The sequence below is a fragment of the Barbus barbus genome (genome assembly GCF_936440315.1).
Source record: "Barbus barbus genome assembly, chromosome: 22".
Lineage (NCBI taxonomy): Eukaryota > Metazoa > Chordata > Actinopteri > Cypriniformes > Cyprinidae > Barbus > Barbus barbus.
In genome coordinates, this window is record NC_136750.1 from 8,888,263 (window position 1) to 8,960,351 (window position 72,089).

Genomic DNA, 72,089 nt, shown 5'->3' on the forward strand with positions numbered 1-72,089 from the left:
TTTAATTGATTTCACACTGTTCCACTCGTTGCCACTCTTATTGATACTGATTAAAATCCCAGACCATAAATCAGGTCAGTTCCTGTTTAAATGAGTAAAAAAAATTATTAGCGTGCGATAGTAGCCTACTAACTCGCTTTAGACCAAGAAACATGGAATGATTGCGCTCGTGCTGATGAGTAATTACGTGGCGATCAGGTTGTGAGCATGCGCACTGTCTTCAGCACCACGGCGAGCGTGGACAGCGAGCGCCTCACACTTCAGTTCGCGCGTGTGTGTGAAGATTCAACCGGTGGATTTTCATTTCTGACTCCACTCGCGTCGCGACTTGGCTTCACATCACGCAAGAACTTCACCGTGTCGAATAAATCCTGACAGGAAATTAAAAACAAAAAAACAACACTCAGAGATATTTCCACGTTACAGAAAGCCGGACTTGTCCGTGAGAGTGGGATGCCGTCCGTGAGATGATGTTTCTCTGTGGGGGGATTGCGCTTTAGAAGCTCCACAATCCAGAAGGATGCTGGTGGGAAATGCCTGTCGACAGAGAGGACGAGATTTGTCAAAAAGCACTAGAACTCTTATCGGATCTTTGTTCTAAGGGGGAGGTTCAGAACGAAAACTGTTTGGATTTCATTTATTATTTCCGAGACCTTGCCAGGCCGAGGTATTCGGACTCAGGTAGGCGACACTCCTGCACAAAACGGTTGCATGCGCTTTTTTCCCTAAGGATCATGAACTAGGTGAATGCATTTAAGTCTCATTCGCAACTTCATATATATTTTCACGGAGTGGGTTTTTCATTTGATTCAGTATTGACTTGTTGCTCAACAATTTATTCCATTTTAACCTCGATATCACGCTGGAGGAATTTCTAGGCTACTATATTTACTGTGATACTATCTTTTACTCGACGTGCTATTTCGGTGTCGATTCAGTTTGGTGTATAGACTCAAATAATTTTGTCAGAAATAAAATACTATAATGTCAGAAATATAATGTAGAAATGCTAGTGGAACAGCTATTATAATTGTACACCAATTAAATGAACAAGATTCTAATATATAAAACGTTTATAATATTTATTTATTTATTACAGTTGCAGTGTATGCACATGCCATTATTGCAGGAAATTCCAGATTTTTTTGTCCAATATAAGTCATCATTACACTGGAAAAAGCTTGTTCCTTATGACATGGATGAATCTCTGGTGATTCAAAAAAAAAAAAAGACCTCAATGGAGACACTCACCTCTGTTAAATTACAATCAATCAATATTAGTTGATAAAAAATATTTTGTAACAGGTTTTTTTATTGAAATTTAGCTTATAGTCATGAGAAATGAATTGAGGTGGTTACAAGACATCTTCTTATTAAAATACATACTCTTAATGTCATGTCCCTTAGGCTAGCCTGACACATCATTCTCTTACACTTTGACCATGTTTCATCATCATTAACTTTTTTTCTTTAGCTGGAGCCACATCATCCAGGATGAAAATTGCTGCATTTGAATTAAATATGGCATTTGTTACTTCTCATATATGCGGTGTGGATAAACTTAGATCGAGACACAATACAAAATCCATTCCAACAGCACAGGCCAAAAGTGCAGTATTGGAATCTGACTGCTTAGATTTAAATGTACCAAGGGGATTTGGTAACCTGCATTAAATCTACCACCCACCAGTAATGTTTTTTTTCTTTTTCTTTTTTTTTTCTTCTTCTTCACAAAAGCTTGTATAATGATTCATCTTGGTTTCTGATGCAAGCTTCGTTTATAATACAAAACAACCAAATTTCAGGACCAGGTGGGCCTCTTTATAAAATGAGGCTTTTGTATAGGTCATGAAATTTTGGAAACATGTCTTAACTGCATGACTGCATGGAGCCAAAATATGAACCCATCCCCCAACAGCTCAAGAATCATAGAAGCTATATTGGCATTTCTCTCACATTCTCACACACCAATCCCCTGTGGCTGCATTGACAGCTGTTCATGGTTGGTTTTGTCAGTTCACTGAGAGCCAATAGCCTGTACCTTACCTCAAATTCCACAAATAGTAATAAAAGGCTACAGCTGAGACATGTCATTTCATATTGGGTGAGTGGCATCAAAAAAAAAAAAAAAGTGTGACAATGTATATGAACTATTTTATGTTTTTGAATTATTATTATTATTATTATTTATTTATTTTGAAGGAAAGTTGAAGTGGTTTATTAAGTATGAACAGTCCAGGTGAGAATGCAAAAGCATTCACAAAAAAGAAACCCCTTACCAATTCTCTACCAATATATTATTGCAAACCTCCAAACGAGTACCTAATGCATGCAAACAATTTACAGCATTGAAATGGAATTATCTCTCAGTATCTTCCACTACTGGAAGTAAAACACCAATAACTTTCTTCTGATAACACCAATTATGACCACAGGGGCAGATTAATGATTATTAAAGACTTATCGGAAATTTCCTTTTTCCCACTTATGAAGTCGTTATTACGAGCTTGTCGTTTTCAAGTACTTTAATGTCGGAAATAATAAAATGTAGCATCCCATTGGTTGACAATCATATAAACACTGATGCAGTTTGCTGACAATTCTGGAATTTCGGTCAAATACATGCTTTCACTGCTTATAAAACATACAATATGCTTTGATTGATTGTTCATATCTAGCCTATAAATACACTTCTTTAGCGACAAGACATAGGGATGCAGTTGTTGTGAGAACAGCATTGACATCAGCAATGGTTGTCCCCTCCACCATGTTTAAAATTTATGACCCGCCCAACTCGGAAACTATGGAATCAAAATTATTTCAGAATTTCACAGTAGTAAATACAACTGTTCACGTCCAATTTCCGATTAGGAAACTTGTATTTACGATAATTCCGATAGCACGTGAAGGCAGCATTATACTAGCAGGCTTTTGAATGCTTGAATCTGATTGGTTGATGAATGTGCAATTGTTTTTCAGAAACTTTTACTAGTGAATAAATTGTAAACTACTACATTTGGAGATTTGCATCAATCAGTATTATATGCATGGGTTTGCTGGCATAGTAAACTTGAAAGGTAGCTCATCTGGTACCTGGTACTCAGGACATGTTGATAAAATAAATTCTAATAATTGTAGAAGCAAGCTAAATTGGAACTGATGCTTCAGTGTGCTTTTGTTAACACTACTGGTTTGGTTTAGAGTAGGGCTTAGTGTAGGTGATAGGTTATTTTCAAACAAAACTATTAACTGTTTAGAACCATTTACGAACTGCTGCAATCCGATTAACAACCAACGTAAAACATTGCCAGATTCATGTTTATCTGTTTAAAAAACTGAGCAGATAAAATTCACTCACTGGGATAATTTACTTTGAGAGTTCTGCAAAGAGTGTTGTCACAGAAGACATAAAACCTCATGGTGTAACTCACCCTGAATTGTTGAACTATGGACATGAATGATACCTCAAATTGTGCAAGGATAGGTGTACTAATACTTTTTATAACAGGCTTACTGTTTTTTGCAGGTAGACAATGTTTTATCCACAAAGGAACCATCTAGAAACCACCCAAGCAATCACCTAGCGATGCTCTATAGCTACTACTAGAAAATGAGCACCAAAAACCACAAAGAGCTCCTTATAGGGGATGTGCCGCGAAGCCAGTATCTGTCTCTGTATTTGGATTAAACCAGATGTGGTTAGGTTATATATATATATATATATATATATATATATATATTTTTTTTTTTATATGTAATTCTGTTCTCTCCATAGTTTACTGGTACATGCTACACAAAACAGGTCTTTAGTAGAGAACATATGTGTAATTTTTGTGTGGGATGGGTAAGACATATTCCCACCTCTTTTGGTCAAATCAATTTTGTCCCCATCACTTTTTAATAGGCATTAAAAATATATTGCAGAAGTTATGTACAAAGCATCAACAGTCCATCATTCTTTACAATTTAATTCATACATTTATACACACATTTGCATTTTGTTCAGTGGTTGAACAGTTAGTCGATATATTATCAGACCCAATGACACAGCACTGTACAACCTCTGCCACATAGGTGTGATGTGAGTAACCAACCAAATGGCAAGTTACTTCAGTAACATTCCTAGAATTGTTATTTATTAGTTTTTGTATTTGCTTATAGGTCAGTATAGTACAGGGAAGAAAGTATGAGAGAGAAACGAGGACTGGGATCATGACTCTGGCCAGACAAAAACTTTTACTGTATATGCCCTCAGCATGTCCAAGCTCTGTCAAGATACTTAGGTTATTTGACAAACCATTGTTTTGCAGTGCTAGATGGTTCCCCATAGTATTTTCAGCGGAAATCAAACATTAATGAAGAATGTGCTTCCCAACACTTTGGATTTGACTGAATAGCAAATCAACAAATTTGACCAGTTATACGCCAAGAGTGTTTTTGCTGCATGGGATATCAGGACATTCAGACCAAGTGGCTGTGTAAACTGTAATTAAATAATCAGCAGCATGAAGCCGGAGTGAAAAGAAAAGAAGCAAAACAATCATTATCCAGTGTCTCACTGTGTCGGAATGGTCGCCTTTCTGTGAAGCCATGGTAACATTGTTATTTCTTTTGGAGGACAGATGATCAAATGATTTTATAAGAATAGACTTGATTACACAGGCAACATTGAGTATCAAAAGCAGTGCTTGTATGATTTTGCAATCACTTTCAGAGCCCTTATGAAAGTGCTTTACAGGCATAACCAGTGTTTGGTGTTCTTTAGAGCTGTTTTTTGGTTCAGAGAAAGTGCTGCAGCATGATAAACCGTAGGCTGGTAATCACATTTCATGTTCGACAAGCTTTAGCATGTCACAAAATACTAAGGGTGAATGACCACTTAGTACTTTTAAATGTTGTTATTACACCTTTTAGGGATCTAGGAGCAAACATTTCTTTCATGTTCGCTAGAAACCCCTGGAAATGCCTCTCTGGCAAATCTCACTAGAGGAAAATACAATTTGAGTGTTGCTGAAGGGATAATGATGCTTATTAGAGATTTTTAAGCAACCTGGTCCCAAACTGAACCATATTAGAAAAACCCTTTTGGAGCTTCTCAGACAACCGGCTTATTCACCATGTGTATGATATATTATTTATTTGGAAACAATAGTTTCCTTCCAGGAACACAAGCTGCGTCGAAAGCACTAAGGGAATGTCCTCAGCGTGACCGCGCTCTGAACCAGAGTGTAATCTGTCCAATGAATGGGTGAGACGTCATAGGCGGGTGACGTCACTGACCGGGAAGCATAAAAGCACGTGCGGTGGAGCCGGCGTTTGCTTTTTGTCATTCAGCAACCGCCTCTCTGTCTGTGTGTACTGTCCTTTCATGTTGTGAGGCTTATTTAGTGTTGTACGTCTGTTTAAACACGTTATAAGCTCCAGAAAGCAACATGTCAAAAATTGCTCATAAAATAAAGGACTTGGGCGATAGCAGATCACATTTCAGACCGTGTGTTCCCCCTTGCAGACGCTACATCACTGCGGGGGATACTCACGAGCTGTGTGTGGTCTGCTTGGGAGCGAGTCATGTTGAGTCGGCTCTCGAGGGAGCCGGCTGCCCGCATTGCGAGCTGTTGTCGTTGCATGCACTTCGCTCCCGGAAGGCTCTCTTTCGCGAGGCGGAGCGGCGGCTGCACTCGTGGGGTTCGTAAGTGGATCTGGTAGTGGGAAGCGAGGCTTCGCACTCTCAGCCGCCCCAGTATGAGGAGCTAGTGGAGGTGATTACTTGAGCGGCAGCCAAGTTAAATATTGATTGGCCCGCCGAGACCTCGGTCGAACCGCAGCCTAGTAAACTCGATGAGAGATTTCTACGTGTTAGGCCGTCACCTTCACGTCGAAGCCTGCCGTTTTTCCCCCGATCACCACACCGAGGTGTCGAGATCATGGGGTAGTCCATTTTCGCCCCATCTCTTCATCCCTGCCTCGGGTAATTACGGTAATGTGGCGGGGATGATTGAGCACGGTTATAGAGCGATGCCCCGAGTGGAACAGACGCTCGCGAGCTACCTGTCCCCTCGCTCGGCGTCGTCTCTAAAGGCTCCATCCTTGCCTACCAAGCCACTGCATACGACTTCAGCGTTGGTGGGCAAGGGGTACGCGGCTGCGGGTCAGGCTGGTGCGTGTCTGCACACCATGGCGGTGTTACAGGCGTACCAGGCCAACCTGCTAAAAGAGCTAGATGAGGGAGAGGGGTTCAGGCCTGAAGATACTGAGCTCCGTAAAACTGCTGATCTTTCTCTCCGCGCCACCAAAGAGACCGCCCATGCCATTGGCAGGTCTATGGCAGCACTGGTGGCTGCGGAGAGACACTTATGGTTGACCCTGTCTGATATACAAGATAAGCTCGTAGACAAGTGGCGGCGTTTCAGTGGTTTCTCCCTCGCCAAACTCTAGCTCAGGGGGCTGTTGGGCGGGAGCAGCCCTCGCAGCGTACCAGCTCCTCGTACAGGGAGGCACAGAAACAGAGCGTGGCTACCCGCACCCCACCGAGGTGGGGTCGTGGGGGCAAGCGTTCTGAGTCGGGGACCTCTAAGGCTAAACCGGATATGAGGACCGCTCTTAAGTCTAAGAGATCCTCGGCTAAGAAGCCCTGATGGGCGTGGCCCAGGGCTTAAGAGGGCAGACCCCTCTGGAGCAGATCGGGTGTCCGTCTCCCCCCAGTGCCCTCGGGAGACCAGTCTGCTAACCCTGCCAGAGTTCCAGGGCGCAGCTGGCTCCAGCGAGCGATATTCTCAGTTTCTTCCGCCCCGAAGTGTAGCGGAGCTGAGAAGCTTGCCACCCCTGCGGGGGTCTCTAGAGCTCCTGGTTCGGCCGTCTCCTGCCGGTCCTCCGCTTCAGGGCACCGAGCCAGCAGCTCTGGGTACATCAGAGGCCAGTCTCGAGAGACTGGTTCCCTTAGTAGATCATTTGGCAGTGTGGAAACTACTGCCAAATGTATCTCAATGGGTCCTGCGTACTGTAGAGAAAGGCTATCGTATTCAGTTCGGCGCTCCGCCACCGCCTTTCAATGGGGTGATTCCCACGTGCGTGGGCCCCCAGCAAGCTCTGATCATGAAACAAGAAGTAAACACTCTCTTGAAAAGAAAAGAGAGTCCGGGTTCTACAGCAGGGTACTTGAATGTTCCGAAGAAGGATGAGGGCTTGCGTCCCATTTTAGATCTGCGTCAGTTGAACCGCTCAGTCGTACGACTGAAGTTCAGGATGCTGACAATCAATCAGGTCGTGTCTCAGATCAAGTCCAAGGACTGGTTTGTCACGATAGATCTAAAAGATGCATACTTCCACGTCTCCATCCTTCCTTCTCACAGGAAGTTCCTGAGGTTTGCTTTTGGGGGCAAAGCTTACCAATATCGGGTTCTTCCTTTTGGCCTTGCACTCTCACCCCGCACCTTCATGAAGTGTGTGGATGCTGCCCTGGCTCCTTTGCGACTCTAGGGCATCCGCATACTCAATTATATCGACGATTGGTTGATTCTAGCTCGATCAGAGCAGATGGCGGCTCGGCATTGAGATGTCGTTCTCGCGCACATGAAGGCGCTGGGGCTGAGACTGAATGCCAAGAAAAGTGTACTTTCTCCAGTTATCTAGGCAAACCACTTATCTAGGCGTGGTGTGGGATTCGACCACGATGCAGGCACGTTTGTCTCCTGCTCGGATCGAGTCGATCCTCACCTCAGTCAAGAGAGTGAAAGAAGGCCAGTCACTCACTGTCAGGCAGTTTCAGAAACTGCTGGTGCTCATGGCAGCTGTGTCCAACTTGATACCTTTTGGCCTGCTGTACATGAGGCCCCTACAGTGGTGGCTCAAGACCAAGGGGTTCTCCCCGAGGGGTAATCCGCTTCGCATGATCAAGGTCACACGGCGATGCCTACGTGCCTTGGACATGTGGGACCAAGCTTGGTTCTTGTCTCAGGGCCCGGTGCTGGGAGGCTCTTGTCACCCCGAGGTGGTGAAGCAGATATGGACAATTTTTGGCCAGGCTCAGGTGGACCTCTTCGCCACTCGAGAGTCAGCGCAATGTCCCCTCTGGTTCCCTCTAGTGCCTCCAGCTCCTCTGGGACTTGACGCTATGGTACAGACTTGGCTGAGGCTTCGTCTGTACACTTTTCCCCCGATCGCTCTGCTCCCGGGAGTTCTGGCGAGAGTGCGCCAGGACGAGGTTAGCCTACTTTTGGTAGCACCGTTCTGGCCGGGCCGAGTATGGTTCTCGGACCTGATTTCTCTCCTCGACGGCTCTCCGTGGGAGATTCCCGTCTGGAGGGATCTCCTCTCACAGGCGGGGGGCACTATCCTTCACCCCTGCCCGGAGTTGTGGAAGCTGTGGGTATGGCCTCTGAGGGTGCGCAACTCATAGCTTCCGGTCTCTCAACCGAGGTTGTTGAGACCATCCTCCAGTCCAGAGCTCCCTTTACGAGGAAACTGTATGCCCTGAAGTGGAAACTTTTCACTTCTTGGTGCGGAGACCGCCACTCTGACCCAGTTAACTGCCCGATTGGTACAGTGCTGGAGTTCCTGCAGGCGCGTTTCTCCTCAGGGGTAACTCACTCCACCCTGAAGGTTTACGTGGCGGCTTTATCGGCCTACCACGCCCTTCTCGGTGGTCTTACAGTGGGTAGACACCCCCTGTTTACACGTTTCCTCCGTGGTGCGCTGAGGCTGAGGCCTCCAGTACGATCCCGTGTCCCTACATGGGACCTGGCTGTGGTTTTAGAAGCTCTCTGTAAACCTCATTTTGAACCTATCGAAGAGATCTCTGATCGCCTTCTTTCTATGAAGACTACCTAAAAGTTGGCGATTTCCTCGCTAAAGAGAGTTGGGGTCTTACAGGCCTTTTCAGTGGCCCCTTCTTTTCTCGACTTTGCCCCCAGGTTGGCCAAAGCGTTTCTCTACCCTCGAGCGGGTTATGTTCCTACGGTCCACGGCCTGTCGTACTGCAAGCCTTCAGTCCTCCTCCCTTCTGGGAGCCTGACCAGCGGAAGCTTAATTGTATGTGTCCAGTGCGAGCACTGGACGCTTACGTCCACAGAGCTGGCCTGTGAAGAAGGACGGACCAATTGCTAGTGTGCTTCGGTCCTCCTAAATGGGGTCTGCCAGCTTCTAAGCAGATTGTGGATACTATTTCTCTGGCTTATGAATCCTCGGGTCTCCCCTCACATGTGGGGGTTAAAGCCCATTCCACTAGGGGTATGGTGGCGTCCAAGGCCTTGTTAGCAGGGGTTTCTTTGCAGGATATCTGCAATGCCGCGGGTTGGTCCACGCCCCTCACCTTGTTCGGTTCTACGACCTTGATCTTAGGGCCACTCCGGACTCTTCTGTTCTTTCGCCCTCGTTGTGCTCCTAGCGATACACACAGGGCAGGTATTGGAAGTCTGGTTGCGTGGGCATCTCGTTCCCCTAGCGCTTTCGACGCAGCTCGAGTTCCTGGAAGGGAACGTCTCGGGTTACGTATGTAACCCTGGTTCCCTGAAGGGAACGAGACGCTGTGTCTCGAGGCCATACTTCCTGTATTCCTGCGAGCGGTTGCATTCCTAGAAGCAAACGCCGGCTCCACCGCACGTGCTTTCATGCTTCCCGGTCAGTGACGTCACCCGCCTATGACGTCTCGCCCATTCATTGGACAGATTACAATCTGGTTCAGAGCACGGTCACGCTGAGGGCGTTCCCCTAGCGCTTTCGATGCAGCATCTCGTTCCCTTCAGGGAACCAGGGTTACATACGTAACCCGAGATGTTTTTCAATATATAGAAATTGTTACTATATTAATATGTTTTAAAACATGACTCTGAATTTCTAATTTCTTGCACACTGGTTAGTTAAAATGCTTAGCTCCTTTAGTTTTAAATGGTTAAATCCTCAGTATTTCCTGTGTGTTCGCAAAAATGCATTACAGGCAGCTGCAGCACAGTGGGGATGTCAGCTACAAGGCTCTTTGAAGCTCTTTGTGTGTTGGAATGTTTCTATGGGTTACTAGAGATGAGCCATTGTGGAGCTTTCACTTTGAAGTGTAACTGACACACTCAGTGGACTGAAATGAGTTGTGCTGCTTTAGAGGACTCTGCTCAGAGACAGCCCAAATCAAATAGAGTTTGGCAGCTGCTGTCTCTGCTGAATGCTGGAGAGATGTGGTGTACAAAAGAAGAGGAAGGGGGGAAAAGTCAGTCCATTAAATAGTCCAGGTGTAGTTCTGTCTATAGTTAGCTTTCAAATCAATTGATGTATATTGACTATCTGAGTAACTGTGGCTTTATAGTGCATAATTTAACAGAAGAAAGAGTTGAATTATATCCACAGGTGTTCATGTGCAGGTCTTTTGTTTACATTTTTGTTTAGGTTTTCTTCTGTAAAATCTGCAAAATGTCAGGTCTTGTTAGTCACTTTAGAATGATGCTCCATCATTAATAGCTAACTATGCAGGAAGTAATGTGGGTTGTACATTCCAAGTACTACTATTAACCTATATGGGAATTTACAAATAGTAAATTTAGGACTGAGATAGTTCTTTAACAGATAATTAATTATTACTAAATGAGATCATTTTCATTTCATAAAGAATGATCAATTAATTACTAATTGCATCATTAACATGTTTCTGAGATGTTATTATTTTGTAACACAGACGGTGAGGCATACTCAGTTCTAAAGACACATTCATATACTGCTTTCTTGTTAGATTTTGGTAAATAATTGTTTTATTCAAGATTATATTTTAGGCACAAAATCATATTTAAACTTTTGTCACATTCAACATTAAAATGCATGTAAATTATAGCATACTAAAACATTAAGAAAGAAAAAAAAAGGTTATTTATGTTCTGATAATTTATGATAATTTATTTCAGCATTGCTTTTTAACTGGTTGATCTGTTTCTCTGAGAGATTAGGGTGGCCCTGGCAGTGCATTATAAACTGTGACAAACATAGTTTGAAAATTGCATTTTATTTGTGTTATTGTAAAATAGAATAAAAGCATTAATAATACCATATTGTTTTCATGATTTGTAATTTCAGAAGATCATTTCCTTTGCACAGCAATGATTCTGCAGCAGGCTTAAGAACTGGTCAACTGTTTATCACAGATAGTGGCTGTGTCTGAATGCCAAAGGCACTGTTTACACCTGGTATTAAGATGTGTTTTGGTCAATGGTATTACAAGTAGATGAGGGAGACACATTCCAGTTCACACTTGGTCTTTTAATCTGTCTCTTCTGTCCACTTTCAACCACTTCTATTCTGATTTCTTTTGAGAGGAGGGTCTGTAGGCCAGTGTATGTGGGCTTTTTCTGATCTTTCGATCTGATATTGTGAAATTAGCGCATTTCCCTCCCCCAAAGCTATTTTTAAAAACGTTTAATGCATGGATAAAAAAATCCAGTACGCATCAATAAGGAGCATTAGGAGGAGCTTCTTCCCCCAGGCCATCAGGCTCCTTAACTCTAACTCTTAACTCTGTGTCATAACATTACTTGACTCCATGTAAATATCACTATATCAATAAGCTATTCACAATTTTTCTCTACCTCATATTGCTGCTATTTACATACCCTGTACAACTTTTTTGCACATTGTTTTTTAACAATAATAATAACAGCCAATGTGAAGGTTCTGGGAACATATCCTAATGACAATGACAAATTAATAATAGCCAAAAGAGGATCTATGACTTCTGGAAGCAGCTCTTTTGTTGGTTTAGATGATTTAACAAGTTTATACAATTCTTCCTCTCCTATAGTAGAGAATGAGTGGAATTGTTCCTCAGGGAATCTATAGTGCACTATCTGATGCGATACTGTAGCCGATGCGATACTGTAACCGATGACTGCATGTTTACAACTTTATCTCTAATAGTATCGATCTTGGAAGTAAAATAGTTCATAAAATCATTACTGCTGTGCTGTTGGGAAATGTCAACACCTGCTGATACTTTATATTTTGTTAATTTAGTGATTGTATTGAATAAATACCTGGGGTTATGTTTGTTTTCTTCCAAACGAGATGAAAAGTAATCAGATCTAGCAGTTTTTAATGTTTTTAGGGTACTTTCCCGCCAAGCAATACAAAATACCTCTAGTCTTGTTTTACTCCAGCTGTGCTCCATTTTCCGGGCTGCTCTCTTTAGGGTGCGAGTGTGCTTATTATACCACGGTGTTGGACTCTTTTCCTTAATCTTCCTTAAGCGTAAAGGAGCAACCGTATCTAAAGTGCTAGAAAAGAGAGAGTCCGTAGTTTATGTTACATCATCAAGCTTTTCTGTGTTGTTGGGTATGGTGAGGAACTGAGATAAATCAGGAAGATTATTTACAAAGCAGTCTTTTGTGGTAGAAGTGATGGTTCTACCATACTTGTAACAAGGAGAAGAATTTACAGTTTTATGTCAGGGATCTCCCCTGACTGTCTTGTCTGTCTTGTCTTTATTCCATATTTCAATGTTTTGTGTATGAGCACATGGCTTTGTCTTTGTTTGTGTCTGCCATGTGCTCCTCCTGTCCCACCTCCTTGTTTTCCGTTACCACGCCCCCTTGTTTAGTTCCCGTTGAGTTCTCATTTGTTTGAGTGTTGTCACCTGTCCCTCTCGTTCTCTCTTTGTTTGTCTGAGTGTTGTCTCCTGCCCCTCAAGTCTCTGATCTCTTTTGTCTGAATGTTCTCACCTGTTCCTTGTGTTCTCCTCTCCTTCATATGGTTCGCCCTTTCCCTTCTGCTTTGTCAGTTCGTTGTTTTAACCTCTCTGTGTTACAAGGTCTTCTTTTTACCTTAAGCTACTGAGTGCTCCCCATCTATTTACTTATTGAGTTTTGTTCCAGTCACGTGTCTGTCTTCAGTCCTGTCCAGTTCAGTCCTGTCCTGTCCTGTAGGCTGAGTTACCGGTCTTCTCCCTGGGTCTGCCATGCAGCCAAGCTAGTGCATTGCCAAGAGAGATCACGAGTGAGGAGTGGTCGAGCTTTGTGTTCCTGTCAGGCAGCCGCGGCCACCTCTGGTCATCTCCTGCACAGTCCCTTCTCCTCTCTGGCCAACTGTCATCCAGGGCTGGACCCTGCGACCCATCTCTCAGCCTGCCTGACTACTAGTCATCTCCTGCCTATTGTTTTAGCTGTGTTCACACCCCTCGTTACCTTCTCTCATCTTGTCTGCAAGCTTGTCTAATAAATCTGTTTACACTCTCTCTGCATTTGAGTCCTCCCTCCAGATCCGTAACATTTTAGCTATATGGAGTTTACACAAGACTAGATAATGATCTGCGATATCATCACTTTGCTGGAGAATTTTAATACCATTAACATGCTTTAAATTGTAGCAATACCTTTGCCTTTTGGGCACGGTTCATTTTTATAACAGTAATCTTGAGGGGTAGACTCACTTAAAATAATGTATTCACCTGGTTTTAGCCAGGTGAACACCCCAGGAAGGATGAAGACCATTTATTTTCAACAGGTCAGGTCTGCCCCAAAAACTCATCCAATTGTCAATAAAACCTATATTATTCTGCGGGCACCACTTAGACATCCAGTCATTGAGTGATGACAGTTTGCTATGAATCTCATCATCCCGGTAAGCATGGAGGGGACCAGAGCATATTACAGTGTCTGAAATCGTATTTGCAAGTTCATACACCTCTTTAACATTATTTTTAGTGATCTCTGACTGGCGAAGTCGGACATCATTAGAGCCGAGGTGAATAATAATCTAACTGAATTTTTGTTTAGCTTTAGCCAGCACTTTTAAATTTGCCAAGATGTCAGGCGCTCTAGCTCCCGGTAAACATTGGACTATGGTGGCTGGTGTCTCTATTTTCACGTTCCGTACAATAGAATCGCCAGTAACTAGAGCACTTTCATCAGATCTCTCAGTGGATGCGTTACTGAGTGGGGAGAACCTGTTTGATGTTTTGATCGGAACGGAAGAGCAGTGTTTTGACCCTCGACTATGCCGCTTCACAGTCACCCAGTTGCCCTGCTTCCGAGGCACTGAAACCAGAACCAAACAACGTACAGGACTCTCTGAGCTAGTCGCATCCAAAGCAGTATCTACAGCCCTAACATTCTTACTATCCTTAACTAAAGTTCGGATGCGTGTCTCTAGTTCTAAAAACAGTACATGTGGCAAACAGTGCAAAAAACAATATCTGAAGAAGAAGCCATTAGAATCAGAATCAGAATAAGCTTTATTGGCCAAGTATGTTTACACATACAAGGAATTTGTTGTAGTGACAGAAGCTCCACAGTGCAACAGAAAAACAGCAACAGGACATGACACAGATAATAAAAGAATGATATACAAATATCCAAATAGGCAATGTACAAAGCAGCAAAAACACAATATATAATATAGACAACTATGTATGTACAGGTCAAGTATGTGCAAATTAGAAATGAGAAAACAAAAAATAAAATAAGTGAGTGTGGTGAATAACACAGTCTCATCCCAACTCGTCACATATTGACGCTTGGTTTTTGTGTCGCTTTTTGACGCTCAAGGTACCCCTTTCGCGTCAATTTTCGACGTGAAGGGAAGGTAATTTTTTTAAATAGGAAACACTTAGCGTATATTAATCATTTTAAAAAAAATTATGCCAGTACTTGCATCTGCCTCCTATATCTTGCGTTTTCTTCACAGATGGTAGGTTTAGGGGCAGGTTTGGGTAAGTCACTATTTTGACTGTTTACATTCAAAAATCACACCTCTACATATATGCAATAATGGCAACCTTATTATGACGATAAAATTCCCAATAGCGCGTTAGCATATCGACGCCGAAAAATTATGCTTCCCTTCACGTCAAAGAGTGACGCTAAAGGGGTACCTTGAGCGTCAAAAAGCGACGCCAAATCCAAAGCGTCAATATGTGACGACTTGGGATGAGACCGGGTTGTGGTGAATGGATAATGTATTATAGTTGTGTGTTCCACGTTTATTGTTGAGTGTTCATGAGATGGATTGCCTGGTTCAGAGTGATTTTACCAGCCCTTTTGCTCACTCTGGATAAGTACACTTCTTGGAGAGTGGGGAGGGTTGTACCAATGATTTGATCAGCAGTACGGACTACCCTCCGTAGTCTTCTGAGGTCAGATTTGGTAGCTGAGCTGAACCAGACAGTTATTGAAGTGCAGAGGATGGATTCAATGATGGCGGAGTAGAACTGTTTCAGCAGCTCCAGTGGCAGGTTGAACTTCCTCAGCTGGCGAAGAAAGTACAACCTCTGCTGGGCCTTTCTGACAATGGAGTCTATGTGAATATCCCACTTCAGGTCCTGAGAGATGGTGGTGCCCAGGAATCTGAATGACTCCACTGCAGTCACAGTGCTGTTCATGATGGTGAGTGGGGGGAGAGCAGGGGGGTTTCTCCTGAAGTCCATGATCATCTTCACAGTTTTGAGCGTGTTAAGCTCCAGGTTGTTAAGACTGCACCAGACAGCCAGCTCCTTAACCTCCTGTCTGTAAGCAGACTCGTCACCGTCCTGGATGAGGCCGATCAGTTTGGTGTCATCTGTAAACTTCAGAAGCTTGACAGAGGGGTCTTTAGATGTGCAGTCATTGGTGTAGAGGGAGAAGAGCAGTGGGGAGAGTATGCAGCCCTGAGGAGCTCCAGTGCTGATGGTACGAGTGCTGGATGTGAATTTACCAAGCTTTACTAACTGCTGTCTGTCTGTCAGGAAGCTGGTTATCCACTGACAGACAGAGGTGGGGGCGGAGAGCTGGGTTAGTTTGATCTGAAGGGTTTCCGTGATGATGGTGTTAAAAGCGGAGCTGAAGTCCACAAACAGGATCCTCACATAAGTCCCTGGTATGTCCAGATGCTGCAGGATGAAGTGCAGTCCCATGTTGCCTGCATCATCCACAGACCTGTTTGCTCTGTAGACAAACTGCAGGGGGTCCAGTAAGGGACCAGTGATGTCCTTCAGATAAGTCAAAACCAGTCTTTCAAATGATTTCATGGCTACAGACGTTAGAGCCACAGGTCTGTAGTCATTTAGTCCAGTAATTTTGGGTTTCTTTGAGACGGGGATGATGGTGGAGCGTTTGAAGCATGAGGGGACTTCACACAGCGCCAGTGATCTGTTGAAGATCTGTGTGACGATGGGGGCCAGCTGGTCAGCACACGATTTCAGACAGGCTGGTGACACACCGTCTGGGCCTGGTGCTTTCCTTCTTTTGTTCTTTCTGAAGACCTGGCACACATCTTCTTTGCTGATTTGAATTGTAGGTGTGGGGGAGAGGAGGGTTGCTGGAGGTGTTAATGGGTGTGTGGAGAGGTGTTCAGGGCGGGTGTGGGGTGATTTTTCAAAACGACAATAAAACTTGTTCAAGTCGTGTTGCCAGTTGTTGATTCTCCAGAGTGCTGGGGGATGGTGTCTTGTAACTGGTGATATCCTTCATACCTTTCCAAACTAAAACAGGATCACTGGAAGATAATGTTTTCCTTAGCTTGTCAGAATAATTCCTCTTTGTCACTCTGATCTCCTTTTCCAGTGTGTATTTGGCCTGTTTGTATAAGACTTTATTCCCCTTTCTGTAAGCATCTTTTTTGGCCTGACGGAGCTGTCTGAGTTTTGCAGTGAACCATGGTTTGTCATTGTTGTAGATTAGATGAGTTCTGTTAGGAATGCACATATCCTCACAGAAACTGATATAAGATGTTACAGTCTCTGTGAGCTCGTCCAGATCGATGGCAGCTGCTTCAAAAACAGACCAATCAGTGAGAGAGAAACAGGCTTGTAAATCCCGCTCTGTTTCATTAGTCCATCTTTTAACAGATCTTAATACAGGCATTGCAGATTTAAGTTTCTGCCTGTAGGTCGGAATAAGATGAACCAAACAGTGATCAGAGAGTCCTAAAGCTGCTCGTGGAACCGAGTGATATGCATCCTTTATCGCTGTGTAACAGTGATCCAGTATATTACTGTCTCTGGTGGGACATGTGATGTGCTGTCTGTATTTTGGCAGTTCACAGGAGAGATTTGCTTTATTAAAGTCCCCGAGAATGATTAAAACAGAGTCCAGGTGTTGTTGCTCACTCTCTGTGATCATATCAGCAAGTTTCTGTAAAGCTGAGCTCACGTGCGCTTGTAGTGGAATGTAGACACTCACGAGAATGAACGAGCAGAACTCCCACGGCGAATAGAACAGCTTGCAGTTAATGAAGAGCGTTTCTAGATCTAAACAGCACATGATCTTTAACACAGTTACATCTGTACACCACCTCTCATTGATGTAAAAGCAAGTCCCGCCGCCGCGCGATTTCCCCGTTGATTCCGCGTCCCGATCTGCTCTGATCAGCGTGAAACTAGGCAGATGAATCGAGCTGTCTGGTATGTCGCCATTTAGCCAGGTTTCCGTGAAACACAGGGCAGCAGAGTTAGAAAAATCCTTGTTTGTCCAGGAGAGCAGAAGGAGTTCATCCATTTTGTTGGGTAGAACGCGGAGATTCGCCAGATGGATGCTAGGCAACGCCGTTCGAAATCCACGCTGTCTGAGCTTCACAAGTGCGCCGGCTCTCTTCCCCCGCCTGCGCCTCCTGTAGCATTTGACCAGAGCTAAGGCTCCGCTAACTACAATGTTCAGCAAAATGTCCGAAAAATCAAAATCCGGTAAAAGATTTTGTGGTGTATTCTGCCGAATGTTCAGCAGATCATCCCTGGTAAAACTGTATTTGAAAAACAAAAAACAGGAAAAACAAACAAAAACAGTTCAAACACTGAAGAGCAACGCACAATAGCTGCCATCAGCGGTGCCATCTTAGTTCAAGTCACCGTGAACTGAGAGTCAGTCATTACTCACTGTGATTGATGAATGATTCACTTACCACTGTTGTCTGATAAACTCTTGAAAAACGGAGCAAAAGAGAAATGAAAATGAAGAAAACAATAATAGGCAATCAAATTAGTTAGATTAGTTTGATAGACAATATGGTGGGAATTAGGTTATATCACTAAACAACAGAGAGTGAAAGTAAGATTTCTGGAAGTATTCCTGGGCTCATTTAGTAATGTCAATGACAGAATCATGCCGATGAGTGATGCAGTGTCATCTGATGGCCCGAAGACCACGGGCATCCAACAAAAGTCTTCGGCCTTGTCCCTTACGCGGAGAGATTTATCCAGTTTCTCTGAACTCGGGTCGTTGTGAGCAGTTGCACTATATGTTGATACACTAACCACGAGGCTATCGGCGCCGAATACACATTTTTAAAATCACAGTAAAATCACATGAGCCAATACCTTTTAGTTTTCATTTTATTAAAAAAAAATTAAAATAAATGTTATATATATATATATATATATATATATATATATATATATATATATATATATAGAAAGAGAGAGAGAGAGAGAGAGTCAGTTAGACTATAACAATTAGTTGTCAAAAATACTGTTCATGTAATAGAAATGAAACGGAGCACGTACCTGCCGCTTTTGTTTTGACATAGTGAGTATTGTGTCTTTGTACACTGTATGGCTGTTTGATTCTTGTCAAACCTTTGAGTGATTCTTGTTGGATTCTGCCTTAACTTTTTAGAGGGAATATTATTTATAAAGTAGCTGTCATATATTAACAGCATATATTTATATCTAGTGTGCATTTTCTTATGACTAAATATATCTATATTGTTTCTTGCTGTGTATTACTTCTGTTGTCTACTGTCAATAAATGAAATTTTTTTAGATTGTGTCAAGGCATTGTGAACTCCACTCTTATTAAAGTGGGGTGGAAAAACTAAACCATAAAATACTTGGGTATGGGGGCTTGCTTGTCCAATGGGTGGTCCTATCTCACCCTTGGCAACTTTTGGCTACACCTATGAGGAGCTAAATTAAACTGGTTTTGTGCATCCTAATTAAACATGCCACCTGCTTTGAGTGAACTGTGTGAGGGCTCCCTTTTTACTGCTTACTCTTAATTAACTTAAGTTCCTGATTTTAATTAAAGTTAAGGGATTTCATTAGAGTCACTAGTGGTTAGGGCCAATCATCACAGTGACAATACCCAATGTTTCAAACAGCAGTGGCTTAGAATCTGCATTTAGTTAGATGTGTAGGGAATACAGTGTGCTCAATAGGGGCTATATTAATGAAGAAAGCTAGATAAGCATTATCTGTAAATTGTAACAGGAAACTGTACAAACTGAAAGGAATTGGTTAAAGCAGGTGCCAAATATTTAAGAGAAGATAATACTATAGTGTCTATATGAGAGGTTTGAGTAAAAGGTAGTAAATTACATCAGGCTGGAGTTTTACCCTCTTACTTCAAGACCATTAAATGATTCTTTGATTTCTGAGTGGCTGCTCAAACATCTTCAGACTGGATGTGAATGAATGGAATGAATTTACCGTTCTTATGATGAAATGTTTTGTAAAATATTTGCAATTTATCACATTGTATTTTTTTTAGGCTTTTGACCTTAGTATATGATAATATAATAATAAATATATTAATTGAAAAATAATTGTAATTAAAAAATGATAAAATCACAAGATCTTGTTTTTGTGAATGCAGTGTTTCTCCTAAGATCTGCTTCTCAAATTGCCTTTAATTTTAAAGTCTCTTTTCCAATGAATATTTATATCTAATAGGTTATCTTTGATATCTTTGATTCATAGACTCCTTGAACATCCAGCTCATGGAGTCAGGCTTCACAAGGAATCATATAGATAGACTGAAATGCAAAACCAACAGTGTGAACGTGCTGTGTGATATTATTTATAGTTTTATTTGCTAAACTATTGAAACACTCCAAACATAATGGCCCGGATTCACAGACAGGGTTTAGCCTAAACCAGGATTAGGCCATAGTTCAATTAGGACATTTAAGTATTTTTTATAAACGTCCTTATAAAGAAACATGGTGTGCATCTTGAGACAAAACAAATGCACTGATATATTTTAAGATCAGTCAGTGCAAGTTTCTTTCAGTTGAAAAAACTCAGATTTACATTTTAGTCTAGGATTAGGCTTAAGCCTTGTCTGTGAAACCAGGGGAGTATGTATTATATATTGGTTACTTGTAAGGCATTGTTATATTATGCAATTTGCCACTGAGACACTGCAGCAAAATACGCCTATTCAATTGTGTACACACAGACTTATTTATAACAGTGACAACTGCATTCTACAACCAATCTGAACAGTGTGTACAGAACTGATTAAAATAGTACCATTTGGACCTGAACAGCTTGTGCTCCCACCAGCAGTTTAATGATCCTGTATATTGTGGTCCAGAGAACTTTCATGTGAAATTAACATACTTATGTATAGCCTACATTTTAGTCTCACCCTCTATTTATATGCACTCAATCCTTTCTTCTTAGATATATCCATTAGCCTGCTGTCATTGGTGGTGACCGCTTGTGGCTTGGCTCTGTTTGGCGTCTCTCTCTTCGTTTCATGGAAATTGTGTTGGATTCCATGGCGCGAGCAAGGCCTCTCTCCAGGCACCAAGGAGGGACATCCAGACCCCCCTCATCCTCCTCCTCCACCCCTTCAACCCCAGTCCATCTATACCGAGGTGGACGCCACCCTCGACCGCCGGAATAATGCCAGAAGTTCAGTGGTAAAAGAGACTACAGTGCCGCGCACTCCAGTCTCTCCGGCAGTTCCGGGATCTCCTCCTGCAGTGCCAGTGCCTGAGGCAGCCCTCAAAATAAGCCACACTTCACCTGATATTCCGCTGGAGGTTGAGTCTAAGACTCAAGAGAATAGTGTCCATGGCAACACATGCATGCAGAGGCAAATCACGGATCCTTCCTCGACCTGTGTCAGGTAAGTTAACCTTCTATAATTACTTTAATGGATTCTGGTGAAACGTCAGTCTCTCAACAATAGGACTGGCTCAGAGGTCAATTTGAAGTCTAATCAGAGTTTATCACTTTAGTGTCTCTACAGTAGATAAAAGATGCAGTTTTCATTTTAAAGTTGGACAATTTTAAGGTCATATGCTTGCAATGTTTTCCTGCACAATTTAAAATTACAGCATAAAATGTTGAAATTTCCTGGATAAGGAATATATTCATTCTTTTGAAACAGCCTATAGCTGTATATAATTAACTATAATTATACAAAATCAGTTAACAATCAACACATAGTTGTCAAAATGGCAGTAGTTTGCGTCTTTATGTGTTAGACTGACTATTGATATTGTTTTTTTACGATGATTTATCAAAGGCCTGTCTGAAAGTATTTTTTTGGTACAAGACATTTCATTTACTTATTTTGCTCTCCCATTAAACCTCATATCCAGAATTATTGTCTTTAACTCCTACTATATGTCAACAGGCAAAGCTCAATTCGGCGTCAGATGAACCAGTCGAACCCTGACTTCACAGTAACCCAGTTTCAGAGGCAGGACTCTCTGACTGGTATGAGTTTGGGCCAGCTAAAACCAGAACTCTACAAACAACGATCCCTAGATGGCGAGGACAACCGAAGCAGTCGTGTGGACAGCTGTGGATGCCTCCACTTTATTCTCAAATATGACTGTGACCTGGAACAGCTCATTGTCAAGATTCACCGAGCTCAAGACCTCCCTGCCAAGGACTTTTCTGGAACCTCTGACCCATATGTAAAAATCTACCTTCTCCCAGACCGCAAAACCAAACACCAGACCAAGGTGCATCGTAAGACTTTAAACCCTGTGTTTGATGAGGTCTTCCTCTTCCCTGTGGCATATGCGGACCTGCCCACAAGGAAGCTGCACTTCAGCGTCTACGATTTCGACCGTTTTTCACGCCACGATATTATTGGGCAGGTGGTGGTTGACAATTTTTTGGATCTAGTGGACTTTCCCAGGGAGACAAAACTCTGCAGGGATATCCAGTATGTGTCTTCGGTGAGTACATGTTTCATGCTTCCGTTGTTTAGTTTACTCTTCGAGATGAAAGAAAATGAATGAAACATTTGACAGTCAATTGAGAGATTGAGGGACTATAGATATGTATTACCCTTTGAAAAAAAATTCAAACACCGTGGCACTGTCAATATATTGCTGCATTTGTTCATGAAAACACAGCTTTTTGGTTAGGAAATACTTCGTAAATACTATGTAAAAAATACATGTTTTATTTGTATTGCTGTAATACAAATGCAATCGAGAATCTACAAAATCTTCTGCTTCATGCATGCACAAATCGAAGCATGTTCCTTGATTGTAGTGCATTGAGTGCATAAAAATATTCCGTACTCATTATTCAGACACACCATTAAGGTGCAGCCAATGGTCCATTTTCCAGTGTTGATACTGTAGCAATGTATGACTGCTTACAGCTCAAACCAAGCAGCTTTCTGTTGGACAACACAGTGGATTCTTTTGACCAACCTGAATATGAGCAAAATCTGCATGGAAAGACTTTTTTTTCGCACTTCATGTGAAACTATCTATCAGACAGATTCCTATTGAAATAAATGGAATTCTGCCCTGAGATTTCACAGAGCAATGGCAAATTTAAAGTCTCCTTTGTTTATTTGTGCATTTACCTGAGCCACATCTTTTTTTGATAAATTATGTTTTTGTGACACACACTTACTACTCATTCTATGACTAACATTTGGACTGCAATTCTTACAAAAATCTCACATTTTGTATTACCCTCAATGGGTTCATTTGACGGTTAGCTACACATTATCCTACTTATGAAACTGCTGAAGAATATGCAGTGTTGGGGAGTAGTTAACTACAAGTAGCAACGCTACTAACTTAACTACATTTTTCAGTAGCTTGGCATTAGCTCAGTTGCTTTTTAAACAGTGTAGCTTTTCCAGTAGCTAACTACTTTTTGCAGCAAGTAGCGGTGTAGCGCGAGCAAAAGCTACATTGCGTTTTGTCGAGCCTGCGCGAATCAGCGCGATGCAAGGATATTCTTCTTGTTAGATTACAAACTCATTTTTTTGCCATTACCGCCACCTGTTGTTTAATCACGCATCTTGCGGCTAACGGTTCACTGACGTACAGAAGTGGGTTGACACACCCATATTATCCATGATGGAGCAAGATGTGGCGGCAGATTTGGAGGATGGAGAAACAACTAACGTTAATTACCCATGGCCTTATTTGTCCAAGTTCATGTCTCTCAAAGAAACAAGTAAAGGTTACACTTTTTGTAACAGTCTGAGATATTTGAGTGTTGTGTGTAATAATACTCTTTGAAATCATAATTGTATTGCATTGTTTTAAACACTAAATATTTTACTTAAAACATTCCTCAGACACTTATTCAGTTATTTATAATATACGTTGTTCAAAAAAATCAAAAGTAGTTTCAATGTAGCTAGCTACTTTTTGATAGTAACTTGTAGTGTAGCTAACTAATTTTCCAAAAGGGTAGCTTGACTGTAGTTTAACTACTCTAACTTACGAGTAGCTTGTAGCTTGTCAAACTACAGTTTCAGAGTAGCTTCCCCAACACTGGGAATATGTACATGAAATATTGATATGTTGAAATTATTTCATTCACTGAGACAAACCACTGGTATTACAATTAATGGGTAAAATTGAAGTGCCCAGTGTGACAGCTCTAGTGAAGTAAATCCCATCCTCTAAATAAAAAAGCAAGTTAGTCACTGTTACTGCCTGGTCTTTATGGTAGTTATTGCTGTTAGATGACAGCATAGCTGCAGTTGCTGTTTGAAAGCTCCAGATACCATAGAAACAACCATAATATGGTTAATGTTGTCAGAATTTGTGCAGGATTTTCTGCACAATGCACAAGCACATTGTCTGGACCAACCAGAAAAAAAATAAATAATAATAATAATTAATTAATAAAATATATCATTTGAAATGTGATATTGAATTGTGAGTTAAACAAGTAGTTTTTGGGATTTAGGAATTTCCATTCGGTATCACTTAAGAATAACGTTCCGTCATTAATGGCCAACTAGTAACTACACAGGAACAAATGAGTAACACAATATTAGGTACTCTGATTAACGATTTAGTAAGTAATAGCGGTAACACTTTATTTTAGGGTTTCTTAACTAGTTGATTATTAGCATGCATATTACTAGAATATTAGCCATTTATTAGTACTAATTAAGCACATATTAATGCCTTATTCTACTTGACCTTATTCTACATCCCTAATCCTACCCAATAACTTAACTACCTTACTAACTATTAATAAGCAGCAAATTGGGAATTTATTGAGGGGAAATTCATAGTTAATAGTGAATAATTGTTCCCTATTCTAAAGTGTCACCGTAATAGCATACAGTTATGAGCTAATAAATAACTACTATTTTTATGCCTCAAGGAGAACTACTAAGATTAACTTTATAAATGTAGCTTTTGGGACGTTAAACGTGGCCAGTTTCCCAGCATCCCTCTGAACTTCACCCTTATTTGTATGATTTATTTATTTATTTTAATTTTTTTATATATATTATTATTACTACTACTTAATTGAAGAGAATACAGCATAGATGTAATACTCATTGAATAACTAGAGCAGTGGTTCTTCGTTGCAGTCCTAGGGACCCTCTGCTCTGCACATTTTGCATATCTCTCTTATCCGACTCAAGTTCATGATCTCTCTCCTAAGGAGCTTCAAAAAATTAAGAAGAAAAAAAAAATGTCCACATACATTTTTTATCGTATTACCTTGCTTTTTAAGTATGATCCCAGGAACACACAGCACTAGAAAGTCTCCCTTATTTAACACACTTGATTTAGATAATCAGTTTATTAGGAGAAGTCTGAATCAAGGTCCCTTTCAAGGCAAGTTAGATTACTTGGCAGACATCTTTGGAAACGCATTTATGCAGCGTTTTTCATTCATATAAGTACAGTTTAACCTTAGAATATCCCCTATTTGAACTAATGTCTAACTTTTTTCTTTTTGCATTTATGACTTTTTTTTTTCATTAATTTTCTCACTTCTTCATCATCTCTACATACTCCTATAAGATCACTCCTGTGAGTGTAAGGTATCACTCCATGAGGAAAATCACACTGGAAGTGTTAGGAAAATGGCTTTTGAAATGGCAAAGATGATTGCTTCTGTTTGCTTCTTTGTGTGGTCAGTGGTTTGCATTCTCTATTTAGAAATGAATGTCTGTACAGGGTCAGACCAACAAGATGGCTCCTGCCTGTGTGGCTGTTATTTTAAACACACTGTCACACATGACTGAGAATCTTGTGAAGCTGAAATGTGCCCCATTAACCTTTCTGAAGACTCAACAATGTAAAAATATATTCCAAATATATTACTTGTTAGGCCATTTATATAAGCCATTTAAATATTTGTTTATTAAAAGAAAGTATAGCCTATATAAGAAAATAAATAAATAAATGAAGAAAAAGCTCATACAAAATTGATTCCCCCAATTTATTATCTCTCTTGTTGTTTCAAATATGCATTGATTTCTCTCCTCCTTCCAAAGAACAATAAAGAAAATAATTCTAGGAATTGGACTATAGTACATTTGCATGGAAGACCATTATCAAAACATTTTCTTGTATGTTCTATGGGAATAAAAAAAAGGTTTGGAACAACATGAGGGTCAATAAAGTTTGACAAATTATTTTGAATATTATTTAGATCATTTTGCTTATTATATAGATTGTTTTGCTTAAACTTTTGCTTTAATGCTGTCTGGTTGGCAAATATTGTAAGCTGCAATGGCATATTGATGTGTTTCAAAATTCAATAATTATGAGGAACTAATTCATCCGAATCTTCTGTTCCAAAGGTCCGTTGCAAATCATTTGTTTTATGCACCTGCAGACATTTCAGAACAAATCTATAAAACCATTACCCTCACAACACAAATCACACACCTGCGTCAGTTCACATGGTCAAACACATTTGAATAGCCGCAGGTATGTGAAATTTTTATAGAGCATTACTGTCTATTGGTCATAGCAGGCTGGGTAACTAAGAAAATAAAAATCTCTCCGTTTTTAGATATTATTGATATGATGAAATATTGAATATTCCACCCTAATTGGACTACTTTTGTCACAAGTTATGGTAAACTGTCAGCTTTTTAATTTCTACAAGTGTGCAATGAATTCAGCTTCAGAAGAAAATCTGCCATTGTAGGCCAAACCCTGATTCATCCAAATCCACTCTGTTCTACCAGACGTCTCAGCAATACCAATCTGGAGTCTAGTAAACAGAGCAGTTTTTACAGTGCATAAGCAATGAACTGACTCCGTGGAGAATTTCTAAATAAAACCACTGGTGACTTTCTGAAATTAACAGCACACGGGATGTGTTTTGATGTTCAAACCTTGTTCTTTTACCTAATTCAAAAATAATAAATAGAGCTCATTTAAGACTCAACTCAAGCTAAGGAGACAGATCTACCCAGATCTGTCATAACAATCACAAATACAAAATTCAGAGTGCTAGAGAAAATGAGAGGTTTGTCCCAAAGGGCCAAAATGTCCCAAATTGTTGCGTAGAAACTGTCCTACATTTGATCTTACAATCATTTCTCAAATGTGTGCATATGAGTGAGAGAATGAATTTACACACCAAAAAACATTGCGCACAAATCCATCTCTTTGGTGAGTGGCAAGAATATCTTAAATTTCCAAATACCTGTAGTACTTGGACACCATAAAGTGTGTATGTCTGATTAAACCCTGACATGGAGCTAAACACTTTTCCATGTCAAATACCATTTCAAAGTCAAAGACCGTATAAATCTGAACACTGGTGTGGATTTTAGCATACACACACTCTAAGATCAAATCTGTGCATATGCATACAGTATTTTATAAATGAGGCGACCTTATGCTAATTTGCTCAGCTCTTGGTAGATTGAGTTGGTCTTTATGGAAATGATATGGCTGCGTCTGTGTTCATTTATTTGCACACTGCCAGTAGATCACCAGCAGAATGTTCCACTCCCATTGTAACTTTTATGGAATTTTGGTTTCATGCAAATTTGCCCTGTTTTGTAAAAAAAATCTGGCCCAACTCAAATAACATGACTCTCATTTATTAGTAAATGATGGAGATACTTTGCATGAAAGTGGCTAATTTATCAAGATAGAACATCTAATAACACTTCCAGTTTGATGTATAGTGAGAACAAATGTAAATATTATTGCATTGAACCATACCTGTTAACATCTTTAGTAAATCAGGCAATATGTCTATGAAATATCAGTATAAAAGAGCATTAGTTGCCTTTGAGCATTTATTTACCCTTTCTAAATGGCAGGACCACTAGCTTTTCAGATCCTTTATCAAACTAGATCACATATATCACTGCACTAGAATGACCTTTTACTGTCACAACCAGCACGACTCCTGGTTATCTTCAGCATGAGCCTCAAGCATACAGTGGAGTGTAAGATATGAACTCATAATATTTCACTGCCACCAAGAACACCTTGTTTTTTTTGCACCTTATATGCTGACTATCTTGTATGCTGACTATTTAGACAAGATAGGTAAATGCCATTATAAAAAAAATATATGGAGTCTTACAGATGCTAGTCTCATCCTTGGATACCCTCTGTTTTAAAATCAAGAGTTAAAGGGATAGTTCACCCAAAAATGAAAATTCTGTCATCATTTACTCACCCTCAAGTAGTTCCAAACCTGTATGACAGAATTTTCATTTTTGGGTGAACTATCCGTTTAAGAGGCTGCTACAGTTAGGGCTTTTGTGGAAAAATCAGTTTGAAACAGACTCCCTTTTTTCCATAGAGGGACTTAGTAGCAAGTACCTATTATAGAAAGCAATATGTTATAAGCAAAGTGTGTTATGTGTTTTGTTTTGTTTATTTCACTTTTAAAGCACACATCAATACAACTGTTGTTCCAAGGTGCTGTACAAACAAAGTAAAACAAATAAGAACCAAGAACATACAAAGATAAATTCAAATTAAACACTAAAAATTCAATGACACCCCTCAATACCATGTAGAATTAAAAGCCTGAGATAATACATTATTATTTAACTGAGTTTTAAATGTAAATATAGTTGGAGCTGCTCTAACATACAGGGGTAAAGAATTCCACAGTCTAGGTGCAACTACCGAAAAGGCCCGATCACCCCGTTTTAATCTAGCCCTAGAAACAGTTAGAAGCAGCTGATCAGAGGACCTAAGGGATCTAGTAGGCGTGTGTCGTTTAAGAAGGTCTGCAAGGTAAGGAGGTGCCAAACCATTTAATGATTTACAAAAAAACAATAAAAGCTTGAATTACATTTGGAAACATATTGGCAGCCAATGAAGGGAAAATAGAACTGGTGTGATGTGCTCTCGTTTTTGAGTGCCTGTCAGCATCCTAGCTGCTGCATTTTGGACTGCCTGCAAACGCAACAATGCTTTCTAGCTAACTCCTATATAACGGGAATTACAATATTCAAGCCTTGAAAAAATAAAGGCATGGATGACTTTCTCAATGTCTTTAAAATAAAGAAATTTATTTACCTTAGCCAAAAGTCTCAAGTGGAAAAAGCAGGATTTAACGACAGCATTAATTTGCATGTCAAATTTAAAAGCTTTATCAAATAAAACACCCAGATTTTTCACCACCATCTTATTATACGAGGCCAGAGGGCCAAGGTTAACAGTCTCACTCAGCCCAAAAATAATAATCTCTGTTTTGTTTTCATTTAGTTTTAAAACATTTAAAGACATCGAGCCTTTGATATAATTTAGACATTCTAAAATAGGAGTTAGAACATTCTTGTTATTCTGTTGTAATGGTAGATATATCTGCGTATCGTCTGCATAACAGTGAAATGAGACATTATGCTTCTTAAAGATAGACCTCAAAAGGAGCATATATAGAGAAAAAAGTAATGGGGCAAGAATAGACCCTTGAGGGACGCCACAGGTTAGAGGAACCGAGGGAGATAAAAATTCACCAACATTAACTGCAAAGCTTCTATTTGATAAATATGACTTAAACCACTGAAGACCCACTCCTGGAATTCCTGCATATTGCTCAAGACAAGAAACCAAGATAGTGTGGTCAACAGTATCAAACGCTGCACTAAGATCTAATAAAACTAGGACTGCAGAGGCTCCAGAGTCAACAGTTAATAAAATATCATTGTAGACTTTTAAGAGTGACAATTCTGTACTGTGTTTTGCTCTAAAACCTGATTGGAGAACCTCGAGTACTGAATGTTTCTATAAAAAGGGCTGTAACTGAGTGAAAACGACTTTCTCCAACACTTTTGAAAAAAAAAAAAATTCTAAATCGGTCTACAATTTGAACAAACTGTAGGATCCAAATTAGCTTTTTTAATAAGAGGCTGCACTACTGCATGTTTAAAATAGACAGGAACAGAGCCTGAGACCAAGCAACAATTTATTATTGCCATGACACTCGGACCAATAACAGTAAAAGCGTGTTTAAAAATTTGAGTAGGGATAATATCTTGATGGCAAGCTGTTGGCTTCAAATGCTCAATGATCTCCCCCAAGGTTTCAAAAGATACAGGCTCAAACTGATCAAAAACAGCAGAGCATGTAGATGGGGCTGATGGATCGTAATCCGGTAGTTCAATAGATGATCTAGTATCGTCAATCTTATCAGTAAAATATTTAAGAAAATTTTCACAAGTTTGTAAAGAGGCATCAAGACAATCAGGAGCAGGAGGATTAATAGCATAATTTAATGTATTAAAACTCTAGGTTTGTGCCGATTTTTTTTCAGTAACATCCGAGAAATAATTTGCCCTCGCTCTATTTAAAACTTCTGATAATTGGCTAGAGAAATTTGAAGCTTGTCCTTCTTACATTTGCTCGTCTACAAATCTGTCGGAGGGCATGAGTAGATTCATTTAGCCAAGGATTTGATTTATGTTTTGCTTGCTTAACCTTCAAAGGTGCAACATAATCTAAAATACTGGTGCATGTAGAATTAAACAGAGAAAGTAATTCTTTACACAATTTACACAATCCAAATTTAGAGGAGAAAAAACATAATTGTAAGCAGTGCAAAAATCATTAATAGTTTCAGAATTCACTGTACAGAGACAGCGAGCAGCCATACATGGTTTAACAACAGAACAGGGTAGAGACATTTCAAATACAACAGACTTGTGATCAGAAAAAACAGTATCAGAGATTTCAGTATCGCATACAGTAAAACCATGGGACAGAACAAGATCTAGGGTGTGACCATGTTCGTGTGTTGACCAAGTCACAGACTGAACAAGATTAAAAGAGTCAATAAGATTTAAGAATTCTTTGGCCAGAGAGTTTGAAGGACAACAAACATAAATATTCAAATCCCCAAGAATTAGCAGTCTGTTGTACTTTGTCATGATTCCGCCTAAAAATTCAGTAAAGTCAGAAATAAAATCCTTATGTAATTTGGTAGGTCGGTAAACCAGCGCACATAGCACTGGATTGGTTAAATCAATTTGCAACAGTTGCAGTTCGAAACTGGAGTATACATTAGCCGGCAGTCTCCGACAGCCGAAATGTCTTATAAAAACTGATGCAAGTTCTCCACCTCGACCAGTAGTCAGAGGAGAATTAAAAAACGTACACTCCGGTGGCACAAGTTCCGAAAAAGGGCTGCGATCCACAACATTTAGCCAAGTCTCAGTCACAAATAAAAAATCCAGACAACATGAAGTAAAAAAGTCGTTCAGTATAAAGGACTTATTTACTAATGATCTTGAGTTAACCAAAGCCATCCTGACCACAGTCAGGTCACCAGCCGACCGTGATAACATGACATAGCGGCCGAGGATTCATTAGATCCACACCACCTCTGCGCAAACGAGGCAAACGTACCTGAGGGTGAATTCAAATCACTTTTATTGTCACATCACCACAGCACATGTGCCTTCGTGAGTGAAATTCTTGAGAGCGTGCTCCAGACAGTGCAGAAACAATTTACATATAGACATTACCATACATACGTACAGACTTATACAGATGACAATGTGTAATATACACATACATATACTCAGTACACACAGTGTACTATTTGACAGACATACAGTTATCGATACACATTATACACAGTATGTAGTACACATTCTACGTTATATACACACAGTAATATGCGAAGATGCAGCAGATTATATATAAACCGGGTGTGCAAATGTCATGGATGTGCATTGGATGGTATCCAGTGCTGGCAAAAAGATTGTTGTATTTGTGCAGTAGTGTACTGGTAGTCCAGTTTGAACTGTATGGAATTAAAGTGCAGTGCGTGGTATATTGTAAAGTGGGAGTGTGCTGTAGGGTGTATTAGTTTTGATTGTTCATTAGCCTGATAGCCTGAGAAAAAAAGCTATCCCTCAGTCGGCTAGTGCGGGATCGGATGCTGCGGAGACGTCTTCCTGAGGGCAGCAGAGAGAGCAGTCTGTGGGACGGGTGGCTGGAGTCATTGATGATCCTCCTGGCTTTCTTTATACACCGCCTGGTGTAGATGTCCTGGAGGGAGGGAAGCTCACCTCCAACAATGTGACGGGCAGTTCGCACGACCCTTTGCAGAGCTTTGCGGTTGCCAGCAGTGCTGTTTCCAAACCAGGCGGTGATGCAGCCGGTCAGGATGCTCTCCACAGTGCAGGTGTAGAATGATCTGAGGATGCTGGGGCTCATTCCAAACTTCCTCAGCCGTCTCATGAAGAAGAGGCGTTGGTGTGTCTTCTTCAGCACTGCATCTGTGTGAGCGGACCATGTGAGATCCTCAGTGATGTGAACACAGAGGAATTTGAAGCTGTTTACTCGCTCCACAGGTGTCATGTCGATGGTGATGGGTGTGTGTTCTCTGCTCTGTCTCCTGAAATCCACCACCAAGTTCCTTGGTCTTATCGATGTTGAATGAGAGGTGGTTCTCTTGACACCATTTAGTCAGGGTTCTCACCTCCTCTCTGTAGGCCGTCTCATCGTTGTCAGTGATCAGGCCTATCACCGTTGTGTCGTCTGCAAATTTGACGATGACGTTGGAGCTGTGTGTTGCTGTACAGTCATGTGTGTACAGGGAGTACAGGAGTGGGCTGAGGACGCAGCCCTGAGGAGCACCAGTGTTGAGGGTCAGCGGGGATGAAGTGTTATTGCCCATTCTGACCACCTGACATCTGCCTGTCAGGAAGTCCAGGATCCAGCTGCACAGAGATCCGTTTAGTCCCAGAGTCTGGAGCTTCTCAACCAGTGTGGCAGGCACTATGGTATTGAATGCTGAGCTGTAGTCCACAAACAGCATTCTCACATAGGTGTTCTTATTTTCCAGGTGGGAGAGAGCAGTGTGCAGGGTGAAGGCAATAGCATCGTCTGTGGAACGGTTTCTGCGATATGCAAATTGTAGGGGATCCAGTGAGTCAGGCAGCACAGAGCAGATGTAGTCTCTGATGAGTTTCTCAAAGCACTTGCTGAAGATGGGTGTCAGAGCAATGGGCCTCCAGTCATTCAAGCATGTGATTTTATTTTTCTTTGGTATGGGCACAATGGTGGATTTTTTGAAGCATGCGGGAACCACAGACAGAGAGAGGGAAAGGTTAAAAATGTCTGTGAAAACCCCGGCCAGTTGGAATGCGCATGCTCGGAGCACACGGCCTGGGATGCCATCGGGACCCACAGCCTTGCGGATGTTCACCCGTCGGAAGGATCGGTGGTCAGGTGTCAGGTGGTCAGAATGGGCAATAACACTTCATCCCCGCTGACCCTCAACACTGGTGCTCCTCAGGAGTTACATCTGCGACAGAAAAGGAAAGTGCGCTCGCCTCTTCTGCTACAGCCGCGGGAGCGCGCTCTGTGTGGGCGGTGTTGTGAGCCTCGAAACGAGCATAAAAGTGATTAAGTTCGTCCGGTACAGAGGCGGCAATGTTCACAGTAGCTGGTTTATTCCCTCTGAAATCTGTGATGTTATTGATACCCTGCCACATGCTTCTTGCGTTGTTGGATTTGAATTGTTCTTCAACTTTGTTTTTTATATTGTCGTTTGGCGGCTTTGATTGATTTCCTGAGATCGTAACTGGCTTGTTTGTGATCGTCAGAGTTTCCGGATTTAAAGGCAGATGTCCGCGCTGACAAGGCTGCTCGAACATCGCTGTTAATCCACGGTTTTTGGTTGGGGTAGATGCGGATTGTTTTTGTTGGTACTACATCCTCTACACTCTTCCTGATGAAACACGTTACAGTATCTGAGTACACCTCTATGTCGTCATCAGACGCTGCCCGGAACATGTCCCAGTCCACGTGATCAAAACAGTCCTGTAGTATAGCGTCTGATTGGTCCGACCAGCATTGAATTGTCCTGAGGGCGGGTGCTTCTCGTTTCAGTTTCTGCCTATAAGCAGGCAGGAGCAGAACGGAAGTGTGATCCGATTTGCCGAAAGGTGGGCGGGGGAGCGATTTGTAGGCGTCCCGGAATGGAGAGTAGCAGTGATCAAGTACACGATCACCACGCGTGTTGATGGTGATGTGTTGAAAGTATTTTGGAGCTATTGTTCTGAAGTTGGCTTTGTTGAAGTCCCCCGTAACAATAAACGCCGCGTCTGGGTACGCGGTTTCCTGCTCGCTTATATTCCCATACAGTTCCTTGAGTGCCTGGTCTGTGTTGGCTTGAGGGGGAATGTAAACAGCTGTGATTATGATCGCTGTAAATTCCCTCGGTAGCCAGAATGGTCGACACAGAAGCATATGAAATTCCAGATCAGGGGAGCAGGAAGATTTAATAGAGTGTAGGTTCCTTTCATCACACCACGAGTTGTTGATAAAGAAACAGACGCCCCCACCTCTGCTTTTCCCTGTGAGCTCTTTCGTTCTGTCCGAGCGGTGCACGGAGAACCCCGTAAGCTCGATGGCTGAGTCTGGAACCACTGCAGACATCCAGGTTTCTGTGAGGCAAATAATGCAGCAGTCCCTTGTTTCCCGTTGGTATGAGATGCGTGCCCGCAGTTCACAGAGTTTGTTGTCCAGTGACTGAACGTTAGCCAGCAAGATAGTTGGAAGAGGAGGTCGGAGGGGACGGCGTCTGAGTCTGACAAGGACGCCGGCTCTCTTCCCCCTTTTCCGGCGGCGTTTCCTCGGTCGCGATCGTGCGGCCCAGACAAAGGGCTCTGATGCGGTGTCTGTAAACAAGGCGCCGGCGTTCAGGAACTCAAAGTCCGGTTTGCGTTGCGCGACGAAGGAACCGATGTTTAAAAGCGTGTGTCTATCGTAGACAGTTATACTGACAACATCTAACACGTGAAACAACAAAATAACAAATAAAACATAAGAAACATAAGAAAAACTGCAAACTGCACTTTTCTTCACGGCTGCCATGCTCGGCGCCATCTTGGATACTTGAATTGAATAGAAAACAGGTACAACAGGCCGAATCCAGCAGTACAACGGCTCCATGCAATGCCAAGAAAAGTAGCGATCAACTCATATCGGCGGGCAGAGGGATAGGAAAGGGCACAGCAAAAGACAACAGGTACGATTTCCATCTGATAAGTGCACCACCTCGCTTTCCACGTCTCTGATGTCGCTTTCTTCTGGGAAAAGCAAAGGGTAGCTGGCGTAAGCTTCCCGGAATAGTAGACAAAGGCGGAGGGAAACTGCCATTCGCCCTTAGATCCTTGTTAATCGATAATTCGACTGCATTTCGAATATCAAAAAGTGTCTGCTTGTCATAGACAAGTATAGTTGAAACATGGTGAAAAGTCAGAGATAAAAACAGAACAATAACAAACAGCCAGGTAGATTGAAGACGGCAAGCCAAACGCTTGTATTGTATTAAATAACCTGCACTTCTGATTGAATGCAATTCTGATTATGAAGTCTGCACACATTTTCTGTTTTCTGCTTGTTTGCTCTATAACAGCTCATGCAAACTGCTGAGCCATTGTTTGATTGTGGGATTTTTTTTTCTTTTTTTTTTCTTTCTCACAGTGGTCTATTATACTGTGCTCTGTTATTGCTCCTAAATGGAATGCAAAACTAAAACATTATTTGTAACATTCAGAATCAATCACCACAGCAAGAATACTCTCACATTTCAAAGTAAAAATAAATTTATATTTGCATAGTAACACACTGTCCTTCTATATATCAGTCAGTTTTGAATTACCTGGATAATCACCATATAATCCACCAATCACCATAATTTTTTTTTTTTTTTACTTGCCATTTCTGGGTTCTGTCATTTTTAACCATGTCGGTGAAATTCAAATTGCAGTAGCTGATGGTCAGGTGTAGATTAATCTCATCAGTAAGATCCTCCTTTTTCAGCAGACTGGAGGTAAGCTGTGAAGTTCAAATGAATAGGTGTTAGAAAAGCTCATCTCACATTCTCGGCTGGGTTATTTCGAGAGAAAGTGATAACACGGCTGTTCATTTTTAATGCTGCTGACGTTAGTGTTCTGATATGATGCAAAGTGCCATGAACAAATTCATGAGAAGGTGGCTGCTTGTTCCTCTGTGAACTCCATGTAATCTATATTTACCATGTTCGGCACAATTTTCAGTGAAAGAATGACTACATGAACAGATGCATGAATAAATAACTGAATCAAACAGTCATTAATATGAATGAAGGTGTTTACTGTACAAGTCGAATAGCAAATTGGAGTAAATAAATCTTGTTTCTGTTGCCAGGACAATGTGGACCTGGGGGATTTGATGTTTTCTCTATGCTACCTACCTACTGCTGGACGACTGACCATCACTATGATCAAAGCACGAAATCTGAAGGCCATGGACATCACTGGAGCTTCAGGTATGAGCAGATTCAAATTTAATTAATATACCTGTATTAACACATAATCTCTCTCTCTCTCTCTCTCTCTCTCTCTCTCCATAACAGAATAGGTGTAGGGGATTTGCAACTTACAGTATGATATGTAAGAGGCTTATAGATAAAGTTTTAAGCTTGAAAGAATATTTAACCACCCCACAGTGCAATACATGAAAAATTGTGAAACAATCTCACATTTGCATTCATGCATAAATACATTTAATAACTGATTCCCTTTTATAGTAATATAACATGGTCAGAGTTGTAGCTTTGACTATTTCCAGACATTAAACATGACTTTTCAATTTATGTATGTCTTTCTTTGGATTTGTGTTCAAAAGGAACTGCAGATAAAATGTTATGGCATCAAATGTAAATTAAGACATATTATTTCAATATTCTTACTGTGATAACATTACATATTTTCACTACCCACTTGGACTCATTTCCTAGATCCTTATGTGAAAGTTTCTCTGATGTGTGATGGACGAAGACTGAAAAAAAGAAAAACCTCCACCAAGAGGAACACATTAAACCCAGTGTACAATGAGGCCATAGTGTTTGATGTCCCTCCAGAGAGCATTGACCAAATCAGCCTTCTCGTAGCTGTTATGGACTATGACCGGTGAGAGTCTTACAAATGTTGTATGCGTCCTTTCTGCCCATTATAGACACATGCTATAAGAGTATCAATTGAAGTTAAAGATTATTGCTTTGTTGCTATTTCTTCTTTTTCTTTTGTGCTTTCTTTCTGATTTTTAAACAAGGTTCCAGTTTCACAACAAGTTAAGCTCTGTGCACAGCATCTGTAAAATGCTATTGATTACCACATAAATTAATTTTGACTCATCCTCCAAAAAATCACTCAAACATAGATTACATTTACACACGGCACTTACAATGGAAGTCTATGGGACATTAAATTATTATTATTATTTATTTATATTTACATTTATTTAAAAATTATTTAACTGACAGTTATGCATATGGAGACCTAACAAATTTATTAAACAATGTTATAATCTATAATTGTCAGTCCTGTCTTCCTGTGTCTTGTTTCCCCTCTTCTCGTGTCAGTTTCCTGTTCTCGTTTAGTTCTCATCATTAGTTTATTAGTCTCCAGCCGTGTTTTATTAATCATCTAGTTTTCCCCAGTGTTTATTACTCCTCTGTGCCCCTGCCTCTGTGTCCGGTCTTAATCATCATTCTGAGTTTGTCCTTCCGTGTCTCGAGCGTTACCAGTGTTTGGATAATAAAGTCAATGTTTGAAGAAATTCCTTGCCTCCTCGTTTTCCTGGCTCCTATGAAGTGTGACAGAAGACCATTAATATGGATCAACGAGCAACGAGCCACGACCTGCTCACCTTCTCGAGGGCATTTGTGCCGCGCGCCCTCAACAGTGAGGTCCTCGTGACACTGTTCCGGCTCGGGATCTCTTACCACAAGCCAATGGAGCTCCCAGACACCTCCAAACTTAATTGGAAGGAGGCGGTCATCCGGTGTCTGAGAGTCTCCGATCCCAAACCGAAATCCTCTCCGCGGCTCCAAAGTCATGTCCGCCGCTATCCACGGCTATCTCAAGGCCGTGGGCTGTTTGTATGACAAGCCAAGTCCAGTGCCAGCCCCTCGACAGCGCCCTCCAGTGTCATTTCCTCACAAACGCCCTACAGTGCCCACCTCTCCAGGGCCAGTCCCTCCAGTGTCCGGCTCTACAGAGCCAGTTCTCCAAGAGTCCGCGGTTCCCGAGAGCCCCCAAGTGCCCGCTTCTCCAGAACGCCAGCCCGATCAAGCCCCTACTTCCCTCAAGGAAAAGTTTTTTTTTTTTTTTTTTTTTGGGGGGGGGGCTGGCTCCTGCCGTAGAGGCCGGGACTGGGGACGCATCCTCTACTCCACCATGGCCTCCCGAGTCCCCTGACCCGCCATGGCCGCCCAAGCTCCTAGACCCATCATGGCCTCCCGAGTCCCCTGACCCGCCAAGCTCCTAGACCCGCCATGGCCTCCTGAGTCCCATGACTCGCCATGGGTCCCGGAACAGGCGCCGCCCTGGAGGCCTCCAGAGCGCACCCCCCCCCCCGTATGTTGCAAGGCGCAGGATGCGGGAGAGTAAATGTCTGTCCTGTGTCTTGTGATTCCCCTCCTCTCGTGCTCTTATTTGGTCAGTTTCCTGTTTCCTGTTCTTGTTTAGTTCTCATCATTAGTTTATTAGTCTCCAGCCGTGTTTTATTAATTATCTAGTTTTCCCGTGTTTATTAGTTTTCTGCTTCCCTGCCTCTGTGTCCGGTCTTAATCGTCATTCTGAGTTTGGATAATAAAGTCAATGTTTGAAAAAGTTCCTTGCCTCCTTGTTTCCCTGGCTCCTACGAAGTGTGACGATAATCTGGTGTGGATGCTATTATTGTTCTCATTACAGCTTTTGCTGCCTTTAATCATGAGTTGTGTGCATTCTCATGTATTTCTGTTTATATTAATTTGTTTATCTGTAAGTGTAGCATTGTTTTGGTGGTTTAATATTGGGATGTTAAAAATGGGCACGGACAAGGCAAAGCAAACACATCCTAAAATGTACTTTATGCTTGTGAACTTTAAGTCTATACTTCATTGTATGTTCATTATTGTGAGCATGCTTTTTGTTTGTTAACTGAGAGAAGAGTCAAAAAAAAGCAAGAATGGGAGATGGGAAATGTTGCTTAAAACTGATTTTTTTATTTTTTTATTTAAAAGTTTAATAATATTACTATTAATCCAAAACTATACATGCAAAAGTACACACATTTAGATGAAATGATCTTGATGAAGAGATAAAATATGTGAGCCATATAGAAGGGGCTGTGGAGATACATAATGCAGTTCTGCAAAAAGAATAAGATTGTAAAAAGTAGTCTTATGAAGTAAACCGTATTTTTCCTGTCTCTTTACACAGTGTAGGTCACAATGAGGTCATTGGCGTGTGCCGAATAGGTAATGATGCTGAGGGTTTGGGCAGAGAACATTGGAATGAAATGTTGACATATCCACGCAAACCCATCGCACATTGGCACCCTCTCATCGAGGTAAGACCACATAGACTTTCTCAATTAAAGTTAATTCAGGTCAAATTTAGTGCTTGCTCATGGACAGCAGGCCTAATACATCAGGCATAAAACTTACTGTCACAAATATACCGTTTCAAGTTTAAAAAGAGATGAAAGCAGTGATTTGTTTGATATTCTGTTTGAAAACCTCTCGTTTTGTGTCAGTAAGACAGTAAATGTCTATTTAGAGCTCCTGCGTGTACTGTATGTACGTTCTCTTTCACTGGCTGTATTCTTGTTTGCAATTATTATAGGATGTTCACGAAAAGACTCTCATTTCAACAATTTATTTATGCATTGCTTAAACGTACCACTAAACCTTTGTACTTCATGGCTGAATGTGGAATTTGAAGAACATACTACTGTTGGTAACACATTGCTAACAGCTGGTCTTGCCAATTAAAACAAAATCTGTTTGAGACTTCGATGCTTTTGTCATTACTCACAACATAATTCACAAACTCGGGTAATTGCTGTCAAAAACTACTCTCCTGTTGGTCTTATAAATGCTTGAAGAATAAACTGTTCAGGGGTAAAATGTGGGCCATTATTTAAACAAAGAAATAAAATATTCCAGAGAGCAGAAGAGTACTGTTGACCTTTATACGGCGAAGACTTCAGATTTACTGCAGGGGAAATCTATCTCTTAGATTGTAAGTGTAACAACTTATTACATTGAAAAAAATAAAAATAAAATTATATATATATATATATATATATATATATATATATATATATAAATGGGCACGGACAAGACAAAGCAAACACATCCTAAAATGTGTATAATAGATATTATAACTATTATTTATTTATTCAAATAAACCCAAACTAAAAAGTGAATAAGACTGTTTTAGAGTTTTTTCAAGCATAGAATGGATATCAAAATTAGAGAACAATCTATAACTACTTGTTTTCTTGTTTGTTTGTTGTTTTCTTGTTTGTTTGTTTGTTTCTGAAATATTGTCAATCTTCATCATATTAGCTGTAGGTATACCACTGTTTTATTAACATGTTTGACAAAATATCCAAGGCATTTAAACAAAAGCCTTTATTTTGTGGAACACAGTGATCAAAATTAGAGAACAGTAACCACTGAAGCACAAAAAAAAAAAAACAGATTAGAACTAACATTTTGGAGAGTTACAACTGTCAGAAAAAAGTAGGAAGTGTAGAGGCCCTTGCTTTGAATGACTTCAGGACATCTGCGGCCACAGGACATCAATAGTTTCTCAGACTGTGCTGCTGTAATCTTGGTCCACTCCTCTTCCCGTCTATTCCATAGTTCGGTAACTGTAGTGGGTTTCTTAGCCATAACTTTGTCACCAAGGGTTTTACAGAGATTTAGATTAGGATTCTGGCCCAGCCATTTCATAATTTCAATATTCTTAGCTTCAAGGAACTGCTTTACCTATTTGCAATGTGATGGGGACACTGTCTTGCATGTAAATTGCAGGCTGACTAGCAGATGCTTGCAGGGAAGGAACTACATGTTGTTGAAGGAGGTTCTGATAAACATTTGCATTCACCCTGCCATATAGCTGTATAAGAGGCCCAAACCCAGCTGAAGAAAACATCCCCCAATACATGACACTTCCCCCTCCACCTTTCTTTACACATTTGGGCTTCAGTCTTTCCCCAGTTTGACGCCAAACAAAATGTTTCCCATAAATCCCAAATAAATTAAACTTGCTCTCATCACTAAAGTGAGCTTTGCATCAGTTTTCCTGTCTCCACACAACATGCTCCTCAGCAAAGGTGATCTTAGCCTTTTGGTTCTTTCTACTGATGAGAGGCTTGTGTTCATTGCAGAGTGCACTTTCAGTCCGACTTCTCCTTACCCTGTTCAGCACTGAACTGACAAGCAATTCCAGCTGCAGTGTTGAACCCAACCAAGGCTCATTGGAAATGCATGCCTCTATATACATTTGTGCAAAACCGAAAAAACAAAAAAAACATACCTCTTTGTATGAATCACTGCAGTTTCCAGTTGAAATCAGTACTAGAGGCTATAAAACTGACAACTTGTATTCCTTTTCACAAAGTATGATTTACAGGAACAGAGTTTTGATTAATAAAGGTTAATTTTCACACACTTGCAGAATATTATGCTATGACTTCAAAACAATTGTAACATCCTGCACGATTTGAAAACTGATACTTTTGAAAGTTGTCGTCACATATACAGCTTCAAATGCATGAGTTTTCTAATTCAGATTTGCTCGGTAGTTCACGCGATACGGCATTGCATGAATGATGAAGAGCTCTGGGACTAACCTTGTGAAACTACGATTTGACCAAACAGCTCAAATACACATAAGGAAGTTAAAATAGAACAGCTGCATCAACATATGTGTTTTTATATCACTTTTGCATTTGTTAACACTATCGGGTAAGTTTAGGGTTGGGTAAGGCATTTTTCCAGCACAATAAAGCATTAAGCTTTAGCAACACTTCACAGATAGGCTATTTGAATTCTGAACAGCCGCAATATGCACCTTAAGCAGTGTAATAAATACACAGCAATACGTGTCTGTACCAATGTAATAAAAATGTGCCACGGTCACATGTTTAATGTCTATTTAGCACCACTCTCTGGGCATTTCACTTTGAAACTGCTGCAAAACGTTAAGTAAGGTACGTAATTATGGTGTTGCAAAAATACATATAGAGGCACATATTTTCATGAGCCTGGGTTGGTTGAACTGATTCCCCATTGAGAGTGTCTGATTTATCTCGTCTTGAATGAATTAGCATCATTGTAAAGCTGCAGTATTCTAGAAATCACAGATTTGGAATGACCAACTTCTCTTGCAATGGCTGAAAGGGTCATCCCTTTGGCTTTTATCTAGATCACGTTAAAGTGGCCTGCCATCTTGCAATCTCAGTGAAATCTGGAGGAGTGCTGCCAGTTAAATAAGGTTTGTCATTTAATTAAGGAAATTAGAGCCAGATTAACACCAAAAACTTGGGTATCTGGGAGTCTTTTTTTCAAATATCTCATTTAAGTTTTTTATACTGTGCTTCAGAATACAATTAATTCATGAAATACATTAAACTGCCCTTCTACTCCCATGGCCGCGGGAACTAGGGTTGCTGCAGCACCCCCGCTGCAGGGCCGGATCTGAGATTTTCCTTGTGCCACTCGATCATCCCCAAGATACTTAATTTTTGTGATAGTTTTGGGATTAATTATTTATTAAACTGACCAGAAATATATAGCCTAGTGAGGTTGTATTATTATTTGGCGCCTCGCGTCCCTACATCTCTCCCTCACACTGACAGAATTTCACGTGAAATATTCACGCGATATTACCGTAATTTTACTTTCTGACTTGTAAAAACCATTCAAGTCCACCGTCCTTTTTATAAGCCGTCTGCCGAAGCTTTCTCACTTCTCAAGACGGCCACCGACAATCACTGTTTAATTGTGCTCTTGTCTCTGGTCAAACGCACTCAAACAACCCTAATGTATATCTATTAACTACACACACATCATAACGTTTTAGGCAAGTAGGTTACCATATTATGACATAAAATATTTTAATAAGCCAGAATTTGTATTTAACCTGGTCACGTTTAATAAAAACTCATTTTAAGTTTAATTAACGCAGCATGTCTACGATTATTCAAACAGCAAACAAATTATACCGCGAGCAAAGAACATATTATCAAAGAATATCACTGAATTCAGTCTAGCGTGAGTGTAAGCACATTAAAAAAAACTATAATCAGTTATGTTGTCTGCGGTGTACTTTGTTGTTTCCAATGAGAGAATTCGCCAAAGTGCATTGATCAAAACTTTTTTAGCAAAATCTCCTTAAATAATAGAAATATTAAAGAAAAAATTATTGAACTAAAGTCGCAAAAGCACAAATATATATTGGTTCGAGCCCCGCCCCCTGCACCCCACAGATAAAATTTGTTCCCGCAGCTATGTCTACTCCTGTTAGGATAAATTTAAAGAGGACTAAGCAGTTACCTTGAAATTTAGGAAATTATGTATGAGAGAAAATGTCTAAGGTAAATTAGAAATTCTTATTTATAAGTATGGAATTTGACTACAATGTATTTATTTTATTTTTTTAGAAGAAACAAATTAAATAGAGAGGCAACACACTCAAAAGGGGGGTGGGCACCCTGGAGGCTGGTGCAGGACAGGGACAAGGGGAACACCTCCAGGGTGGAACAGACAGTACCGGGGCGCCTTGGCGGATCAGGGAGCTCAGGAGGCCATGGCTCGTCCCTCGGCCCAGCCACTACAGCCGGAACCCACTTACCCCCCCAAAAAAATCCTTGGGGAAAACTTACGGGCTTCAGGGCCCTCCGTGGGCTATACTCAGGCACAGGAAGCCCTCTCGAGCTAAACATATGAACTGGAGCCCTCCGCGGTCTATCCACAGGAACAGGAACTCTTCAGGGGCTGGGATCGGAAGCTAAAGCCCATACTGGGCATGACGGGAGTACCACAGCCCTCCTTGGGCTGGAACGTAGAGTTAGGGGCCCTCACAGGGTGGACTCAGGAACCGCTTCCATATCTGCGACAAGTGAAGCAGGCCTCCGCGGCCATTACAAGAGGAGCCGCCTGCCCCAGACAAGTCTCCATGGACAAGACCGATAAGACTAGATCAATTAAAACTGTTCCTGTAAACAATATTTCTGGGGACATGAAATTGACACTGGTCAGGGGCTGGAGCCTGCACTGGACTCTTGGTCAGGGGCTGGAGCCTGCACTGGACTCTTGGTCAGGGGCTGGAGCCAACGCTGGACTCTTGGTCAGGGGCTGGAGCCAACATTGGACTCTTGGTCAGGGGCTAGGAATGGCACTCCTGGCTGTGATTAGGGAACTGGATCCACGGGACCTGGGAACGCCACTCCTGGTCGAAACTGGGGACTGAAGTGAGCCACAGCCGGCGGGCTTGACTTCAGATCGGCCGGCGGGCTTGAGGGGGCCACAGCCAGCAGACTCGACATCGGAACGTGGCTTGAGTGAGCCGCGGCCGGTGGGCTGGAGAGAGACGCGATCGGTGGGCTGACTTCGTAGCAGCCGGCGAACTTGACTGATGAGCGGCCAGTGGACTCGCGACACTCACAGTGATCCCACCGAACTCCTACGCTGCATTTCCGCAGGCTAACTGTGCGTTCACACCGCCGGCGGCGAGAGCGTCAAAATTCGCCCTGGCCGCCCTGACTGAGACGCTGTAGAAAAGATTCGTGGACGCGCTGACGCTCTGACGTAGATCGTATGCTCGTCTTGTATTTAAAGGAGCCGCAAAAGAAACAAGTAGGTTGAGCCAATGAAAAGCCATTTGTGTGGTGTGGATTTGTGTTCATGGTTAAGTGCTAGTCTAATTTCAACATTATAGGAGACATTTACTAGCCTTGGTCTTTAATTAACATTAATTTGTGTGCAGCCTACATTACAAACTGTCCAGATTGAAGTGTAGCCTTAATGTAATAGGTCAAATCGGTGTTGTTTTGAGCAAATAAATTGCATTCCCGCTGAAAAACAAACGTTGTAGCGGGAAAATGTACCCTATAATTTTTATTTATTTATCTCCCTGTACACAAACAGGGACACGTCAAATATTATCGGGAAACCCGCCACAGCAATAACTAATCTCTCTTCCATTTTGCATGGGAACTAATGTGGTCGGAACCAAAGTTTACAGAACTGCGTTCTCTGGAACCCTCTCAAGTGGAGGACTTCTACATTCCGATTGGTTGCCGCCCAACCGCGTCATAGCTCATTACCATAAAGTTGACCCGATTTCAACTCTCCTCGACGCTCTCACCGTCCAAGACTCGCCGCGCCGCTCTCGCCAGAGCTCGCCGCCGGCTCACATTGAAAATGAATGACTTCCGGCCGCTTTGACGCTCTCGCCGCCGGCGGTGTGAACGCACAGTAAGGCAGGACGACAAGCGGCGACCTCCATGCCGTGGGAAACAAAAACAGGAACCAAAAAAAAAACTTAAAAAAATTAACAAAACAAAACGTGGTGAATGGGTGCCGCTTACTTCATTTGCGATCTGGTCTTCTGTCACGGTGCACACAGCAAGGAGGAATGAGGAACACGGAGACGAGTAGTAAACTCAAATCAACAGTCTTTAATACAAATATGACAGGGTAAAACAAGGCAGGGCTGACACACAGAAATACCGGGAGTAACGAGTAGACCAGACAAAAACTAATTGAACAGACAGGAACTTAAATACACAGGATGATTAATCACACACAGCTGAATGGAATCATAATCAAACTAAACAAGGACAGGAAATTGACCAAATAAGGAAACAGGAACTAAGACAGGGGGCAAACAAAACCAAACGTGACACCCACCTAAAAAAAACTTTCACTTTCTCATCACATACAGTATTTCAGCATAACATAACAAATAAATAAAAAGGCCTGTTTTAGGACCATTACTTAAAATTTCTAATTGTTAGAAATGAGCATAATTCAATTCTAAAATTATTATTTCATTTATGAATATTATTATAAAAAAAGTAAAAAAACAACAACATTTTAATAAATTAAATGTTAACATGATGTCTAAATACCTGTGTATTTATTATTTTATGTCTAAATACCTGTGTATTTATTATTTTAATGTTGTTATTAATTCAAATTTTTTACTTATTTTTTTTGCTTGACCTGTGAACTGTGAATTGAATGTACATGTCCACTGCAGTAATGTCAAAGCAATGCAAGCATGGCTAATTAAGTTTTGAGTGAACTAAGATGACTAGTTATTTGTTCTCCTGCACTCTCTGCAGTATCACAGTACTGGAGGGGGAAGTCAGGGAGGTTCCTGTAATTCCCTGAAGGCCCCTCCTTCACCATAGCCTGAGGTCCAAGGTCTCATCTTTAGAGCAACAAAAGAAGAGAATTCATGCACAAGATGTTCTGTCCTGGGATCCAGAGGCCCAAGATCAGAGAGCTCCAGTTGGCTGTTCTGACAACAGAGGGAATGGCGTGCCATTTTCTTCTCCCTGTGCACCTGGAAGCCCTTCCACTGCATGGGAATACTTGATTGTTTCAGCTGCATGTTGGGTGGTCACATACTGTATGGTTATTTTGTGCTACTCATGGTGAATTGGAAAAGATAATTTAGTGGAAAAAAGTGAAAAAGAGTATTTTTATGTTGTTCTCAAAGTTTTCTAAATCAGTCTCGTTGTGTGTTTTTAAATGAAGTGTCAGTGTGTCACTCAATGCTCTTGAGGATAGAATGTAATTTTCCCTATTTAATTTATACCCTCCCACAGCGCATGAGTGTGTTTTGGTGTGGTAAAGTTCAAGATGTTCTCTGTTTCTTGTTTGAAATGCTCTGTGGATTTTGTAATAAAGCGTCATGGTGGTGAATTGTTTTCAGACTTTGCAAGTAAAATGTTATTTCTCATGTTATTAAACATCTATTTCTTACATTTACATTATTGTCACAACAGGAACTGGCAATTAATTTAAAATTGCAGAAGACACATACTGAACCACAATTGTAAAAAAAAAAAAATATATATATATATATATATATATATATTCCCTGAAATGACTCCTGAGACTACTAAATTTTCCCATATTGAGTCTGACAGATTTTTTTTGCCTTCATGCAGCTCTAAACAAACGTGCTCATTATAACCAAAGCAACAGACGTGTTGAAAGTGCTGTGTTAAATGTCACAGGGATGGTGCAACTCATGTCAGATGGCACTGATTCATGGAGATTGATTTAGGCATTCATTGATCTGTTTGCTTTGTCGCCAATCACACTCCATTTGTTCCTGTCATGAGTCCCGAGGACTTGCTTTCATCAGATACATCTGTTTCCTCCTGACAGAGAACAGCTTTGGAGAATCTTTTGTCACAGAAATAACAGAATTGAGCAAAAAAACTTTTTTCTCTCTTTTGCTGCATTATATTCAAAGTTGGAGGATATCTATTTGATATCTCTGGATTCCAATAACTTGTTTTCCAAAAAGGGTAGTGTTAGGTTTTAATTTACAGGTTTATGATTTTCAAAAAGGATGACACCTTGATAGACAACTGTATTCTGCAAAAACTTGCTAAACTGGGTTTATTGTCCTATAATGCCAGACCTTTTAGTCAATGATGCAGTTTATTTGCATAATTAAAACAAAATAAAAAATCAACATCTACCTAGTTTTCTTGTTGCCTGACATCATGCGCTTACATAGCCTACAGTATACATCAGTAAAATCACATTTATCAGTTGGAAGCCTGTCTACATGTGGTGTTATATTGTGCTTTGAATTACACAGAATCACATCATTACTGAACATTAATAATGAAAACACTTGAACCATACAGCCTCAATTGATCACATACTGTTTTATTATGGATTTATTACATTCACAGGGCAAATACAGGAAGTCCATATTATTTTTCAAATTACTTTTATCAATTTATTATTATTATTATTTCATTGGAGTTTACAAATTACCAACATTTCCAGTCTCCAATCTCCAAATTTGGAGTCTCTTACTCAAACTTTCTCTTTTGAAGTATTTCTGTGACATATTCTTCAGATTTTCGTTGAAATGTAAAAAATTGCCACACTGCTATTTCTGCTCCACCAAAAATGTAATGAATGTATTTTTTATACATTTCAGCTAAGCTTTATTTTGATTGAGCACCTGATGTTTTGATGCGGAAATACTACATTGAATGGACCTTTCTTCAGATTTCTCACCATTTTTAAATTATTATTATTATTATTATTATTCTTGTATAATGTATCAATATGCATTCAGCTAAAAGTCAAGCAGGAATTAAGGTTGTATCTTCTAAGCACTTTAAGCTACTGAAACAAAACTTGACATGATGACTTGAAACAGAACGCTAGAAAAATAGCATTTTTTTTTCTTTTTTTCTCAACATTCCAAAACCCTTCTGCCCTCCTCTTTCAAGCACTTTATAGACAGAATTGCAGATACATTTTGACAGGCCTCTATCGTTAACACTTATTTTCATGGAAAGAATTCTAAATACACACAATAATAACATGATTTTTTTTGTTTTGTTTTGTTTTTGCGAACCAGTATAGATGCATTATATTTACCAACGTGTAATAGTTAGGAAAATGTGTATGCAGCTTTACAATCAACAATTACCATGAATAACATAACAAGAACACACTCCCACATGCCCAATTTTACCAATGTAGTCACCAATATCAAACTTAATATCTGTGCTCTGGGCCCGTATTCACAAAACATTTTATCTTACCACTAAGAGTTCTCCTAAATAGCAGTAAAAAAAAATTATTAAGAGTTTTCTCTTAAAACCTATTCACAAAGCTGCTGAGACAAACTTGTACTAAGGAATAGACAGAAGTCTTAAGCTAAGCGTAAGGGTGGGGTTGACCTCGTTGCTATGGATGATGTCAGCATGCTTACAACTATGCACACAGTGATTGGCTAATAGAGATACATTCATAGAAATATTGTAGAGCACGATATTATGTTGCCATGTTAAAATAAATGTTTAAAAGTAGAATAATCATGGCTGGTTGTAAGACTTGCAAATGTAAAAGAAAACCAAACTGGCATAAAATTGCCATTTTAGGATAGTTGTGACTTGGTCTTAGTGACTCTTCACTACTCCTAACGCAGATTTAGCAGCTAGTTTTAGCGCTAAAACGCTTTGTGAAATAATCTCAGAGCAAAAATTTAGGAGTCATAAATTTAGGACTGACATGCCCATTATTTTTAAGATTTTCTCCTAAATCGGCAAGTTATGAGCTACTTTTAGCCTTAAGATGTTTTGTGAATACGGGCCCAGATGACACCAGACAAGTGGAGTCACAAATGGAGCTCAGCTTAAATGTCAAATAGATGTATATTTCTTTTGTTGGCTTTGTGTTCTATAAAGCACATTGGCAATTATTCCAGGCTTGTCATAGGATGACCAGGTTGCTCAGTACTCATGGACCATGACCCTGCAACAGTGCTATTCTCTCTCCAGCACTCTGATCACATCTGTGACATTAAAAGGTCATGGGTCAGAGATGTAAGTGCTGACCAGAGACTCTTTAAAACCTCATTACAGTCTTGTTAAGGGTAGACAGAGTCATTACTGTGCTGTAAAAGTGTAATGAGAGCTGATTTTCATTCATTGTGTGTGTGTTGCTTCACATTATTAAGAGGTTAAAATGAAAGAGGTTAAAATGAAATTAATTCACTGTCGAGCAACACTCGAATTCTAACCAAAACACTCAGACTATGATGACTCACATAGCATTTATGCTTTCATGGGGTGTGGAGTTATAAACTATCAGTTGTGAAATAACGTGCTAAAATGACTACTTACAATAAAACTGATTCAAAGTCACTTCACATTAATGGTGCTTGTTAAGGCAAACATCATTGTTACTATTGCTCATACACAGGGTTTTTGTCTGGCGGAGAATAAAAAAATAGAGATATCTAGGGACTAAAATATCATATACATATGAAAGTTCGCTCTTTTCTTACCCACCTAACAACCAACTAGAACAGGAAACTGGATAAATTAAATGAAGACCACCAAATCATGATAACATTTGATAAAAGAAGAGTTCCTCAAACCATGTGTTCGCCATCTGAGTACGCACTTTTGTAATATAATGCAGCAAACACTTCTGGGTATGAAGTTTACTGTCAAGTCACCAGTGCAGACAGTGTGGAGACTTCACAAAATGGCTACTCAAAAGAACTGGGACATACGACAGGTTTTGGAGGATTAATTAGGGATTCAAGCATGTAGTGCTGAAACCCTATTGTAATTGTTAGTATTTTTTATTTGTATTATTTTATTATTATTTTGTGTGATGAAAGGGTGATACATACTGTACTTTCACACACAGACTAAATAAAAATAATGTCATATTTGTAATAGACAAAATAGGTCAAATATCTGGGGAATGGTGAGCAGAATTAGTGAAAATAAGGTTGGCTTTTTGCACACTGTGTACAGACACAAAGCCTTAAATAAAGAGAATTTCATTGCATGATGACCTTAAGAGACATATATGCTGAAATTTCATAAAATAAATAAATTATATATATATATATATATATATATATATATATATATATATATATATATATATATATATATATACATGTGTGTGTGTGTGTGTGTGTGTATACAGTACATACATATAAATATGAGCTTTTTTGTAGTTGGTCGATTTTCTGGTTATTGAGCCTGTTGACACAGTAGTGATGGAGGTACATTCATTATATTGCCTCACATATTATATTATACTCACAGCTATCATCTTTATTGTGCGTGTCTGTGTATGTGTGTGAGGCAGTGCATGCTCAGCCTCTCTGTTGCCAGGAAACTGAAGCCTGAGCCTGGGGGGAGGGTTAGAGAACACTGGTGGAACTGGTGGAATTTTCTACCAGTATACTGTGAGGATATTAAAACCTTTCAAAAACATGCAGGTTAAACTGTACTGTATCACACAATTAGAGAAGAAACCGTTTGTTTTCAGAAAAAAATATATACTTTAGGACCATTAAGACTTTTTGCATTGATACATTTCATGACAACCACACAATTTCCATTATCAGACATGTCAGAATATAAATTTTTTTTATAAAGTTTGTTTTTGGTTAGCTAGAAATTGCTTCCTTATGGAAATAAAATGCTCCTAATATGCTCCTAGCCTCTTAATTCTGAAATATTTTACCCTGGTTTACATCAATAATCATAAGGCACTTTCATGACCCTGTCGTGAGATTTCAGTGAGTTCACAAGTTCACACTTACATATAATAAATAGTATAAAGTTTATGCGTATTTGCCATGCTGTACAAGGGGATGGCTCTGAGCTCGGAATTTTGGCCCGAACCCAGAGTCCCCCGCCTTTACAGGTTAGGACAGGAAGTGCAGAGAAGGGGTGGCAAAGGGATGCTGGAAAACTGTCAAAAACAGAGGTAAGTTTGCTGTGTATATATACACGCCTGTTATCTTGTTAACTGGGTTGATTACTGATTGTGCTCCTCTCGTGTTAATTAGGTTAATTATCTGAACGTGCTCCTCTCAAACTTTGTTTATAAAACATCATATCGAGAGACTGATTTGACAGACTGACAGCCTCAGCCCTTTCAATGAGTCCAGTAAGTACTTGTTTCAACTGGCGAGAGATAAAAATGGATCTACGTTTGCACCACAGAAGTCTAACAAAAAATCAATGGAGAAGTCTATGCTAAGGATGCCCTCATGTCAGCCCGTCCCAACAGCCTGAAGCTACGGCTCAGGATCAAGCAGTGTCAATGGGAGACCCTCAAATCTCCAACATTTCATGAAGAAAGTCCAATCCCTGAAGTTTCCGTACACTCACCTGTAGGAGCTTTGTATACCTCATATTGAAGTAGAAACATTTACATTTACTGGTGATAATTGAGATGACTCCCCATTTAAATGAACAAAGTGGTAGCGATCGGACAGGTAGGATCTAAACCATCTTAAAGCCTGCCCTTGAATACCAGTATAGTTTTATAATCGATCTATGAGTATGTCATGGTCTATAGTGTCGAACGCAGCACTAAGATCAAGTAATACTAGCAATGAGATGCAGCCTTGGTCTGAAGCAAGAAGCAAGTCATTTGTAATTTTAACAAGTGCAGTTTCTGTACTATGGTGAGGCCTGAAACCTCACTGAAATTCTTCATAGAGATCATTTTTTTGCAAGAAGGAGCACAATTGAGCAGACACAATTTTTTTCTAAAATTTTAGACATAAACGGAAGATTTGAAATGGGTCTGTAATTTGCCAGTTCATTAGAATCTAGTTGTGGTTTCTTAATAAGAGGCTTAATAACTGCCAGCTTGAATGGTTTTGGGATGTGACCTAAAGATAACGATGAGTTAATAATATTGAGAAGCGGTTCTTCTGCTACAGGTAACAACTCTTTCAGTAGTTTAGTGGGTACAGGATCTAATAAACACGTTGTTGGTTTAGATGCACTGATAAGTTTATTTAGCTCTTCCTGTCCTATAGTTGTAAAGCACTGCAGTTTTTCTTTGGGTGCGATGAATGAAGCTGAAATACTAGACGCCGTAGAATCTACGTTTGATATTGTATTTCTGATGTTATCTATTTTATCAGTAAATAAATTCATAAAGTCATTACTATTAAACTGTGAGGGAATATTTATATTGGGTGGCGTGTGTTTATTTGTTAATCTAGCCACTGTGCTAAATAAGAACCTTGGATTGTTTTGGTTATTATCTATGAGTTTGCGGATATGCTCTGCCCTGGCAGCTTTTAGAGCCTGTCTATAGCTGGACATACTGTTTTTCCATGCAATTCTAAAAACTTCCAAGTTAGTTTTTCTCCATTTGCGCTCAAGATTATGAGTTACTTTCTTGAGAGAATGGGTATAACTGTTGTACCATGGCGCAGTACGTTTTTCTCTAACCTTTTTCAGTTTGAGGGGGGCAACAGCTTCTAATGTGTTAGAGAAGATAGTGCCCATGTTGCTAGTCATTTCGTCTAGTTCATGTGTATTTATGGGTACACAGAGCAGTTGAGATAAATCAGGCAGGTTATTTGTGAATCTGTCTTTGGTGGCTGGAACAATAGTTCTGCCCAGACGATAATGCGGAGCCATATAGCCAATATCAGTAATACACATCATGCACGATACAAGGAAATGATCAGTAACATCATCACTTTGAGGTACGATATATATATTGGTAAGATCAATTTTGACCTCGCTATTCGGGGAACAGACACAGTCTGTATAGATTGGACAATGCAAGTACTTCTATCTTTTAAGTGGGTAGAACAAAAGTCATCATAGCAGTTATTTGAGAATTGGCTTACTAGTCAGATGGAGCGTAGCGTCGTGGAGATGTTGTCCGACAGGAGTTCCACTCCGACTCTGCTGGGGTGCAGGCCATCAGCACAGAAAAGCCTAGGACACTCCCAGAAAAGATTCCAATTATTAGCAAAGAGCGGTTTCTGTTCTTTACACCATGACAATAACCATTCATTTAAAACAAAAAGTCTACTGAACCTTTCGTGTCCTCGTCGATACGTGGGAAGCGGTCCTGACACGATGATCGTCGTCGCGGGCGATGTGCTGCGTACCGTCTCGATCAGGCTCCTGAAGTCCCTCTTCAGTGTCTCCATCTGCCGCAGCTTGGTGTCCTCAGCTAACCTCCCGCGTGCAGCACGACAGCACCGGTGCTCTCGTCGCCCTTCTGGATCGCGGGTATCTGCGCAGAAACATCGAGAACACGAGCACCGGGGAAACAGTGAGTGTGCACTTTACCTTCAGCTAACGTAGCAGGGACGTGCCGGATGATGGAGTCTCCGACGATCACAGAATCACGTTTCGTCTCGCGGAGGGGATTGAAGCGGTTCCGGGTGGAGATCTCGAAGACCGGAGGTGGCGGAGGGGGAGAGGTCATCGCCCGGGGCCTGGCTTGCGTCTTCTGCTGCTGGTGTATCTGGGAAGATTGCGTCCTGGGTGCACAGGGCCTGTGCCGAGAAACACACGGAGTAGAGGTGGTGGGAGTGTTAGCAGCGTGCTGTGTACTTACCCCAGACTTGTGAGCATCAGCCCGGGATGTTTCCAGTGCGGCTCTCCGCTCTCTCAGCTGCGGCTCTCCGCTCTCTCAGCTGGGCCTGCTTCTCCACCATGTTGCGAATCTGCTTCTCCACGGCCTCCAGCTCCAGCAGCACCGAATGCAGCTCAAATGTGTCCTCACCTGCACTCAACGTAGACACAAATCCGCCATTTAAAGTAACAGTGAAACAATGGTAATGTGTGTGAATAGAGTATTAGCAATCTAAGCAAGATTAGCAGCAGCCGCGCTGCCGATGCTAACGGGCTATAAGCTAATAGCAGACTCAAGAAATCAAAATAAAACTAGTGATAACAAGGCGCTCTGATTGGTTTTGTTTTAGAATGCTATAGGGGATATGTTCACACGTTATAGAAATTAAAATTATAGTGTATAACATTGTTTTTAAGATAGAAAATAGACGATAAAGAAACTCAAAACACGCAGTCACAAATCAGTGCATGCGTATCCAACAAAGATACATTAAAAATAGACAATATACAAATAAAATAAACAGTGTTTATTTTCAGGAAGGCTACAATAGGTGTATTTATCAAGAGTATTCAAGAAATTCAATGAACAAATATAAAAATAAAACACTATAGACTGATTCCTATTAAAGCAACTGTATTAAAGTTTTTTAGTCAAGAGTAGTGAGTGATTTTTCTCTTTGTGTTTGGTGTTTTGTTAACATTAAAGGAATAATTCACCCAAAAGTAAAAAAATAGTGTTATTTTTATACCATCATTTACTCACTCAAAAGTTGTTTTAAACCTCAATGAGTTTCATTCTTCTGCTAAGCAAAAATGCTCTTTTGAAGAATGTGGAAAACCAAACAGTTGCTGGTCCACGGTGACTTCCGTAGTATTTTTTTCTTACTATCAAAGTCAATGTGGACCAGCAACTGTTTGGATACCCAGATTCTCCAAAATATCTTATTTTGTGTTCAGCACAAGAACAACATTAATACAGGTTTGGGACAACATGTGAGTGAGTAAATAATGACGGAAATAAAATGTTAGGGTGAACTATCCCTTTAATTACAGTCGGCAGAATGTTTAGTAGGCCCTACTGTCCCTTTAAAACCTGCTCCCATCAAATATACAGGCACGCATCCGTTTCGCTCAGCAGTTTACTTTCATTTTAGACATAACCAACTGAGTCTAAACATAAACCTTGTGTGATTTCACAGTATTAGCACAAAAGATAACTGTTCAGTAATCAGGCGCTGTTTGACAGACTTTTTCGTGCGCGCTTTGGGTGTATGTGCTCAGAAAAAAAGCACATGTCAGACCAGTGCGTGAATTAAAGTTTAACCGGCAAGGCTTTAAAGCAGATGCAAATAATGTACTTTTGTGATTGTGAATAAGTGCAGTGTCCCGTGAGAGTAACTCTACCACTGAGATAACATTGATGTGAATGTATGTCGCGTTGTACAGTATGACAGCGACACCAGAACTGCAGCAGATAGAATATGCGCTGTAGCACGATACTAAGATATGTCTTCAAAAAAAGCAGATCTTGGAGACATTTTTTATTGTTCACGATGAAAAATCGTCATATCGAACACCCCTACCCTCTGCAGAAGTTGCAGACCGGGGGCACCGGACCGCAAGGACACTTTCCCAGCTAACAATTTTTATTTGTAAACATGGAGGGGTATTTGCGGTCAGTCTTTTTGTTGATGGTTTCATTTTTGTTTCAAACTTTTGCATTCATGCAGCTGCTTTTGTCCCAGAGAAATCACAATAGATGACTACAAACCAGAACTTAATTTGAATTTGAGGTCCCGGAACAAAGCGGTGTGATGGATCCGGCATGTGATTAGAGGAGGGAGAGGTAACGGAGCATTCAGCCGATCACATTGGTGGGCCAGCTTAAGTGATTAACAGAGTACATCAGTTGCTTTTATTACATTTTGAAAACAGCAATTTCCAGGCCTGGGGGAAAAAAAATACTAAAAAATAATGACATTTTATTTCACAAATCTCTGTAATAGAGTTATAATTAGTCATGTCCAGAATTCTGTGGGGGATTGTGTGTATATTACATAGTTTTACTCCGCAGCTTTCAAGTTTATAATGAGGGAAATTCCTGCCAAGATTTATTCAACATAGCAAGTAGGTTATATGAGTAAAAATCCACACAAACTAGCAGATTAAATCAGTCATTTTAAAACAGTGTGAGTGATTCAGCTGGACCGTGTCTTCTCTCTTTCACTCTCTCAAAGCGGCTTCACATCAGCACATCTCATCTGCAACGAGCTGCTACACACCGATCCAAGACTTCCGCTCGCATTTCAGGAGAGTTGACAAAATTGTAACTTGCTTAATCGGGTCATTGTTGCAGCGTCACAAAATTTTATAATTTGCACGTCGTTTTAAGCCAATCGGTACTCACATGCTGCAGAGGCCGTTTCAAGGCTGAGCGCTCACAGTCACATCCATATTGAGTTATTTTAGGTAGTTTGTTGTTGAACTTAAGTGGCCAAATACACACAAAATTACGCAAAAATGGCCGTCCTGGCGAGTATCCAGGTTTTTTCTTAAGTAAATGTGAACAGTTGAAAAAAACAACAACAAAAAAACCAATGCAGAGGTCTGTGCGACGGACATGGGCGGATACATGGGAAAGTGTGGAGTGAATGCGTCATCTGTGTCAGTGTGTTATGATTGGCCTGGAGTAGACGTCTTACGTCAGCGCGTTCTGAACGTGTACAGTACGTGCTCATACCAGTAATGTTCCTTCTGCGTTCACACCGGGTGTGTCTCACTCATGCTGGAAAGTGAAGCTGCGGGCTCTTTGATCGCCCCCTGGTGGCTGGCTACAGTACAGGTGATAAACCCCGCCCTCTCCATGTAAACGAATGCAACTTACATAACAAAAAAAATAATTACACTTCCAATACAATTTTCCAAAATATGATTTTGGTCATTTAAGGTAGTTGTTATCACTGTTGTTTGTTTTTGTGGTAAGTTTGATTTTAACTAGTAATTTGATGCTATAAAAAGGGGGCGTGTCGTTATGGTTGATTGGGTCTGCGGGAGTTTGATTCCGCGGCTCCACCTCACGACTCTACTGCACAGACTCAGGCTCCAAACGAATCTCTACTGCGCAGACTCGGGCTCCAAATGACGTCATTTATTCACAATGGCAGCGGCCATGCTGAGATGTATTCGCTTCACTTTTCTATAATGGAAGGAAGCGGAGACGCATCGTCCATCTTTTTTTAAAGTCTATGGTTCACACACAGCAGAATTTCCAGCAATTTACTGGTAATGTTACAACTTCTCATACCGGTAAATTGCCGGAACGAATTTACCGGTATTTTTGAAATGGTCCTGTTCACACATGATCTCTTTACGGCAATTTACCGTTAATTTTCCGGAAAAGTCTGTATGTGTGAAAGGGCTTTTACATTTACATTTAGTCATTTGGCAGACGCTTTTATCCAAAGCGACTTACAATTGGGGAATACAAAAAGCGATTCATCTTGAAGAGGCAGTCAGACAGAGGAAGTGCTCGTAACACCAAGTCTCAGTCATTGTTCAAATAAGTACAAACTAGTAGGTGGAGAGAAAGATAGAAGGAAAGTTTTTTTTTTTTTGAGTTTAGGATGAAGTCAAGTACTGCCGAAAGAGATGAGTTTTCAGTTGTTGCTTGAAGGTTGCCAGAGATCCGGCGTTCCGGATAGGGGTGGGAAGATTATTCCACTAGCCAGGAATGGTGAACGAGAATGTTCTGGAGAGTGATTTTGAGCCTCTCTGTGATGGTACCACAAGGCGTCGCTCACTAGCAGATCTCAAACTTCTGGAGGGGATGTAGGTTCGTAATAGTGAGTGGAAGTAGGAGGGTGCAGAGCCTGTGGTAGATCTGTACGCAAGCATCAGTGACTTGAACTGGATGCGAGCTGCCACTGGTAGCCAGTGCAGAGAGATGAAGAGAGGTGTAACATGCGCTCTTTTGGGCTCGTTGAAGATCAGTCGTGCCGCTGCATTCTGAATCATTTGTAGAGGTTTGATTGCGTTTGATGGCAGACCAGCCAGAAGAGCATTGCAGTAGTCCAGTCTAGAAACAACCAGGGCCTGGACAAGAAGTTGCGCAGCATGCTCTGTCAGAAAGGGCCTGATCTTTCTGATGTTGTGTAGTGCAAACCTGCAGGAACGAGCAGTCTTTGCAATGTGCTCTTTGAAGGTCAGCTGGTCATCAAAGATTACACCAAGATTTCTGACCGAAGTTGATGGGGTAATCATTGATGAGCCGAACTGAATCGTGAAGTCATGCCGTAGAGTCGGAGTGGCAGGGAAGACCAGAAGTTCCGTCTTTGCCAGGTTGAGCTGTAGGTGATGTTCTTTCATCCATGCCGAGATGTCCGCCAGGCTGCCTGAGATCCGTGCAGCTACCGTTGGGTCATCTGGTTGAAAAGAGAGATAGAGCTGCGTGTCATCGGCATAGCAGTGATAGGAGAAGCCATGTGCATGTATGATGGGACGCAGCGATGTAGTGTACGTGGAGAAGAGGAGGGGTCCAAGAACCGATCCCTGAGGAACTCCAGTGATCAGTTGATGTGGTTTGGATACCTCCCCTTCCCAGGTCACCCTGAAGGATCTACCGGTGAGATGGGATTCAAACCAGCGAAGTGGAATTCCAGTGATGCCCAGTGAAGAGAGTGTAGACAGGAGAATCTGATGATTGACAGTGTCAAAAGCAGCAGAGAGATCCAGCAGAATGAGGACTGACGATTTGGAATCAGCCTTTGCAGTTCGCAGGGCTTCAGTGACTGAGAGTAGCGCAGTCTCTGTTGAATGGCCACTCCTGAAACCTGACTGTTTAGCATCCAGCTTGTTGTACTGTGAAAGAAACCGCGAGAGCTGGTTGAAGACAGCTCGTTCGAGTGTTTTCCCTATGAATGGAAGGAGAGAGACAGGTCTGTAGTTATCTAAAAGAGAAGCATTTAATGTAGGTTTTTTGATCAGTGGGGTTACCCGAGCCTGCTTGAATGCTGTGGGGAAGATGCCTGTGAGGAGAGATGTGTTGATAATGTGTTTGAGTGCCGGTAAGAGTGTGGGAGAGATTGTTTGGAGAAGATGTGAGGGGATCGGGTCGATAGGACATGTTGTAGGATGGCTGGAGAGGAGAAGTTTGGATACTTCTGCCTCGGTGAGAGGACAGAAGGAGAAGATGGGAGCTGGAGCGGTGGATGTGGTTGATCGGAGGACCTGCGGAGTTGAGAACTGGTTGCTGATTGTTCTAGTTTTGTCTGTGAAAAAAGAGGCAAAGTCATCAGCGGTTATCAAAGTGGTAGGAGGTGGAGGAGGGGGACAGAGGAGAGAATTAAATGTTCTGAAGAGATTACGCATGTCTGGAGCGCTGGTGATCTTGTTGTGGAAATGTGAGGATTTGGCAGTGTGGACTTCAGTAGAGAAAGATGAAAGCAAAGACTGATACCTACTCAGGTCCGACGGATTGTTTGATTTGCGCCATTTTCTCTCTGCCGCTCTGAGTTTGGTCCGATTCTCACGAAGAACATCGGATAACCAGGGGTTAGAAGGAGCAGCCCGTGCTGGCCTAGAGGAGAGAGGACAGATGTCGTCTAGACAAGAGGTTAAGGTAGAGCATAAAGTGTCAGTGGCTGCATTTACATCCAGAGAAGAGAAATGGGTAGGCGAGGGAAGAGAGGAGGATACTACAGAGGAAAGAAGGTAACCGGTAAGGGAGATGGTGGCACCTGAGTTGCAAAATGTAACGTAAATGTAATGAAGAAACGGTCAGATATATGGAGTGGTTGTACCAGAATGTTATCTGTAGAACAATTGCGTGTATAAATTAAGTCGAGTTGGTTACCAGATTTGTGCGTGCTAGTAGTGGTGAGGCGTTTGAGATCAAATGAAGCTAGGAGTGACTGGAAGTCTGTAGCATAAGGCCTGTCTAGGTGAATGTTGAAATCGCCGAAGACTAAGAGTGGAGTGCCATCCTCCATGAAAGACGACAGCAGTCCGTCCAGCTCGTCTAGGAAGGTTGGTGGTATTTGGCCCGGCGGACGATAGATTACCACAATCTGGAGTCTTATAGGAGCTGTCACAGTAACAGCATGCGATTCAAATGAGTTGAGATTGCCTAGGGGAGAGTGGGTAGAGTATTTCCAATTGTTAGAAATGAGCAAGCCAGTGCCCCCACCCCGGCCAACTTGCCTAGGGGTGTGAGAGAAAGAGAAATTGTGAGAGAGAGCAGCTGGGGTTGCCGTGTCTTCTGGACGGATCCAGGTCTCAGTCAAGCCCAGGATGCTGAGTGTGGAATGTAAGGAAAATGCAGAAATGAAGTCGGCTTTGTTGACAGCTGACTGGCAATTCCAAAGACCTACAGAGAAAGAAAGAGGTGCAGTGGAAGATGTAGAGATAGTGCGCAGGTTAGCAGGGTTACGTGACCTTCTGCATGTATTTTTAGAGCGAGGTAGAGAGAGAACCGGAATGGTTTGGAAACACATGATAGAGGATAGGAAAGCGTGAGGGAAGATATAAAGGATACTTAAGTGTGCGCTCGGTGTCGTTCTGATCAGCCCAGCCAATGAGGTTAAAGGACTGCTAAATAGCTCAAGACGAAATTAACACTTTGCACAAACACAAAGGCTCGTTCTCACCTGAGGCGCAAATTATTCTAATTTCCAGTAAGTGCAATTAACAGAAAAAACAGCGAAAAGGCAGAGTAGAAATAGGTAGGAAACGAACTATTCCTTCCTAGTAGCAAGTAAATTATTTAAACAACAGAACTGCAACCAAGTTATTCAAAACACTTACGCAGCTGTAGTCCCTCTCTTCTGGTGACAAATCGACTTTCCCAACCTTAGAGCAGCGACGAGCAGTTTAAATACTTTCACAGTCGCTGTTGCCGCCTTCTGATCAGCCCAGCCAATGAGGTTAAAGGACTGCTAAATAGCTCAAGACCAAACTAACACTTTGCACAAACACAAAGGCTCGTTCTCACCTGAGGCGCAAATTATTCTAATTTCCAGTAAGTGCAATTAACAGAAAAAACAGCGAAAAGGCAGAGTAGAAATAGGTAGGAAACGAACTATTCCTTCCTAGTAGCAAGTAAATTATTTAAACAACAGAACTGCAACCAAGTTATTCAAAACACTTACGCAGCTGTTGTCCGTCTCTTCTGGTGACAAATCGGCTTTCCCAACCTTAGAGCAGCGACGAGCAGTTTAAATACTTTCACAGTCGCTGTTGCCGGCTTCTGATCAGCCCAGCCAATGAGGTTAAAGGACTGCTAAATAGCTCAAGACCAAACTAACACTTTGCACAAACACAAAGGCTCGTTCTCACCTGAGGCGCAAATTATTCTAATTTCCAGTAAGTGCAATTAACAGAAAAAACAGCGAAAAGGCAGAGTAGAAATAGGTAGGAAACAAACTATTCCTTCCTAGTAGCAAGTAAATTATTTAAACAACAGAACTGCAACCAAGTTATTCAAAACACTTACGCAGCTGTAGTCCGTCTCTTCTGGTGACAAATCGGCTTTCCCCTAAAGAGTCTATTACTTTTGTTAAAGGATGCTAATATGGACTGATTTTTCAGTTTTCACCGTGGCTGCTATATAGAGGTGGACATGTCATTGCCTTTTCTCTAAACTCCCAGTCCAACTGGGTGATATTTCTCTGTCATTTTGTTAAAGTTTAATTTGGGAAAAGAAGAAAAAAAAGTGAAAAAAAAAAATAACACTTGCTCTTTATCAGTGCTGTAAAATGAGACACTGGTGCTGAAGGTTATGGTAGTTATTGGAAAATATTGGCATTTAATTTCATACTTTTTTTTTTTTTTTTTTTTTTAATCCAAAAACCAGTTAAAGAGTTATGCAGATTTACGTGCAAACGTGTGATGCACCATGTTACGTGCCATTCCATGTTATGCACCATTCACGTATCTGCGCCTCATGTTTTCAGCTGACTGTAAATTATGATAATTGATGGACAACTATACCTGTGAAAAGACAACAGCAATCCAGCGCAGGAAAAAAAAAAAAAAAAAAAGATGAAGATGAAGCCCCTGCATCACTTTCAGGCACATTCATAATCCTGTGAACCTTTTTTGGTTGTTGACGTTAATAACCTGTTTTAATGTCGGTAATAATTTCACCATCACCAACACATCTAATATTCTTTCTGAATTTCCATTTTCTCTTACAAAAATTAGCCATGGTTTTACTACGAATAAAACCAAAAATCGTGGTTCTTGTAGCCATGATTACCACAAATTATCCTTGGTTTTGTTACTTCAAATAATAGTTTACAAAGAAGTATTAAGATAATATTTGTGTGTGTGTGTGTGTGTGTGGTTATAAAAACAGACCTAAGCAAACAACATCCTTTAAAATTACTTAAAATTATATAAAGCGGGGGGCGCTAGTGAGCAGGCAATGGAGTAGGTCGCAAGTTTGGTGAGCTCTGCACAAAATTTGACTTATTCCACTTCTTAAGGCGCTTTGACTGAAAATATGATACACTTCTACCACTAAAGACTTTATTGCTTCACATGAGATGATCTGTTCCTCTATAATTCCAATTGGCGAGCAGCCTACGCAAACACAAATACACGGGAAAAACCGCTGCTAGCAAAATGGATGCTAATGCACCTAGCATGACGTCTGAGTCAGCCGAACATACTGACTTTATGGATTTGAAAGCTGAGCTAATTTCATCCATCAAAATGGAAATAACCGCGCTTTTTCAAACAGAGCTGAAGAATGTGCTGTCAAACGAATTTGACACGGTTAAATCAGAGCTGCAAGCAGTTAAATCAGAGATTGCATGCAACGCTTCGGCTCTTCGCTCAGACTTGGAAACAATTAAAACGACAATATCAGACATGGAAAGAGGGCTGTCCGGCTGCTCAGACGATGTCACCGAACTACAAAATACTGTGCGCAAATTGGAGAAAAATGTGGAAAGCCTGCAGGAGAAGTGTTTAGACATGGAAGGGCGAATGCGACGGGCAAATATTCGTATACTGAATGTACCTGAAGAATCTGGCGCATGCACTCCAACCAATGTGTCGAAACTACTTAAGGATACTTTAAAGATGGAGAAGGATGTGCTGATCGACAGATCCCACCGCGCCCTCCAGGCAAAACGGGCAGATGGTAAACCAAGAGCAATCATAGCAAAGTTGCACTACTATCAAGACTGTGTCGAAATCCTCCGCTGTGTTCGCGAAGCCGGACCACTTCATTACAAGGATTCAACAATACTCATCTTTCCCGATTATCCGCCGAGTGTGGCCCGCGCAAGATCGACGTTTAACGAAGTCAGAAAACTACTACGAGGAAGAGAGGGTGTCCGCTATGGTATCCTTCACCCGGCTAAACTCCGAATCACACACAACGGAACAGAAAAACAGTTTCAAGACGCAGTGGAAGCTATGACCTATGTGAAAAATAATATTCTTTGAGGAGGTTTGATCACAAGGACTGAACAAGACCATGGCTGAATGCTTAATTCCGAGGTCGAGGATCGAGAGATATTAAATCTCTCCGACTTTATTGGTAATCATAGTTGGAATGTCAAAATCAGAAACATTTTACTGTAATACTGTTATTGTTATTTCTTTTGTTTATAATATTATGTAAACGTCACACTTTTTTTTTTTTTGAAAAAAAAATGCTTATCTTTTTGTTTTTTTTAAATCAATGCTTATCTTTAAGTGACAAAGTTTTAATAGTTGCATGAAGAATGCGCTAAGTCCTTTGTTTTATTTATTTATTTTTTTCATATTTGGATAGTCAAAATTATGTTATCAATCACGTTTGTGCAGAGCAACCTACGAGGCCAAAGTTCCCCAAAAAAGCACTTCATGTGTGGTTACTGCTGCGAGGGGTTAAATCTACACCATGTTCTAGTTGGTGTTTGGAAATGGGTAACTGTTGCACTGGTTATAATACTCCTAATTTTATTTAATTATTTATTTATTTATTTTTGCATTAATGGGGAGGGGTCTCTTCTGCCTGTTTCAAATAAAAACTTAATACCTAAATTCAAATACTCAAGATTATATGGCTAAATCACAGAATGCCAGAGTAAACACATCACGTATTTGCCAGGTAAATCTTGTAAGTTGGAATGTCAAGTCTCTAAATCATCCAGTAAAACGAAGAAAGGTACTTTCACACCTAAAGCAGCTAAATACAGATATTGCCTTCCTACAAGAAACCCACTTGAACACCTTTGATAACTTCAGACTTAGGGGAGGATGGGTGGGGCAATTATTTCATTCTAATTTTCACTCTAAATCTAGAGGAACAGCAATCCTCATTTGCAAAACAGTCTCATTTGTCATGTCAAAAATTGAGGCTGACCCAGCGGGTCATTATATAATAGTAGTGGGTAGACTAAACAACACTCCAGTAGTCTTGGCAAATATATATGCACCTAATTGGGATGACAGCGCATTCTTTACTGGTCTTTTTTCCCGAATACCCAATATAGACACTCATCATTTAATATTAGGAGGAGATATTAATTGTGTATTGTCACCTTCACTAGACCGAAGTTCGCCCAAAACTATGGTACCAACTCGTACAACACAAGTGATTAATCAACTTCTCAAAACCTATGGGATGATCTATGTTTGGAGATTCCAAAATCCCGGCCGAAGAGACTATTCTTTTTATTCACCAGTTCATAAGACTTATTCACGTATAGATTATTTTTTCCTAGACAGTGAATTACTTCCATTAGTCAGTAATTGTGAATATCAAGCAATAGTAATATCAGATCATGCACCGTTATTAATCACCCTAAATATGCCAACTATATATAATGATTATCGACCATGGCGGTTTAATACATTGCTTCTCTCAGATACTAAGTTTGTTAAATTCATATCAATAGAAATAAGTGAATTTTTAGCACGTAATCAGACTCCAGGGGTATCTTTTTCTTTAATTTGGGAATCTTTAAAAGCCTATCTCCGGGGCCAAATTATATCATATAGTGCCAGAGCAAGGAAAAAGCGATTAGAGCGGCTCAAAAAAATTGAAAATGATATTTTACAACTTGATGGAGTTTTGGCATATTCTTCATCACCTGACTTATTTAGGCAACGACTGGTTCTCCAATCGGAATTTAATTTATTATCTACAAAACACATAGAAAATTTGTTAATTAAATCCAGGCATAAGATATATGAACATGGTGAAAAAATAGGGAAGGTTTTAGCACACCAACTACGACAACAGAATGCAGAGCATTCCATTTTGACAATTAATAACGATTTGGGCATTAAATTGACAAACCCCGTGGAGATTAATCAGCGGTTTAGAGAATATTATTCACAATTGTATACATCGGAATCTAGTAAGGTCATTAATGAGTCATTATTTGACTGTTTTTTTTATAAACTTAATCTTCCCACTATTGATCAAGAATCTACTTTAAACTTGGAAAGTCCTTTATCAGTAGATGAAATAATGAGAGCAATAGCCTCTATGCAAAATGGAAAGTCACCGGGGCCGGACGGTTTTCCAAGTGAATTCTTTAAAAAATTTTCTACTGATCTTGCCCCTATTTTACTTTCTGTATATGAGGAATCTTCTACTTCTGGCTCATTACCAGAGACTATGAGACAGGCAATTATATCTCTTATCTATAAAAAGGGTAAAAACGTGTCAGAGTGCAGCTCATATCGGCCAATTTCATTATTAAATGTTGACAGCAAAATATTTGCCAAAATATTAGCACACCGACTGGAAACAGTATTACCTTTACTAGTATCTGATGACCAGACAGGGTTCATTAAAAATCGGTACTCATTTTATAATATACGCAGACTCTTAAATATCATTCATCATCCCATCCCATCCGACACCCCAGAGGTGCTTTTGTCACTTGATGCTGAGAAGGCATTTGATCGGGTGGAGTGGGACTACCTCTTCTACACCCTTAAAAAATTTGGATTTGGAACAAAGTTTATTTCGTGGATCCAAATTTTATACTCTTCACCTGTAGCAGCAATTCGTACAAATAATAATCTATCACCCTTCTTTTCATTAGAACGTGGAATCAGACAGGGATGTCCCTTATCCCCCCTGTTATTTGCTTTGGTAATCGAGCCCCTAGCCATTGCAATACGGAATGATGTTAATATTAAGGGTATACAGAGAGAAGATTCAGAACATAAAGTCTCTCTTTATGCGGATGACACCCTTCTGTATATATCTGATCCATTAAAAAGTCTGCCACAAATATTGATTCTACTGGATGCTTTTGGGAAAATATCAGGCTACAAAACAAATATGCAGAAAAGTGAGCTTATGCCTATCAACTCTGCTGCTAGACAGATTATCCTTAGCTCTTTATCATTTAAATTAACTAAAGATAAATTCAAATACCTAGGTATATGGATCACTAATAAGTACAAACACCCAGATAGCAAAATTGCTGTGGCCCAGATCCGGCCCACACTTGACACTTTCATCTGGCCCACATACCGTATGGAATGATGGCACTTGGGCGGTCCGCTCCTGTTTGCCAGATTTGGGCCACAATTAAGCCATAGCAATGCCGCATGTCAGCCGTAAAAAAAACAAATGAAGCAGAACTGGCCCACATCTGGCCCAGACACCAAAATTGCTGTGGCCCAGATCCGGCCCACACTTGACGTTTTCATCTGGCCCACATACCGCGTGGAATGATGGCACTTGGGCGGTCCGCTCCTGTTTGCCAGATTTGGGCCACAATTAAGCCATAGCAATGCCGCATGTCAGCCGTAAAAAAAACAAATGAAGCAGAACTGGCCCACATCTGGCCCAGACACCAAAATTGCTGTGGCCCAGATCCGGCCCACACTTGACACTTTCATCTGGCCCACATACCGTATGGAATGATGGCACTTGGGCGGTCCGCTCCTGTTTGCCAGATTTGGGCCACAATTAAGCCATAGCAATGCCGCATGTCAGCCGTAAAAAAAACAAATGAAGCAGAACTGGCCCACATCTGGCCCAGACACCAAAATTGCTGTGGCCCAGATCCGGCCCACACTTGACGTTTTCATCTGGCCCACATACCGCGTGGAATGATGGCACTTGGGCGGTCCGCTCCTGTTTGCCAGATTTGGGCCACAATTAAGCCATAGCAATGCCGCATGTCAGCCGTAAAAAAAACAAATGAAGCAGAACTGGCCCACATCTGGCCCAGACACCAAAATTGCTGTGGCCCAGATCCGGCCCACACTTGACACTTTCATCTGGCCCACATACCGCGTTGAATGATGGCACTTGGGCGGTCCGCTCCTGTTTGCCAGATTTGGGCCACAATTAAGCCATAGCAATGCCGCATGTCAGCCGTAAAAAAAACAAATGAAGCAGAACTGGCCCACATCTGGCCCAGACACCAAAATTGCTGTGGCCCAGATCCGGCCCACACTTGACGTTTTCATCTGGCCCACATACCGCGTGGAATGATGGCACTTGGGCGGTCCGCTCCTGTTTGCCAGATTTGGGCCACAATTAAGCCATAGCAATGCCGCATGTCAGCCGTAAAAAAAACAAATGAAGCAGAACTGGCCCATATCTGGCCCAGACACCAAAATTGCTGTGGCCCAGATCCGGCCCACACTTGACGTTTTCATCTGGCCCACATACCGCGTGGAATGATGGCACTTGGGCGGTCCGCTCCTGTTTGCCAGATTTGGGCCACAATTAAGTCATAGCAATGCCGCATGTCAGCCGTAAAAAAAAACCAAATGAAGCAGAACTGGCCAAGTGTGGGCCGGATCTGGGCCACAGCAATTTTGGTGTCTGGGCCAGATGTGGGCCAGTTCTGCTTCATTTGTTTTTTTTTTTTATGGCTGACATGCGGCTTTGCTATGGCTTAATTGTGGCCCAAATCTGGCAAACAGGAGCGGACCGCCCAAGTGCCATCATTCCACGCGGTATGTGGGCCAGATGAAAGTGTCAAGTGTGGGCCAGATCTGGGCCACAGCAATTTTGGTGTCTGGGCCAGATGTGGGCCAGTTCTGCTTCATTTGTTTTGTTTACGGCTGACATGCGGCATTGCTATGGCTTAATTGTGGCCCAAATCTGGCAAACAGGAGCGGACCGCCCAAGTGCCATCATTCCACGCGGTATGTGGGCCAGATGAAAATGTGAAGTGTGGGCCGGATCTGGGCCACAGCAATTTTGGTGTCTGGGCCAGATGTGGGCCAGTTCTGCTTCATTTGTTTTGTTTATGGCTGACATGCGGCATTGCTTTGGCCTAATTGTGGCCCAAATCTGGCAAACAGGAGCGGACCGCCCAAGTGCCATCATTCCACGCGGTATGTGGGCCAGATGAAAATGTCAAGTGTGGGCCAGATCTGGGCCACAGCAATTTTGGTGTCTGGGCCAGATGTGGGCCAGTTCTGCTTCATTTGTTTTGTTTACGGCTGACATGCGGCATTGCTATGGCTTAATTGTGGCCCAAATCTGGCAAACAGGAGCGGACCGCCCAAGTGCCATCATTCCACGCGGTATGTGGGCCAGATGAAAATGTCAAGTGTGGGCCAGATCTGGGCCACAGCAATTTTGGTGTCTGGGCCAGATGTGGGCCAGTTCTGCTTCATTTGTTTTGTTTATGGCTGACATGCGGCATTGCTTTGGCCTAATTGTGGCCCAAATCTGGCAAACAGGAGCGGACCGCCCAAGTGCCATCATTCCACGCGGTATGTGGGCCAGATGAAAATGTCAAGTGTGGGCCAGATCTGGGCCACAGCAATTTTGGTGTCTGGGCCAGATGTGGGCCAGTTCTGCTTCATTTGTTTTGTTTACGGCTGACATGCGGCATTGCTATGGCTTAATTGTGGCCCAAATCTGGCAAACAGGAGCGGACCGCCCAAGTGCCATCATTCCACGCGGTATGTGGGCCAGATGAAAATGTCAAGTGTGGGCCAGATCTGGGCCACAGCAATTTTGGTGTCTGGGCCAGATGTGGGCCAGTTCTGCTTCATTTGTTTTGTTTATGGCTGACATGCGGCATTGCTTTGGCCTAATTGTGGCCCAAATCTGGCAAACAGGAGCGGACCGCCCAAGTGCCATCATTCCACGCGGTATGTGGGCCAGATGAAAACGTAAAGTGTGGGCCGGATCTGGGCCACAGCAATTTTGGTGTCTGGGCCAGATGTGGGCCAGTTCTGCTTCATTTGTTTTGTTTATGGCTGACATGCGGCATTGCTTTGGCCTAATTGTGGCCCAAATCTGGCAAACAGGAGCGGACCGCCCAAGTGCCATCATTCCACGCGGTATGTGGGCCAGATGAACATTATGGCACTTAAGGCAGTCCACTCATGTTTGCCAGATTTGGGCCACAATTAAGCCATAGCAATGCCACATGTAACCCAACAACAAACCAAATAAACCACACCTGGCCACAGTTGATTTTTATACAAACCCTGGTCTTTCCCAACATTCCTCATGCAGCATGGAATGGTGGCACTTTTGCAATGCACTCCTGTTTGCCAGATCTGCTCCACATGTAGGCCAGTTGTTCAGCCACATGTTAGCCAAGAATTACATAAATAAACCATAACTGTGTGTTTTTGTGTGTGCATGCTGTGCCATATCATTGACACTAAGAGATATAAACTAAAGAGAAATTTAAAAATGCCCCCTTTTTATGTTAAGAGAAGTTACAACAGATGATTTAAACACGTTTCTGAAAACATTTGCATTATTTATTAATATTGTCAAAGAACAACCAAGTGCAAGTTTCCATTTTCAAAACTGGAAAGCAATCTAAAAAAAAAAAATAGCAATAATAATAAAAACACAAAATATGTGCATATAAAGCATCTTAGAACTAAACAAAAAACAAAACAAAACATGTTTCCAGTTGGTCATCCAAAAAAAAACAGACAACGCAGAAGTAAACACACTAGAAGACATTGGCAAATGGAGCCATCCAAAATTAAAGAATTTGACCACCTTGGCTGGGCCCATCTGCGTCATCATGGCAATCTTGCAAGCCTTTATTGGATACACACAAAAACAAAGTACACTGTTGAATGCTGATTTTACAATAGTGTTTTAATAGCAATAGCACATTAATACTGAATGGGGAAAAAATGGACTGGAACTACCAGTGCATTAAACAGTTTGGTAACTCTAAGGCCTTAATTGTTAACATTAATTAATGTATTAACTAGTATTAACTAACATGAACTGCATTATTTATTAAGCTTTTTTAATGTTACAGTCATTCACTGTTTGTTCATGTTAGTTCAACCATAAGTTTATCAAGCGACGAGAATACTTTTTGTGCGCAAAAAAACAAACAAAAATAACGACTTTATTCCACTATTCATTTTCGGCTGCTTGTTGTTTTTGTTTTATCGAGTCAGGCAGAGTACATCAAAATTATTATCTGTGATCATTTCATTTACAATAACTGCTTTGGGTGCGAGTGATCTAATATTTAGGAGCCCAAGCTTTAAAAATAGTTTTTGTTCGTTTATTTTGCGTTTTTCTGGTTTAATCACGGTCAGATTTTTTCTAGATCCTGCATTAAATTTATATTTAGACCTCGCTATTCGGGGAACAGACACAGTCTGTATAGATTGGACAACGCAAGTACTTCTATCTTTTAAGTGGGTAGAACAAAAGTCATCATGGCAGTTATTTGAGAATTGGCTTACTAGTCAGATGGAGCGTAGCGTCCTGGAGATGTTGTCTGACAGGAGTTCCGCTCCGACTCTGCTGGGGTGCAGGCCATCAGCACGAAAAAGCCTAGGACGCTCCCAGAAAAGATTCCAATTATTAACAAAGAGCAGTTTCTGTTCTTTATACCATGACAATAACCATTCGTTTAAAGCAAACAGTCTACTGAACCTTTCGTTTCCTTGTCGATACGTGGGAAGCAGTCCTAACACGATGATCGTCGCCGCGGGCGATGTGCTGCGTACCGTCTCGATCAGGCTCCTGTAGTCCCTCTTCAGTGTCTCCGTCTGCTGCAGCTTGATGTCGTTTGTCCCCGCGTGCAGCACGACAGCACCGATGTTCTCGTTGCCCTTCAGGATCGCGGGTAAACATTCGCAGAAACATTGAGAACACGAGCACCGGGGAAACAGTGAGTGTGCGCTCTACCTTCAGCTGACGTAGCACGGACGTGCCGGACGATGGAGCCTCCGACGATCACAGCATCGCGTTCCGTCTCGCGGAGGGGGGCGAAGCGGTTTCGGGTGGAGATGAAGGACATCTGGGACGATCGCATTCTGGGTGCACAGGGTCTGTGCAGTGAAACACACGGAGTAGAGGTAGACTAACAAATCTAAGATCAGATTCAATCTCTTTTAGTAGTGACACAATGTCATCATGGTCAGAGTTTGAGGCCGAACAAGTAATAATGTTAGTCGAACGATTTTGGAAAATAATCTAAATGTGTTTTTTATTTAAAAATTAATTTTTTTACTTTTTTTTTTTTTACTAATAATGCGATTTAATATACTAGTTGTTTAAGCTCTTTATCTTCTGTATTATTCAACAAAGACAAGCAATAAATCATTGTATAATATGGCTGGGAACTGGGAATCTTTAGTCACCTCATGATCATGATTGAGTCACCTCAAAAAAATGTTTTGATGGAATTACATACTGTATGTATTTATAAGAACTGTTTAAAAATAATAATTACACTTTAAAGTTTTAAGTTTTACACTTTAAATTACACTTTTAAATTGTAGCTTATATAAACGAACAAAACAAAAAAAATATTCCTTGATACTTTTTTATTTTGTACCACATGAAATGTATCAGCAGCTTACCTTAATGGTGACAGTGAACTCTAAACTGTAGCATTTTATTTCCACCAGCAGTTTTCTGTAGCAAATCACATTGACATGTGTTATTAAGGTGAAAAACATCCTGACTCAAAACATTAAATGAAAAAAAAAAAAAAAAAAAAAGCAGGCAAACTAATTTTAAAATTACTAGGGTATACTAAAAATGTGAAATACATAGAGTAATAATACCTGAACCAACTTGCTCAATAATATCTATTAGGCTATTGTTACTTTGTAATCATCTCATAAAAGCTATTATTTTAAGAAAAAGCATGTAGTAATTTGTGCATTATTGCTAGTTAACGAAAAATGCTGTCACAAAGTAATAAAACTAGTGCAGTTACTGCAGTATTACTGTATGCCCAATGTATAAACATGAATGAAAAATTACACTATAGGCTATTATATATACATTTTTCATTGTTGTGCCAAAATAAGACAAGAGTTAAATACTTTCACCGTGCAGAACTGACTGAAGGTTGGCAAGATCGGAGCAACATGAGCAAATCTAAATGTATTGGCGCGCCGTTCAATCGATACTTGTTCATTTCGCATTCGATAACCATAATAGATCTAGCTTAGAGCTATAAACTGCCAAAATAATGTTACTTCGAAATTAGAAGTTATTCCATTAACTCATACAACATGGATATAACGAAGCAATCGCTAAGAAAATATAAATGTATCGATCTTACCTTGATTGTTTGTTTGCAGTATTCGTCCTCCCTCCAACTGACAATCCTCTGACCTTTTGGTTTCGAGCGCCTTTTTCGCGCCTTACGGCTGTTTAAATTTAAAGGGCCGAATCAGTTAGATTTTTTTTTTCAAAGACAACTTCAAATGCAGTAAATATTTTGTTATTAACAAAATAGAGATCGTATCTCTAATAAATAAGTAAGCTGAAGCAAAAAAATTTGACAATTTTTTCATGAATGCAGGGGGCTGAAAAAGTT

At 41.0% G+C, this 72,089-nt stretch overlaps 1 protein-coding gene and 1 long non-coding RNA gene across 2 annotated transcripts; one reads left to right on the forward strand and one right to left on the reverse strand.

The window, feature by feature from the left end:
- Positions 1-521: 521 nt before the first annotated feature.
- Positions 522-45,597, forward strand: LOC306888476 (synaptotagmin-9-like; the record flags this gene model as incomplete). The annotated part of the gene is made up of 7 exons (XM_079446811.1): positions 522-681; positions 20,339-20,789; positions 21,303-21,855; positions 35,545-35,665; positions 36,137-36,308; positions 38,604-38,733; positions 45,529-45,597. Exons 1-7 carry the CDS (start codon positions 534-536, stop codon positions 45,595-45,597), a joined length of 1,644 nt encoding a protein of 547 aa, XP_079302937.1. The 5' UTR covers positions 522-533.
- A 23,361-nt stretch (positions 45,598-68,958) lies between these two features.
- Positions 68,959-71,907, reverse strand: LOC306887984. The gene is made up of 5 exons (XR_013785712.1): positions 71,832-71,907; positions 71,119-71,173; positions 70,442-70,584; positions 69,994-70,365; positions 68,959-69,325 (listed from the first exon to the last, which is right to left on the reverse strand). It is a non-coding gene; the product is annotated as an uncharacterized lncRNA (long non-coding RNA).
- Between the last annotated feature and the right edge of the window lie 182 nt (positions 71,908-72,089).